Source organism: Eucyclogobius newberryi, unplaced genomic scaffold, assembly GCF_026437365.1.
Source record: "Eucyclogobius newberryi isolate DKJ021-1_F unplaced genomic scaffold, fEucNew1.0.hap1 SCAF_5, whole genome shotgun sequence".
NCBI lineage: Eukaryota > Metazoa > Chordata > Actinopteri > Gobiiformes > Gobiidae > Eucyclogobius > Eucyclogobius newberryi.
The window spans coordinates 35,251,994-35,315,725 of record NW_027316167.1 but is presented as its reverse complement, the minus strand read 5'-3'; the positions used below and the strand labels follow the sequence as shown (position 1 = coordinate 35,315,725).

The window sequence follows — 63,732 nt, the reverse complement described above, 5'->3', positions numbered from 1 at the left end:
AATAATCTATTAAATATCTATTGATTTTCATTGAATATTAGTCTTACAGGTTGAACTGGCAATAAAAGGGCTGTAACCAAGTCATTTTTAAAAACATTATCAACCAAATAAAGGTATAAATATGTGTCTGAAGGCTTTTAGATGGAGAATATTTATAAATGAAATGTATTAGTCATAAAAATCCAAAATAGTTTGCTGTTTTTTGACATTTTGATTTGATAATGCCACTGTCTTTGCAGTTAAAAGCCGTTTTCGTTTGTTTACTCCAGAGAACAGTAATGAATATCAAAATATGACAAAATATGATATTTTTCACAATTATTTTGAAGAATTGTTGCAGCCCTGACTAAAAAAAAATCTGTCTTATTTAATTTCAGGAAATGATACTGAAAGCCATTTTGTGTGTTTTTAATCATAATAATAATTGTAAAATTTTTTGTCATATTGTCCTGTGTTGTTCTTGTGTTATTCTTGTTATTAACTCCTTGTTAAAGTGCCTCTGACAGGTTTTGGAATAAACGCAGTTAAAACAAATGTATTTTAAATTGTGCTTAAAATTATACACTTACATTATATATATATATATATATATATATATATATATATATATATATATATATATATATATATATAGCTATTCTGGGATAAAAATAATGAATTATTTTTATCCCAGAATAGCTCATTTTTTAGGGTTTACAATTTCACTTCCTGTTGGTGATTGCTGGATAATTCCCTAGTGACGTCATCAAACACTGGGCCAAAACTCATCTAATGTCACTTTAATTTTTGACAAAAATAATATACAAGAGCACCTTTTAATTTGTTGACTTAATGTTTTGAGGGTCAAAACAGTAGTTTCTTTTGTGTAAATCCTGCATAAACTTTGACAACAGCGAGTGTCCCTGGTGTGATGTCACTTCCAGTCAGTTTCCATAGATTTTTCCATTTTTCTCCACAAATATCTGCTCGATTGATGTAAAACTATGATTTATATGTACAAACACACCAAACAAAGTCAAAATTAGACAATCTTAAAAACCTGTCAAGGGCACTTTAACCTTCTCATTGATAATCGAACTCTGAACAGCTCGAATCCAGATGAATATTCTGTCATCAGGTGCGTTTTTCCTGATGAAAACACTCACAGTGACGCCACAGTCCAGTGACGAGACAGTCCAGTGACGCCACAGTCCAGTGACGCCACAGTCCAGTGACGAGACAGTCCAGTGACGAGACAGTCCAGTGACGAGACAGTCCAGTGACGCCACAGTCCAGTGACGAGACAGTCCAGTGACGCCACAGTCCAGTGACGAGACAGTCCAGTGACGAGACAGTCCAGTGACGCCACAGTCCAGTGACGAGACAGTCCAGTGACGAGACAGTCCAGTGACGCCACAGTCCAGTGACGAGACAGTCCAGTGACGCCACAGTCCAGTGACGAGACAGTCCAGTGACGCCACAGTCCAGTGACGAGACAGTCCAGTGACGAGACAGTCCAGTGACGCCACAGTCCAGTGACGAGACAGTCCAGTGACGAGACAGTCCAGTGACGAGACAGTCCAGTGACGCCACAGTCCAGTGACGAGACAGTCCAGTGACGAGACAGTCCAGTGACGCCACAGTCCAGTGACGAGACAGTCCAGTGACGCCACAGTCCAGTGACGAGACAGTCCAGTGACGCGACAGTCCAGTGACGCCACAGTCCAGTGACGAGACAGTCCAGTGACGCGACAGTCCAGTGACGAGACAGTCCAGTGACGCCACAGTCCAGTGACGAGACAGTCCAGTGACGAGACAGTCCAGTGACGCCACAGTCCAGTGACGAGACAGTCCAGTGACGCCACAGTCCAGTGACGAGACAGTCCAGTGACGAGACAGTCCAGTGACGAGACAGTCCAGTGACGAGACAGTCCAGTGACGCCACAGTCCAGTGACGCGACAGTCCAGTGACGAGACAGTCCAGTGACGAGACAGTCCAGTGACGCCACAGTCCAGTGACGCCACAGTCCAGTGACGCCACAGTCCAGTGACGCCACAGTCCAGTGACGCGACAGAAAACAGAGATAAAACGCGTGTAAGTGAAGCGGCCCACAGAGAGTTTGGTCGAGCGGCCCGGTCCACACAAACGAGGAGGGGATTGATAAAGTGGTGCGGTCCAGTTTGGTTCAGCACGGTTTGACGTTTCACCATTATAATTCACACTAACAAACAAGAACAGCAGCTCACAGATTCTTAAATGAGAAAAAAAATATTACATTCAGAGATATGATTTCATGTACAAATTTGGCATTTTATGTGTCAAAATTGTACATTTTTGGAACGTAAATCTAAAATTTGTTGAACAGGAAACAAACAAAAGGAAAAAAGTGCAAAATAACAACCAGAAAATGCCATTTGTTTAAAAAGGAACAAACTGGAGTGTACTTTTAATCGGTCCAAATGTTTAAAACCTGTAATTATTTTTGTGCATTTTTCATAAAGACAGTGGCTAGACAGAAAATGACTGCTAACGATGTAAAGTCTGAAACACTGTGTCCACTTCGATCCACGCGGCGATTCTGCTCAAATTACAACCATTTTTGTCTAGTCTTTTCAGTCGGACCAATTATGTGTTCCATTTGCATCTGAATGTCTCAGGACAAAAACCTCACAGACCTGAGCACAGAGAGCGCCGTCATCAGGTAAAAGTAGTTTAAAAACTTAGATATTAAGCTTGATGGGATTCGATTTGACAGTAAAAGTACTCAAGTTTACTGCTCAAGTAAAAGTCACTTATAAATCAGTTAAATTATGGGCTTTCACAGGTATTTGAACATTTTAACCTCAATAGCACCCCCTGTAGTTTCAGTAGCTTCCAGGTTTTTCTCGTTCCTTTTATATCATTATTATTTCTAAATATTTCAGCGTTTTGGGGCATTTTCTTGAACTAAAAGACTTAAAAATGCTCTCTAAACACAAAACAAATGATTATCTCTGTGTGTTTTACAGAAGCAATGTCATTTAGCTCAAAGATTTCTCCAGACAAAACGAAACACGATAAAACACGTACATGTGCAGGAGCTTGTGCGACGCCGACTCTCAAAGATCCAAACCGTGCCGGACCGTGTTGGACCGGGCCGCGCCTCGTTGTCTCTGTAGTGCAAATGTAAACAGCAGGTGTATTTTAAGCGCATGTTCGAACACACTTTCACCAGCGCGACCCAAAAACCCCAAACATTTCACCCGACGACACAACCAAAAACAAAAAGAACAAAACGGTCCATTCTTCATTGGTTTTACATTGAAAAAGAAACGTGTTAAATATCGTCCCCGGGGATAAGGCTCGCATCCCTCTGTTGTGTCCAGGAGAGGCCGGGAAGCAGCCCTGATTGTCGAGAAAAACCCTCCATAAAGCTAGAGTCCCGCAGGTCAGCGCCCCCTGCAGGCCTGGAGTCTGCATGTGTCCCGCGCGCCACCGGGCTCATTCCGGTCCCAGGTCTTTACGCGGCTCGTTCACGGCAAAACCTTAACGTCCACATGAGCTAAAAAGACATTAACGGCTCAAAAGTAGGGAAAGACGAAGGCGACTGGAGGCAAAATGAAGTAGAACATAAAACATTTTCAGGAATAAACTGGTATCAGAGCTAAATGCTCATGATTTTTAGACTTAAGAAAGAGGTTCCAGGGTAAGGAATGTCAGTTATTTAGCTTTTCTAATATAAAGGATAGGAAAAAATACTATTATCTAGACTTAAATTTGTCGTCAAGCTTCAAAAAAAGAAAACAATTAAGGTGTGTAATATATATGTAATATATATTCGACCAGTTAAAGCTAAAACTCTGGAATTTACCTTCATTAAAAATTCAAAGAGTCTGTTATAATCTCCTTTTAAATGAGCAAATAATGTAAAACACAAAGTTAAATGTATTTAAAGCCGCTTGGACGTCACTCATTTGTCTGAGGCTTTTGTACTTTGTGAAATTCTGAGGTTAATTTCCAGTAAAATCACATCATGTTCCACTGAAACTTTTGCCTCTGTTCAGGAATTTAGTTTCACTATCTCCGAGTGTAACTTTGGTAAGTTTAGGGACGACATGTTACCGATAAACTACTGGTAAAAGGTTTTATTTGCTTAATTAAATCTCGGTCAGTATTTATAAAGCACTTTTAATGCTTTTTTGTCCAAGGCCATAAATGTTCAGCCATTAATTCACTATTATCCCCAGTGCTCATTAGCATTATTAGCTGCAGATGCTTTTTCACACACTAGAACTTTATTAATAAATAATGTGTTATAAACGGACGGAGTTTGTGGCTAAAATGTGGTCCCTAAACCAAAGTATAGCATTCTTTTTTTGTAATAACTTCACTTTGAATTAGCCTTAATAAAGCATCAACCAAGACTTAATTCATAACGAACAAATGGGTTCAAATGGGTTTTATTAAGTATTTACTAAACCTGAATCCTTCTTGATTTATTTATTATGAATTAAGTGTTTGGTGATGTTTTATTAAGTGTAGTCATTATAAAGTGTACAACGTTCTTTTGATTTAAAAAATAAACTAAAACAAATCTGAATAAAATGTGTTACTGAAACGGCAGCGTTTTTAAAAAGTCTTGACTTAAGTTCAGTTGTGATATCATTTTATGACAGAAGTTAAAACCTTGGGAAATGTCTTGACTTAAAGCGGCGCTATGTAACTTTTGGGCTCGTTCCCGTGGCAATGTTTTCTTCTTCTTCAGATTTGCCCGGAATGTTCCGCAGTGTCACATTAAACCTATCGAACTCCAAGGAGACGAGCAAGTATGTTTTAGTTTGTTTTTTTAGCAGTAAAACCACTCGTTTAAGAACAAAAGAAAACGCTAGATGGATCAGTCTATTGCCCGACTGCGGAACGTTACAGACAAAGCAATAACATCACAATTTAGACGAATAAAAAAGTTAAATTATGTACCTTTAACTTAGCTAAATATTAAAGGCTACATATAAAGAAAATGACTTCAAAACGGCAGATTCTGAAGTCGTTTTAGCTCATGTAGGACGTGTTTTTGTCGTGTTTTGGCCGCGTTTTGGCCGCGCTTGGCCCCGGCGTCCGCCCTAGATGCTCCGGTGAGCCGTCAGGTACTTGAGCGCCGCCGAGCCGTACTTCCGGGACAGGTCTTGGTGGAACTCGTCCTTCAGCGTGGAGAGACAGTGCCTGTACCCGGGGCTGGACCTGAACTTGGAGATGTCGAAGCTGGGTGCGTGGGGCATGTGGATCATGAAGGCGTTGGGCAAAACCATCAGCTCGAACTCCTGCGGAGACACGGAAAGCAACAAAAAACACGTGAAAGTCTGCCAAGCGCTGCCACAATTACACCTACTGGCCGTTCAAGGGGATTTTTAAAAACTTAAAAGTGTATTTAGTGGGATGATGTGGAGAGAATAACAGAACAGTTGCTACTTTTGTTGACATGACACAAACATTGCAGCGATGGGGACTCGAGTCACAGTCAAATCCAGGGGTGTGCAATTATTTTCCTCCGAGGGCCATATTCGAATCCAGGCAAGTAGCGGAGGGCCGGCCCGCGATCATTGGTGTGAAATCATTTCACGTCATATTTATTAAAGACACAAGTGCAGACAGATGCCTGTATAAAATATATATATATATTTTTAAATAAAATATATTATAAATAATTACCTGGACTCGTGCCCTTAAGACTTGACTCAGGAATGTGACGACTAAAGCTGAAAATGGCAGCGAGTCCTGAAAAAAAGTATTTTTTATTTCTGATTCGTCAGAACGCTATTTTCGGGGTTGTTTGGTTTTACCCGACGGGCTGAATAATTTATCAACTTAATTAAGACTAACATCTGGAATTGTGCTGTGGTCTTAGAGTAATAGAGCTAAGTGAAGCCTGAATCATTAATAGTGAACATATTATTTATTTTCATGTTTTACTAAGGAAGGAATAATATAATTATTATTAAGTGTTAACATATAATTGTATTACATTTCTTTGGTGAATAATTTTCATTTTTATAAAATATATAGACTTAGTTTGGTGGAACTCCCATTAAGTTGCAGTTTGTGAAAACATTTTGAATACTTAAAATGACAGGAAGTAGAGCTGAACCCTTCTGTGATGTCATCAGTGTGCGACGTGCCATTGAAAACACAGAGACAGTTTACACTTAACTGACACACTTTTCTGACTGTTTGAACCATCAATCGACAAAATAAAGGTCTAATATGGTATTATTGTGTTTAAAATCTTAACCGTTGGCTCTTTTTTACAGGTTACCAATTGGTTGGAATTACCTCTACCTATGTCATATTTGTGCTCACGTCCAACCAGGAAGTACAATAATAACGTACAGTACAATAGTTGTGTAATTGTGTTTTAGCGAAATGTGAAGTTTAACTTTTCATTTACTACACTACAAACAACAATAAATATACAGTAAATCAATACATTTTGACATATTCTGCTACATTTTTGGTGAATACATAGTTACGCACCTTCTCTGCACCTGAGAGATAATCAAATCATCTTTACCCCCAAAATAAATCTAATCTAGTCAAAACTACAGAGGAAAAGCCTTCCGCTCCTCTTCTCTTCTCTTCTCGTCTCTTCTGTCGACGCTCGCAGCTTCCCAGTGATAATCAGAGGTGATTGTTGGAGCTAAATTTAGTTGTATCGGCTGCGATTCCTCTCACAGATGTCACCAGTTTTCAACACGTTTCACTTTTTCGAGTCCCGACGACGCACACGCAGTCGATCGCGGAAACTTCACTGTCTCTGAACTGTCTCTGAAGGCCTTTTTCTGCACTGGATTTAACCCGCTTTAAAACATTAACATTAACACAATAATTAAAGTAGTTTTTGTGCAAATAAATCCATTTTCACCATTATCTTCACCGCCTACAAATGTATTTATCCGTTATTTTGCAGGGAAGGTCCCATTGAGACACGTGGAGCTCTGAAACCATTCATTTAAAACAATTTTCCTGCCATTTAAAATCCTCCACCGCAGCAGCAGAACCATCAGCCACCACCTGCTCAACTTTACACACTGTTCACTGAAGTACACCTTGCACCGCACTCATTTGGCAATAAAAGTATCTTAAAACAAATGGAAGAACTCTTTGTTTTCTGAAAGCGCCAGGTCCACTGGTGTCCACTGCGCAATTTAGCCCGAAAGATTAGTGAGTCCCAGCGCTCGCATGTGGAGGTCTCCTGAGGCGCTATGACACTCGAGACTCACCCTTTTCAACCACTGTCCTCCACACGTTCACCCGCAAGTCCAACCACAAGGACAAGCATACACGTTTAAATGCATGAAACAGGTTTAGAGTGAAAAGATTAGAGAAAAACGCTCTTGTAACGACATCAGCCTGTCATTACAACCACGGGAGTCAGAACTAGCACCGTTAACAACTTCTAGGGCCTGAAACGTCACATGTGGTGCTACTGAAAGCAATAAGAAATACGGAGCTCCAAAGTGCTGCAGTGCGGATCTACTTTCTTTGTCTATAATATTGAATTAAACATTAAAAAATGCTGAAATATTTAGGTCTTCACCTGAGAAGTCCCTGACGTTTCCCTTCTACTGTAACACACACCCAGTACGACGGGGACAATAAGAGACTTCAGGAAGACGAGATATTTTGGAGTGAGTCATCCCTCTCGCTGCGTCTACGATCAATCGCTGTCAAACATGTGACCAACAGTAAACACAAGCTCCTCAAAGCAACAGCAGAAGAGCTCAGCCGTGAACCGGGGAATGGAGTACATCTGCTCATTTCCCAAAACACCACTGTCATGTAGCGCTAGCCTCAGCTAACCGGAACCACCACAGTGACTGCACCACACGGAGCCACACGGAGCCGACAGCCGGAGAATGGCTCAGACTCATGTGTGCGGCGTCAAGGAAATACATGTTTAACCATCACAGGGACTCACAAAGAAAAAAACTTAATTGAAGTGCCTATGACAGGTTTTTACGATTTTAAGATTTTGTGGCCCGTAGGCTTTATTGACAGTAAAGTACAGAGTGAAATGAGGGATGAGAGAAGGGAGGACATGCAGTAAATTGCCTTGGAGCCACCGGGCAGCACACGATTTTCTAATTTTGACTTTATTTGCTGTATTTATAGCTGTTATACATAAAAAAATATACTTTTACACCAATCGAGTGGGTATTTGTGGAGAAAACCTTGAAAAATCTGTAGAAAATGAAAGGATGAAAGGAGGACATCACACCAGGGACACTCATTCCAGTCAAAGTTTATCCATAATTCACAAAAATAAACAGCTTTTTGACCCTCTGAAAATCAATTCAATAAAATAAAGTCGCTCTCATATATTTTAATTTGTGAAATAAAAAAAAAAAGATTTTTGCCCAGTGTTTGCTGGATAATTTCCTAGTGTGATTTAATCAATTGGTGATCTGTTCTTCTGTATCTACCTCTGTATCTACCTGCGTTGCACCAATGAAATTTCCCCATGTGGGACAATAAAGGAATATCTTATCTTATCTTACATACAGAATGTGAAACAATAAACCCCAAAAAATTGCTATTCTGTGATAAGATTTTTGTATTTTTTAGCAAAATTCAAAATATTAATCTTCACAGCGTTTTAGTTAAATGAGTCGTCCGACCTGTAGGGGGCAGTACGGTTCTCCTTTAGCCTGTTGTTTGCTGAATGTCTCTACTCTCTCAAAATGGGGAAACATTATTTGAGCAGGAACTTTAATTCAGACAGAACACATTTTTACACTGAAGAAATAAAGTGGGACTCTTCAGATTTCACTGAGGGAAAAAAAACCAAACACAATTGGGAATTTAACTTTTCTGCTGCAATTCTACTACAACTTTATGTAAATGTACAAGTCGTGGGTATCTGAGCGTGACCCCAAACCAGTAAAATAACAGGTCTGTGCGCTAACAGGTCACACATGGCCGACTTTGTCCACGTTTGAATGGAACATCTCAAACACAGACCAAACTACAACTCTTCAATTTAAAGCCAGAGAAAAAGACTCTACACCAAATACCACAAAATAATGTTGTTATTATTATACGGTCTTATAATTCCTCTAATGTAGATCAATGCAAATATGGCTGTCCAGAGGAGGTTCAAATATGTCCTGTTTTCAAATGAGTTTCTAGTTTCAATATTAATACTTTATCTGGTCCGGCTTTGGTCCGGCTTTAGTCCGGGTTAAGTCTGGGTTAAGTCCGGGTTGAGTCCGGGTTAAGTCCGGGTTCGGTCCAGGTTCGGTCCAGGTTCGGTCCAGGTTCAGTCCAGGTTCGGTCCAGGTTCGGTCCAGGTTCGGTCCAGGTTCGGTCCAGGTTCGGTCCAGGTTCGGTCTTGGTTTAGTCCAGGTTTAGTCCAGGTTCGGTCCAGGTTCGGTCTTGGTTAAGTCCAGGTTTAGTCCAGGTTTAGTCCAGGTTTAGTCCAGGTTCGGTCTTGGTTTAGTCCAGGTTCGGTCCAGGTTCGGTCTTGGTTAAGTCCAGGTTTAGTCCAGGTTTAGTCCAGGTTAAGTCCAGGTTCGGTCCAGGTTCGGTCCAGGTTCGGTCCAGGTTCAGTCCAGGTTCAGTCCAGGTTCAGTCCAGGTTCAGTCCAGGTTCGGTCTTGGTTTAGTCCAGGTTTAGTCCAGGTTCGGTCTTGGTTTAGTCCAGGTTCGGTCCAGGTTCGGTCTTGGTTAAGTCCAGGTTTAGTCCAGGTTTAGTCCAGGTTAAGTCCAGGTTAAGTCCAGGTTCGGTCCAGGTTCGGTCCAGGTTCGGTCCAGGTTCGGTCCAGGTTCGGTCCAGGTTCAGTCCAGGTTCAGTCTCAGTTCTGATGTAGTGTGATTCATTAGTCGTGTTCGTAGCAGTAAATTGCCACTTACTTCATGATTAACATTTCCTATTCAACACAGATTTGTTCCAAACACACAACAACTGTTGTGCAATCAACATTTGAAATTTAAATTTTGTACAGGTTAAGTCCAGGTTCAGTCCAGGTTCGGTCCAGGTTCGGTCCGGGTTCGGTCCTGATTTTGTCCAGGTTTAGTCCAGGTTCGGTCCAGGTTCGGTCTTGGTTTAGTCCAGGTTCGGTCCAGGTTCGGTCTTGGTTAAGTCCAGGTTCAGTCCAGGTTCGGTCCAGGTTCGGTCTTGGTTAAGTCCAGGTTTAGTCCAGGTTCGGTCCAGGTTCGGTCTTGGTTTAGTCCAGGTTCGGTCCAGGTTCGGTCTTGGTTAAGTCCAGGTTCAGTCCAGGTTCGGTCCAGGTTCGGTCTTGGTTAAGTCCAGGTTTAGTCCAGGTTCGGTCCAGGTTCGGTCCAGGTTCGGTCCAGGTTTAGTCCAGGTTCGGTCCAGGTTCGGTCCAGGTTCGGTCCTGGTTTAGTCCAGGTTTAGTCCAGGTTCGGTCCAGGTTCGGTTTTGGTTTAGTCCAGGTTCGGTCCAGGTTCGGTCTTGGTTAAGTCCAGGTTCAGTCCAGGTTCGGTCCAGGTTCGGTCTTGGTTAAGTCCAGGTTTAGTCCAGGTTCGGTCCAGGTTCGGTCCAGGTTCGATCTTGGTTTAGTCCAGGTTCGGTCCAGGTTCGGTCCAGGTTCGGTCCAGGTTCGGTTCAGGTTCGGTCCAGGTTAAATCTAGGTTAAGTCCAGGTTCAGTCCAGGTTCGGTCCAGGTTCGGTCCAGGTTCGGTCCTGATTTTGTCCAGGTTTAGTCCAGGTTCGGTCCAGGTTCGGTCTTGGTTTAGTCCAGGTTCGGTCCAGGTTCGGTCTTGGTTAAGTCCAGGTTCAGTCCAGGTTCGGTCCAGGTTCGGTCTTGGTTAAGTCCAGGTTTAGTCCAGGTTCGGTCCAGGTTCGGTCCAGGTTCGGTCCTGGTTTAGTCCAGGTTCGGTCCAGGTTCGGTCCAGGTTCGGTCCTGGTTTAGTCCAGGTTTAGTCCAGGTTCGGTCCAGGTTCGGTCTTGGTTTAGTCCAGGTTCGGTCCAGGTTCGGTCTTGGTTAAGTCCAGGTTCAGTCCAGGTTCGGTCCAGGTTCGGTCTTGGTTAAGTCCAGGTTTAGTCCAGGTTCGGTACAGGTTCGGTCCAGGTTCGATCTTGGTTTAGTCCAGGTTCGGTCCAGGTTCGGTCCAGGTTCGGTCCAGGTTCGGTCCAGGTTAAATCTAGGTTAAGTCCAGGTTCAGTCCAGGTTCGGTCCAGGTTCGGTCCAGGTTCGGTCCTGATTTTGTCCAGGTTTAGTCCAGGTTCGGTCCAGGTTCGGTCTTGGTTTAGTCCAGGTTCGGTCCAGGTTCGGTCTTGGTTAAGTCCAGGTTCAGTCCAGGTTCGGTCCAGGTTCGGTCCTGGTTTAGTCCAGGTTCGGTCCAGGTTCGGTCCAGGTTCGGTCCAGGTTCGGTCCTGGTTTAGTCCAGGTTCGGTCCAGGTTCGGTCTTGGTTTAGTCCAGGTTCGGTCCAGGTTCGGTCTTGGTTAAGTCCAGGTTCAGTCCAGGTTCGGTCCAGGTTCGGTCCTGGTTTAGTCCAGGTTCGGTCCAGGTTCGGTCCTGGTTTAGTCCAGGTTTAGTCCAGGTTCGGTCCAGGTTCGGTCTTGGTTTAGTCCAGGTTCGGTCCAGGTTCGGTCTTGGTTAAGTCCAGGTTCAGTCCAGGTTCGGTCCAGGTTCGGTCCAGGTTCGGTCCAGGTTCGGTCCTGGTTTAGTCCAGGTTCGGTCCAGGTTCGGTCCAGGTTCGGTCCTGGTTTAGTCCAGGTTTAGTCCAGGTTCGGTCCAGGTTCGGTCTTGGTTTAGTCCAGGTTCGGTCCAGGTTCGGTCTTGGTTAAGTCCAGGTTCAGTCCAGGTTCGGTCCAGGTTCGGTCTTGGTTAAGTCCAGGTTTAGTCCAGGTTCGGTCCAGGTTCGATCTTGGTTTAGTCCAGGTTCGGTCCAGGTTCGGTCCAGGTTCGGTCCAGGTTCGGTCCAGGTTCGGTCCAGGTTCGGTCCAGGTTCGGTCCAGGTTCAGTCCCAGTTCTGATGTAGTGTGATTCATTAGTCGTGTTCGTAGCAGTAAATTGCCACTTACTTCATGATTAACATTTCCTAATCAACACAGATTTGTTCCAAACACTTGAACTGTTGTGCAATTAACATTTAAAATGTAAATTACAGGGCAAGTGTTTTAATAACATCAAAAACATTCAAAACTTTAGGTAAGTTAAGCAGCAGGACTGATTTGTGAAGTCAATAGCAGCCGGTTATGGAACTCGTGTTGAGTTTAACTGATGTCGTCTTAATTTAATGTGCATTTAAAACGTTTATTTCGCACAAATAGTTTAAAAAGTTTACACGCTTGCTTCAGGTGGAGTTTGATTCATACACGTTTTACAACAGTTAAAGTGAATGGAATGAACTGCAAAAGCTCATGAAGCGAATACTAAAAGCAAAGTGACTGGGACTAAAGTCCTGCCCCGGAGTGGACACAAGTGATGAACACAGACAAAATAATCACATCTTCAGGTTGTTTAGGCCAGGAGCACATTGCACCACACAATACTAAAAGTTCAGGCAAAAACCAAACATGTGGGCTAATAAACACACACACACTTAAACATGACCCAAGCTCCAAACCCAATCTTAAAAACAAATTCAACATTGGTTCATTTTCCCTTTAGATAATTCTTTCCAAACTTGTAAACTGTCCATAAACTTTAGTCGAGAAGATAAACACAAGGCCATCTCAGGACTTAACCTGTCCTGCCAAATAACTAATATATGTATTCGACCTATATATTCAGATTAGGGCTGGGTAAGTTAACGCGTTATTATCGCGTTAACTCATCACTTATTTAACGCGATCAATTATTTTAACGCGCATTAACGCAGGTGGGATTCCCCTGGTCCGCACCAGTTCTAAAGCCTTGTACAAACCGCTGGGGACGAATCGCGCCCGACGCAGAATTTGAGCGCGTGTACATTAGAAAGACAAACGCACCGGACGCGCGTTCTCAACGCCCCGGACTCATGTCCGTAGAATACACTCAGCAGCAGACGTGCGTCCGAGTCGTCCTGCACATGCTCAGTGGAGTCGTCCTGCACATGCTCAGTGGAGTCGTCCTGCACATGCTCAGTGGAGTCGTCCTGCACATGCTCAGTGGAGTCGTCCTGCACATGCTCAGTGGAGTCGTCCTGCACATGCTCAGTGGAGTCGTCCTGCACATGCTCAGTGGAGTCGTCCTGCACATGCTCAGTGGAGTCGTCCTGCACATGCTCAGTGGAGTCGTCCTGCACATGCTCAGTGGAGTCGTCCTGCATATGCTCAGTGGAGTCGTCCTGCACATGCTCAGTGGAGTCGTCCTGCACATGCTCAGTGGAGTCGTCCTGCACATGCTCAGTGGAGTCGTCCTGCACATGCGCAGTGGAGGAGTTGTGCTGTGCTGGATTTTAATGTTGAACCATGGCTTTGGTTTATTAACTTTACAAAGTCAGCGGCTATAGGCGCCAGCTGAGGCAACCCGCCGGGGGCCCGCGTGAGCAGGTCCCGCCGGGGGCCCGCGTGAGCAGGTCCCGCCTGGGGCCGTAGCTGGGGAGATCCGCGAGAAGGGCCCGGCGCGCGTCTTGAAAACGTGAATAATCTGGTGCCTTAGCAACTGGCTTAGTGCAGAGGAGTAAAAAAACACCCAGTTTTAGAAATCTACAAACTTTTCTGGTTCTTTTCAACGCCCTGGCAGTGGCAACAAGCTTTAGTTTTGTGATAACATTGTTTAAGTTAAAATGTACACAATGTATTTATTTTTATTTAACTGGTCAAGTGTTTGTTTGCACAACTAATGTTATGGCGCTTTAGTGTCAGTTAAGTTCTAAGAATTTACAAACTGTACTGAAGTGTTTTCTGGTTTAGGGACATTTGGTACTAGACTGGTTATGCTGCTCCTAAAATGTGTTTTGAGTGTCTAATGTTTAATGAGATTACAATGTTTCTGACGTTACCTCTGAAGTGGCCTGTTGATGTTTAATGATTGTGGCTCAGGATTTTGTGGCAAGTGAATACTTAATATTTTATTTAACTGCTACTGAATAATAATGCTGATGTACTTTACACTTCTTTTGAATTCATTTTGAATGTTGCCCAGCCCTAATTCAGACATTTGCAGTGTACAGGTCGCTGTCACTGCAGACCACTTGAAAAGATAAATGTATGTGTTGATTTCAAATACATGTGTTGATTTAAACTAGTGCCATTTAACGTCCAAAAATGTGTCCAATTTCTCGTCTCTAAACCTCACATTTGACTGAAGATTGGCTGTTGACCTCTGCATTCAAATGACCCAAGATGATCATTCAGGATTAGAAATGACTGACCAGCCCAGCCCTAACTGCCCCAACTCCTCATTATCATGTATTATTATGTCAATCTATTAGTGTTTTCAACTAACAAATGGGATGCTTTCTTTATGCCATAGTATGTGTTAGACCCCTCTTTGCTTTCTAATTTTATTCTTTACTTATCCAGAGTTCACTATGGTCAAGCCAAGCTGTTTTAATTTTTCTATATATATTTTTTTGTTATCATTATTATTATTATTTTTAATATGATGATGATGATGATTATTTATTATTCATCAAATTAAAAAAATATATATGTATATAAATTTCCCCCCCTTCTTTCTCTTTGCATAAGTCAGTTTGTTCTATGCATGTTTTTGTTGTTTTATGCTTAGAAAATAAATTGTTAGTAAAAAAAAAAAAAAAAGAATAATGGAACCACTTTCTGAAAATACTGAGAACAAACAATTTCAGTAATTACAGAGACATGATCCAAAAACGTCCAGCAGACATCTGACCTCTGACCTCTGACAGTGAAAGAGTGAAAACCACCAGAGACATGTCCAGAGCGGTCAGACTGAGTGCAGTGTGTGCAGAGCAGTGGCTTTGGCACCTGTGCGTCGAGCTCCATGATGTGCGACACCTTGTTCCAGCCGAAGCCCACAAAGCGCTGGTCGTACTCGGGGCAGTCCCTCCTCACGACCACGTACGGCTCGAAGTCTGCCTCCCACTCCACCCGGTAAGGAGTGGTCGCCGTCCGCCACTTTGCGTAGTTCGTAGGAGCGTGACCCTTCGGCCACACGTGATACCTGCAAAGAAAAAGATCAGATCTGACTTTCAATTTACGACACCCACGGATCATTATGTCTCATTTTAGAGATTTTAAATCACAATATTGATCTAAAATGAGAGGAGTGGGCGTGACACGTGATCTGGACTGTTGGGGCAATGATGGGAGGAAAAAAAAACTTTGAGAGGTTAAATGAGAGAGGTAAAGTAGTATCTTTACTTTGGCATCTCATGTTTCAGAACTCCAACAGTATCCATGGAAAACCACACATTTCCTGATGAGGGAACACCTGACTGATAGCTACCACTCCATCTACTGGCAGCAGAGGGAAACTAGCTTGACTCGGTTTTAATGAACGTGATTTGATGCAGACATGGTCGATTTATGGACTTAAAAACAGCACAGGAGACCTCCAGATCTCTAGCGTTGACGTGACAATATCATAATTTTTTTAAATTTTGATATTTCATTCGTTTATATATTTTTTCTTTCCTTATTTTTTCCCTAAAAACAAGATACAGGACCAGAGAGCAGGACAAAAATAAATCATTAATATTTATAATAATAATAATAGAATTAATGAAAAATAATCATAATGGTACAATATGACAAACATAAATAAAATTAAAGCCGCGGCAGCGGCGATGATGGCTCTCGCCTCCCGCGCGACCGCCTTCCCGCGCGACCGCCTTCCCGCCTGTCCAGAGGCAGGCAAATAAAGAGGAGGAACTACAAAAATGGAGTGAGACTAGAAAATGACCCGGGCTACAGAGTGGAAACGCGTCAAAAATCCTACAAGCTCCCTCCCTCTCTCTCCCCCTCTCCCTCTCGAGTTGTGGCAGAAAGAATATAAAGTCAAAATAATTGAGTCTAAAGAATAAAGCCTAAAGAATAAAGTCTAAAGAATAATAATTCTAATGCGGCACGCATTAGAATTAGAGGAAATGTCCCATCAAAATAAAAGCAGAAGAGGAAGTGAAGGCATTCATTGCGCCTCTGCTGGCCAATTGTGAAAATACACAATATCTGCAATGCACTTTTTTCATGGCGTCTCGAGGAAAATATAAACCATGAGTTTCAAACAAATCAGACAATGTTGAGTTTTTCACACAATGGGTAGGGGGCGCTATAGAGTAAATTTGTTACATGGGTATTTATTTCCAATCAGTCCATAAAAACACATTAGTGAGTGAAATATGAGCTCCGCAGATCAATTCCAATAGGCGTGACTTGTCCTTGAAAAAACAGGAAATTAAGCCTTTTTTGAGGGCGTGTTACGCGGAGACCGTAAAGAATATCAACATTCTTTTGGATATTTATTACATTTCAATGTCTTTAGATGCAAAAGGTGTTGTTTTGAGCTCGATCGGACAAGAGGACCTAGTACGATTTTGAAAAAAAAAAGTCAAGCGTGGCGGTGCCACTTTGATTCGACATGGTTGACTTCCTGTTTATAATAGAGCGATGCTGCCAGGTGCGTTTTACTCCTCAAAGGTCAGAGGTCAAAGGTAGCTCTATCACTGTCCCAAGTCTCACATGCCTAGGCCAAAGATGAAGCGTTTCATGTTTTTTCTTTTTTGAACTAGTCGGCACTGTTGCGACGGGCGTTCTCACAACCTCCATTTTATTGGAGTTCGGGCCGAGCCGATCACGGCAAATGTATACAATCTTTACATGAGAAGAAAGGGCTCAAAGTGAAGAAGAGAAGAAGAGTCCTGATGGAGCTGTACCAGCGCTGCCATGGCAACACACGGCCCACATGGCAACACACGTTGTGTGACCTATGACCCCATGTGTGACATTCATCAATGTTAGAGGGTCAAAAATGCCTGAGTTGTACCATGAAAAACTATAATAAGAAACCATGGGGAGAACAATGTCTCGTCGCATTCCATGTTCCATGGAAGGCTCGAGCCAATAAAGGCATAGCAAGTCCAACCGTCTGTAGTAACGTGACAAATCTGGGAAACTTGAAACTGAGTGTTTTCTGAGGGAGAGGACCTTCTAAGCAGGATTAATGACAAGCGAGAACGAAGCGAGAAACAAGTCCAGGTATGTTTTTGGTGAGAGAACAATGTGACAACCCAAAAGAGAGTTCAGACACAAGTGATGTTCTTCTGCTTTTCTGTGATGTACAAAAGCAGAAGAGGACATGAAGTTTGCTGGCGTAAAAGCAGATGATTATACACTGAATCGCAGTAAACAACACGGCGTTTAGCTTCAAAGAGGCTCCTCTCTTTTGTAACGGTCTTTGCTGTGGTGTTTTCATAAAGGTAATGCGCTCATTTGTCCTCGTCTAGTCCAAGAACCTGAACCATTTTGGAAATTATTTGTGTGTTTTTTATGCCAAGTGAGCGGCTATTACTGGTAATGTTCCCGAGATGATGAAACGCCAACGCTGCTCTTACAAGTTTAATCTGAAAATGGAAAGAGAATGGCCATTTGAATTTTCGATGCAGAAATACAGTCAAACTTTCAGCACAGCACAGCCGCTATAAATTGCATACATTTTTGTGACGCTTTGGGGGTCGTTCGGATTCATTATTTATTGCGTTTTTTTGGGGAGCGGTTGTGGGTAATGTGAGTGGTTTAGCAGTGATTTATAGCGGGAGTATAATTGCAGAGAGAGGGCAAACTGCAGCGTTGACCCCGAGTCGAGGAGGCGGATTTACAGCACTCGTTATGAGGCCAGGTTCAGAGATCGGGTTAAAGGATCTCGGAAAGACTCGCACATTTTGTTTTATCTCCTCCAATTGGACAACTGCTGCAGGTGATCGTCTTTAAGTTTTTAAACCTGACTTATGGTTTCTGAAACAACCATGTAGAAAGACAAATCCCGTGGTCATGGAGATGGTGGTCAAATTGGCATTGAGTAGAGAAAACTAATCTACCAGATCTGAGAGAACGTTTCTTTTGGACAGGCAGTGTATCACAGTAACATCAATGTTCTTCATATGACAGAAGATCATGATTTACTTGATTTAGTATTCTTTTTTTCCGCTGTTGTTTTCATATTGACAGATTTGGACTAATAACAGATTTTTGACGTTTTAGTGTAACTGAAAGTATTGTGTCAAAAGCTCATTAAAATATTGCAATAATATCGATATTGCAGCATTTAGCAATCATTTCTGACATTGCGCAGCCCTTCTGTACATGTAAAATAAAGAAGTGTTTATTTATTTGTATCTATTTAATCTACCCTGGAGAGAGGCACAGGGGGAACATGCAAACACTGTATAGAAAATATGAATATCTTGTTTTTTTGTGGTCAATCCTTTGGAAATGTGCAAAAACATGTCGATAAATGCCATGGTTAATGTTCAACTGTCATTCAAAAAGTGTTCAATTAACCACAAAAGTGCCCATATTTGAATGCATTAATTTTTGCAGTCTTTTAAAATGTGTCTTATAATAGATAATACACTCAAACGTCTAAAGTCCAGATGTGTGTGCAGTGTTACCTGAAGGTGTAGAGCGTCCCCATGTCCAGCATCGAGAGCAGCTCCGCTTTGGATTTGGGGAAGGACAGTCTGTACCGCAGCGTCTCGAAGGCCGGGACGACCAGGGCCTTTTTAGTGTGGGACATGTCCAGCTGCACCACACTGCGCCTGCACAGAGAGGTCAGACTCATGAATACACTCTCTCCCCTCCACCCCCTGCCATGTCAGATAAAACGCTGCACCGCCCCATCTCCACCGCAGAGGAAGAACCTTCATCCTCCTCAGCCTCCTCATCTTCCTCGTCCTCCTCTTCCTCCTCCTCCTCCTAATCCTTCTCACCTTCCTCATCCACCTCATCTTCCTCCTATCCTCCTCCTCCTAATCCTTCTCACCCTCACCTTCCTCATCCTCCTCATCCACTTCATCTTCCTCCTCCTCCTAATCCTTCTCACCCTCACCTTCCTCATCCTCCTCATCCACTTCATCTTCCTCCTCTTCCTCCTCCTTCTAATCCTTCTCACCCTCACCTTCCTCATCCTCCTCATCCACTTCATCTTCCTCCTCCTCCTAATCCTTCTAATCCTCATCATCCTCCTCCTCATCTTCCTCATCCTCATCTTTTTCTTCATCATCCTGCTTCTCGTCCTCATCTTCATCCTCCTCATCTTCCTCAGCCTCCTCATCCTCATATTCCTCTTCATACTCCTGCTTCCCGTCCTCATCTTCCTCATCCCCCTCTTCATCCTCCAGCTTCCCGTCCTCATCATTCTCAGCCTCCTCCTCCTCATCCTCAGCCTTCTCATCTTCCTCTTCCTAATCATCTTCATCCTTCTCATCCTCATCTTCCTCCTCCTCCTCCTCATCCTTCTCAATATCAATAAATCCACAATTGAGTCACTTGTTGCTCTTGTAATTTATGTTAACTTCAACTCTATAACTGAAAATGACGGTTCAAGCTCACAGAGGCTTTTAGGGACAGAAGTTGATCCAATTGTCCTTGTCAGACGCAGGTTGCAAAATGGCAATTCATACAAATATGTGTCCCAAGTGTTTGTTTTAATCCAATTCCAAACACTTTTGCACTCACTGTGGACTGTGCTGTCAAAGAAGGTCGGCTCGAGGTCGGCCGCGCTCGCGCCACAATCTGCCCACGTCGCAGTGCAGGAGGAGCCCCTCTGAGACCACCTGCTTGAAACGCTCCTCCAGCGAAACAGCCTTAAACTTTTACCTCCTTTCTAATGTGTTAAACTACAACGTCCCACCATATTCACTTCAGAACACATTTTACGCAGCTGCTGTCGGACAGTTTTTCACAGCTGACCTGAACTTAAACTGGATGTATGAGCAGATGTGTTAAGACCAAATTCTGGCACTATATGCAGTCATTTATCTAGTCTGAATATGTTCTGAGGTCATATTGAATCTTTTTCTGCTCAAAGTTCAAACATGTCAAAGATGTTCGGGGCCAACATCAATCAGTAAAAGGTCTCATTACGTCCAATTAAATGCCACACTAGGATATCGACTGAATCTATATCATGGAACCAACACCCAATCCAGCAAGTGTTTCTGGATTGGCGTTTTCTGGACTGACATTTCCATCTTCAGAATTAACAGATCAATACGTATCAGTAGCTGGATTTAGTGCTTTTAAGAATTGGCTCTCATTCTCCAACCACCACCTATCACACTTTCAGGCAGAAAAAGTGGGAGACGAGTCATGCCCAAGGACAAAATAACAGCATAAAACGCTGGACACAGGAGCAAATTGCCAACATTTGAGCTGTGGACAAACTGAGCTACTGCCAGCGGTTTTTCAAATAATATACATTGTAAAAAGTTTATCTTCAACAACAACAAAAGCACTATCCGAGTTTTAGTATTTACTCTGTCAAGGGCAGCTATTCATCCCGTATACAGGCGCTGCCTTATACTGTGTTAAAGTCGAGTGTAGGAGCCTGTCCTTGGCTGATACGAGAACATGGAACTGTTGATGTGGGTGAGCAACGCTTCCACACAACTTTCCTCCGAACAGATTCAAGGCCACAGGCGTTATTCAACTTGTTTAATTTAGTTATTGAGCTGAGTAATAGCATACAGGTCCATATCTCACAAGCTCACCATGTTTTATATACATTATTTATCATACACGAGAAAGCTGGACGTGACCAGTGCACAGACTTTCAACAGCTGCAGCAAGGAAGGTGTTTCACACAAAGTTTACGCCTTTTCAGTTCCTCCACACTGCTGAAATCACAGCTGCTCAGGGTCAGACTGATAGAACCGCTTTTGCTCCATTATTAGGCCTTTTTAACACTCAAAGATTTCTTCTGTATTGCTAATTGTTATGGCAATGGTCCCAATTCTTCATTACTCTGAAAACCATGTTTACAAAGACGTGTCTGGCACTGGTTTTATCTCCTGGAGTTCAGATGGCATGACTGACAGGCGGATTAGCCAATCCGAGAGACACAAAAATAACAGTTTACAAGGACAGAAAGGAGCACAGGTGACTGAAAAAAAAAATTGCACATTTTCTGCTAAATCCATGAGAGAAGTACTAAACTCTGTTTATCTGAGGTGAGAGAAGGTCTGCGTCATCCCAACTGACCCTTTAGTAGGGATGAAACAGCTCCCAGCACGGTCATCCAGGAGTCATAGAACCGTAGTTACTTTTGTAACTTTCGTTGGGTTTTGTTCTAAATGATAAATGAGCTCCACTGTTTCCCATGTGTTATTGGAATAAACACATTTGATTGGCTTGAGATGAGGAGACGGTGACCAGACCAGACCAGACCAGACCAGACCAAGACAAACATGTGTAGTGTTTAAACATTTAACAAACACAAATAATACTCTATAGTGATTAAAACCAGCTTGTTTGTCCCTCTATTTGCCCAGTCGTACCTGAGGTAGTCGTAGAGGCCGTACATGGGCAGAAAGTCCACGTCAGTGAGGAACACGTAGGGAGTCGGGGCATTGCGCAGAGCCACGTTCCGCAGGAGGTTGACAGGGTAAAACTGACCCTCGCGGTACACAATGTGGTAGCCCACGTTCTTGCGGTTCTTGAGAACCTCAGAGGCCTGGGCATAGCGCAAGAACTGCTGGGCCTCAGCGTCCGACATGTACAGGGCCAGGCTGATGGGGCCCTCCCAGTGTTTACAGATGGCCTCCAGCATCTGCAGCCTGAAACACAAGGACCAGATCACACTTTCTCTGTAGTCCCGCCTCAGTCCCGCCTCAATCCCGCCTCAGTCCCGCCTCAGTCCCGCCTCAGTCCCGCCTCAGTCCCGCCTCAGTCCCGCCTCAGTCCCGCCTCAGTTCCGCCTCAGTTCCGCCTTAGTCACGCTTCACTCCTGCTTTAGTCACACTTTAATCCTGCTTCAGTCCGGCGTCAGTCCAGCGTCAGTCCAGCGTCAGTCCAGCGTCAGTCCAGCGTCAGTCCAGCGTCAGTCCAGCGTCAGTCCAGCGTCAGTCCAGCGTCAGTCCAGCGTCCCGGTCTGTACCTATCCATAGAGAGCTGTGCCACCAGAGTAATGTCGCTCCCGTTGTCTGATTTCGGGTACTCGTAGTGGAGGAAGTAGAGGTGTACTCTGTGGACCGTGAGGCGCTCTCGTCTGAAGTCGTAACACTGATCGTCCTCGTCCAGCTGCTCCAGGGCCGACTGCAACTGAAACACACAAACAAGAGAGCGCCCGGTGAAGTGTGACAGGATGCCAACAGTGTCAATGAGAACGTGTCCTTAAAGACCCACAGCTTTTAACAATATTATATTTATTTTCCCTTCTCATTAAACCACTCAAAGTTGCATTTAGAGTGTTTGAGTAATATTTTTAACACAATCAGCAGGTCTAAATCTCTAAAAAATATACTTTTACTTTCCAGTCCAGTTCAAACATGAAGTGCAGGAGAAAGTCTAGCTGTCTGAAGCAACATCAGGTCTGTGTTTCAGAGTTGTAAATCTCAGTAATACATACATACATAATAACATAAATATTTTGCAGCAATTAAAACATTCTTAGATAAATCATTCATTTATGTTCTCGAGTTGCTCATTAGCGCCCCTCTGCTCTCAAGCAGTCAGCAGCTTCATTAGCGTCATTGGCATTGGCGCTAAGTTTGTAAAGATGCTGTAATCCCCCTTCATCAGGAGCCATCGGGCACCTGCCGGGCCCCGTGCCAGCCTTGTTTCTAAAGTTTGAGCTAAAGTGCATTCACGGAAAGTAAATGAGTGCGGAGGCTTGGGCCGGAGTCAAAACCAACAGGGTTCTGTTCTTTTTGGGCCGGAGGTCGCGAGGTTGGCTCAGGAGCAGCATTTAATGGCACAAACCTGACTGCAGCCAAAAGTCTTAAAAGCAAATGCTAAAGTTTGGCTCCTAAAAGCAAATGCAAAAGTTTGGCCCATTATCATATGCTGGTGCTTAGCTGTAGTTGTGTTTTGGGGGTGGCTGTCAAAGCAAAGATGTCTAGTCTTCCCCCCTCCCCAGACACTTCCTCCTCAAAGGTATCGCTATGGAACATGAACCTCCCTCGACCTTTATATCGGGGACCATAGTTTCACCATGTATTTAGTCACAGAATACTGAACGCCTGCATTATAATGTACTTATCACGCATTCTGTTCCATGGGCCAATCAGAGAACTGCGACACAGGATTAAAACAGTTTTAGGTGAAAAATACTTGAGCAAGAGCTGTGTTTTCTCTTTTAGTGTGTTTTCACTAATTCTTCGCAGTTCGAAGCATAAACTGTGTGATCAAATGCCAAAATATATTCCTTTAATTTTAATAAAGTAACTGTATTCTGAAAACCACCACATTAAAGAGTAATTGTACCAGAGCACAATTACTCTACATACTGAGTATGTATTTTGTTACTTCCCAACACTGACCACCAAATCCACCCCTGACAATTGGATATTGTTGTTGTGGCCTTAGGTTTAGTTGTATCATCTGGACTCTGTTTTTAGAAAAATGAAACGTTTTGACTCTCATCCAAGAGTCATTCTCAATCTGCGAATTGAGTCCGGGAACTCAGGTTTTTATCCTACTCTGTGTAGGCTCTGCCCACCGGGCGGGACCTCCTGATAGAGGGAGTTTACGGTTTCACTTGAGACTACTCTTCCTTGTTTTCTAACAGCTCTATACTGGGCTCTCAACATCCTATTGTAACCTGATGTTCGCTCCCTCCTCACAGAGTACCTGATTAGCACCTGAATGCCCAGGGCGTCTCTCCCTTGGCATTCGGACCCTGACTACAACTGAATATTTTTCTACAAGGGGACACTCGTGGACAAATGAGGTATTACATCTTGTGGCCTCAGGCAAGATACCAAACTAATTTCCGGTCCGTTAGTCGGTGCCAGGAAAGTAGTAGTAACAAACTTACCACCACTAACACAACGTGAGGTTTATTTCAGCGTCCAAAAAGTACTAGAACAAATACATTGTTATTAATAAAAGTTTGTATCTGCTGTATCACGCTCTGGGGGCTGTTGGTTCTCACCCGCATGCTCTGGGGGCTGTTGGTTCTCACCCGCACGCTCTGGGGGCTGTTGGTTCTCACCTGCACGCTCTGGGGGCTGTTGGTTCTCACCCGCATGCTCTGGGGGCTGTTGGTTCTCACCTGCACGCTCTGGGGGCTGTTGGTTCTCACCCGCATGCTCTGGGGGCTGTTGGTTCTCACCTGCACGCTCTGGGGGCTGTTAGTTCTCACCTGCACGCTCTGGGGTCTGTTGGTTCCCACCTGCACGCTCTGGGGGCTGTTAGTTCTCACCTGCACGCTCTGGGGTCTGTTGGTTCCCACCTGCACTCTCTGGGGGCTGTTGGTTCTCACCTGCACGCTCTGGGGGCTGTTGGGGCTGGGACACCCGAACAGTTCCCGCCGCAGAAGGTTCCCATCGTACTCCAAGAATGTCAGGTACAGGTTTCTAAAGAACTCCACGTGCTTGTTCTTCACTCGCAGCTTCTTCGGGGAGTTCCAGTGGATCACCTGAAACAGCAAGAATTATATATTTATTATTCAATTCCAAAACAAAAGGATCCTCAACTTTTTGTCTTTTTGTCAAATGGATTTTCCATAAAAATAATTTAAACTCCTCATATTTTATCAGTCGCAGATGGCTTGTTTATCTTGATCCAATAAGTCCTAGGAGGCCATCTTAAGAACTAAAGCATTGTGGGAAACGTGTGGGAAAATGACACAGATTCTTCCAGAACCAATGTATTTTCAGTGGGAGAGTTGTAAAACATTACCACGTGTTAAGTTTATTGACAAAAGATTAACGCTGAAATTAGCATTGATGCTAACAACCACAAACATCTAACTTAAAGCTGGACAAAGAACTAAAACTAAACTCTTTAATTCAACGTAGACCAGACAATTTTGTGCAATTTTGTGCAGCCCAACTTTGAGTTTTGATCTTATTAAAGCTATATTTTTCTAAACTAACACTTTGACATGTTGGTCGAGGTCGAAACTACAGGGGTTGCATTGTTTATAAGACCTCATGGAGACACAGGAACATTTAGTTGTTTTTTATTTGACCTAATTGCGACCATTTACATTTCTTTTTGAGAGTTATTTCCCTTGCAACCCTGGAGGGAACCCTGCACCTTAAATTATACAGTGAGTCGGCAAACGAAAAGCCCAGCGGAAAGTTCCCCGTCTTCTGGCGACTCCTCGACCTCAGCAGATGTTCATTTTTCATCTGTCAAAACGTTTTCCTTCCTCTGCTCTGACCACATAATTCTACTGCGTTCTCCAGAGCCACGGGCCAAGGGAGGCAGCACGGGGGAAGAATCACTGGGGGAGGCAGCTGCAGTAAGGCACTGCAGTAAATCTGGAGTTGACACTTAGATTCAAAAACTCAAATCCAGTAGGTCGTCTCCTCCTACTGGACAAACTGCTGCCGGTGATGATCTTTCAGTATTTAAACCCGACTGATGCAGTGAGAGGCTTCTCATTTCTGAAACAATCATGTGAAAAGACGAATCCCGTGGTCATGGATGAGATATCAGTGTGTTTGAGAAGGGTCAAATCGTTGGCATCGAGCAGAGAAAACATCTAAGGAGAAGCAAAAACTAACTACAAATCTGAACCCCAGTGAGAGTGTTTGGGACGAGCTGGAGAAGACTTTGTGCAGCGGTCACTCTCTCCATCAACATAAAGGTCCTACAAAGACTTAAGTGTGAGACTCTTTTCTTTCGGACGGATAGTGTATACAGTAAAGCTATTATTTATGACATTAAGCATAGTAAAAAGTGTATTTTGTAAATGGGATGCCCCTGAAGCTTATAAATGGAGCCCACATCTTTATTATACAGATATGACATTGAAACAGTGACATGATGCATTACGGTCTAAACAAACATGGCGGCTTACGAGTAAAAAGGGGAGGAGGACAGAAGACTGAGAAACTACTCCAATTTCTGCCGAATCAACATGCGAAGCACTAAACTCTTGTGTGTCTGAGGTAAAGGAAGTGAGAGCGTTCTGAATGACAGGAGAATAATCAAGAGCAGATGTCTATTGCATTTGAGAGAAACGTGCCATTTTATTTAATTAGCGGCTGTGGTTGGACCATCCCAAGTTGAAACTGTTACTATTGAATCCCTTCATGATCCGTTTCTGTATTCAAAGACTGGCTGGTCAGGAAAGTACAAGACACTAGTGATGGACCAAACGATTCGACACATGTATCAAGCTCAGACAGTGACTGTGTCGAGCTGGGTCCATATTTAAGTCACTTTAAGGAGAAAACTATTGGCCAACTCGTACTCCCTGTGTTATTTATGTCGTTTGTGTCATTTGTGTCATTTGTATCACGTGTGTTCGGAGCTGGAGCTGGAGCTGCTTTTAGAGCGAGGCGTGTGAAACTCAAATCTGTCGCAGTCTCACACCCCCAAGCCTCATTTATCCATCACTACGAGACACTTCACTCGTCCAGAACGTGGTATTATACCTGGAGATGAACGGAAACCTCGGTGAAACAACACTCTGATGTGTCCCTCGCACAACAAAAGATCTTAAATAGAGCTCATCATAAAATCAGCCTGTTAAAATAGAGATTTCAACACTAATTCTTTCATCCATCCAGTCAAAAGTCAAGTTAATACAGTCTCTATATCAATGATTTATACATCTTTTTAAATTGGAAAATATTTTGACATCCTTTTAAATTCTTTTCCTGAGAGTTTCACAGTTTTACGCCTGTGACAGATGAACACATTTGCTTTAATGTAGTTTGTGCACACTGGTGTTTAAGTTTAAACATCTTTATAGATTTCATCAAACAAAACTGGCAAAGCTCTGTTTCTGGCCTAAAACATAAATAACAATGTTCCTAGTCAATCATATTTTAAAGTTTCAATAATCCTGACTAAATAAATGATTCACTTGTATGATCTCTAAATTTAGCTTTGCAAATAATTCTAAAAGCTCTTCACTATAATGATGTTGCTCAGATACATAATATTATGAGCCCACACTTTTATACAACACAGCATATACGGTAACAAGGTCAAATGTACTTGGATTTATTCAAAGATGATACGTACTAAGCTTAGCGTTCATTAAAACTCACCAGTGACCCAGTCGTTTGTCGCATTGTTCTTCGGCTCTTTAGTTTAGTTTTTATCATGTTTTGGTGGTGGTAGTAGCAGCGGTAGTAGTAGTAGTAGTAGTAGTAGTAGTAGTAGTAGTAGTAGTAGTAGTAGTAGTAGTAGTAGTAGTAGTAGTAGTAGTAGTAGTAGTAGTAGTAGTAGTAGTAGTAGTAGTAGTAGTAGTAGTAGTAGTAGTAGTAGTAGTAGTAGTAGTAGTAGTAGTAGTAGTAGTAGTAGTAGTAGTAGTAGTAGTAGTAGTAGTAGTAGTAGTAGTAGTAGTAGTAGTAGTAGTAGTAGTAGTAGTAGTAGTAGTAGTAGTAGTAGTAGTAGTAGTAGTAGTAGTAGTAGTAGTAGTAGTAGTAGTAGTAGTAGTAGTAGTAGTAGTAGTAGTAGTAGTAGTAGTAGTAGTAGTAGTAGTAGTAGTAGTAGTAGTAGTAGTAGTAGTAGTAGTAGTAGTAGTAGTAGTAGTAGTAGTAGTAGTAGTAGTAGTAGTAGTAGTAGTAGTAGTAGTAGTAGTAGTAGTAGTAGTAGTAGTAGTAGTAGTAGTAGTAGTAGTAGTAGTAGTAGTAGTAGTAGTAGTAGTAGTAGTAGTAGTAGTAGTAGTAGTAGTAGTAGTAGTAGTAGTAGTAGTAGTAGTAGTAGTAGTAGTAGTAGTAGTAGTAGTAGTAGTAGTAGTAGTAGTAGTAGTAGTAGTAGTAGTAGTAGTAGTAGTAGTAGTAGTAGTAGTAGTAGTAGTAGTAGTAGTAGTAGTAGTAGTAGTAGTAGTAGTAGTAGTAGTAGTAGTAGTAGTAGTAGTAGTAGTAGTAGTAGTAGTAGTAGTAGTAGTAGTAGTAGTAGTAGTAGTAGTAGTAGTAGTAGTAGTAGTAGTAGTAGTAGTAGTAGTAGTAGTAGTAGTAGTAGTAGTAGTAGTAGTAGCAGTAGCAGCAGCAGCAGCAGCAGCAGCAGCAGCAGCAGCAGCAGCAGCAGCAGCAGCAGCAGCAGCAGCAGCAGCAGCAGCAGCAGCAGCAGCAGCAGCAGCAGCAGCAGCAGCAGCAGCAGCAGCAGCAGCAGCAGCAGCAGCAGCAGCAGCAGCAGCAGCAGCAGCAGCAGCAGCAGCAGCAGCAGCAGCAGCAGCAGCAGCAGCAGCAGCAGCAGCAGCAGCAGCAGCAGCAGCAGCAGCAGCAGCAGCAGCAGCAGCAGCAGCAGCAGCAGCAGCAGCAGCAGCAGCAGCAGCAGCAGCAGCAGCAGCAGCAGCAGCAGCAGCAGCAGCAGCAGCAGCAGCAGCAGCAGCAGCAGCAGCAGCAGCAGCAGCAGCAGCAGCAGCAGCAGCAGCAGCAGCAGCAGCAGCAGCAGCAGCAGCAGCAGCAGCAGCAGCAGCAGCAGCAGCAGCAGCAGCAGCAGCAGCAGCAGCAGCAGCAGCAGCAGCAGCAGCAGCAGCAGCAGCAGCAGCAGCAGCAGCAGCAGCAGCAGCAGCAGCAGCAGCAGCAGCAGCAGCAGCAGCAGCAGCAGCAGCAGCAGCAGCAGCAGCAGCAGCAGCAGCAGCAGCAGCAGCAGCAGCAGCAGCAGCAGCAGCAGCAGCAGCAGCAGCAGCAGCAGCAGCAGCAGCAGCAGCAGCAGCAGCAGCAGCAGCAGCAGCAGCAGCAGCAGCAGCAGCAGCAGCAGCAGCAGCAGCAGCAGCAGCAGCAGCAGCAGCAGCAGCAGCAGCAGCAGCAGCAGCAGCAGCAGCAGCAGCAGCAGCAGCAGCAGCAGCAGCAGCAGCAGCAGCAGCAGCAGCAGCAGCAGCAGCAGCAGCAGCAGCAGCAGCAGCAGCAGCAGCAGCAGCAGCAGCAGCAGCAGCAGCAGCAGCAGCAGCAGCAGCAGCAGCAGCAGCAGCAGCAGCAGCAGCAGCAGCAGCAGCAGCAGCAGCAGCAGCAGCAGCAGCAGCAGCAGCAGCAGCAGCAGCAGCAGCAGCAGCAGCAGCAGCAGCAGCAGCAGCAGCAGCAGCAGCAGCAGCAGCAGCAGCAGCAGCAGCAGCAGCAGCAGCAGCAGTAGCAGTAGCAGTAGCAGTAGCAGTAGCAGTAGTAGTAGTAGTAGTAGTAGTAGTAGTAGTAGTAGTAGTAGTAGTAGTAGTGGTGGTGGTGGTGGTGGCGGCAGCGGCAGCAGCATCAGCAGCAGCAGCAGCAGCAGCGGTAGCAGCAGTAGTAGTAGTAGTTGTACCTTGAGATCTGAGACTTCGGTGTAGCACTGCTCTGATCGCGTGTGGTCCGACAGTTGGACGTTCCAGAAACAGGGAAGCTGATGCACCAACACAGGGTTCTGTTTGATGAAGGCGTTAAAGATGTCCTGCACACAACAACACCACATTACACAACATTACACCACATTACACAACATTACACACATCACAGAAGGGCCTTTAGGACAAGTGAAGGTAGTTTCTTTTATGTAAATTAGTTTCTTTGGAGGGATTTTCAACTTAACGACCGATTGATATTGTTGCGTTCCATTTGAAATATGTACGATGACACTTTTCTGACGGTCCGGAGCCTTTTTGGTTATTGCGATGCCTGGAATGCTCCACAGTACACCACGGCACCGGAGACAAGAGGTCATTTAAGAGACAATCGTTCATTTAAGAGACAATCGTTCATTTAAGAGACAATCGTTCATTTAAGAGACAATCGTTCATTCGAGAGACAAGAGTTCTTTTAAGAAACAAGAGTTCTTTTAAGAGACAAGAGTTCATTTAAGAGACAAGAGTTCTTTTAAGAGACAAGGGTTCTTTTAAGAGACAAGAGTTAATTTAAGAGACAAGAGTTCTTTTAAGAGACAAGAGTTTATTTAAGAGACAAAAGTTCATTTAAGAGACAAGAGTTCATTTAAGAGACAAGAGTTCATTTAAGAGACAAGAGTTCATTTAAGAGACAAGCGTTCATTTAAAAGATAAAAGTTAATTTAAAAGACAAGCGTTCATTTAAGAGACAATCGTTCATTTAAGAGACAAGCGTTCATTTAAGAGACAATCGTTCATTTAAGAGACAAGCGTTCATTTAAGAGACAAGAGTTCATTTAACTTCTTGTTTTTGCTTTCTTCTTCTTCTTACAAAAGCTGCCAGCAGCATGTAAGCGTGTCTGCAGGGGGCGACATAGAGTGACCCGACGCACAACCAGGAGAGACAAACAAAACGATCACAATAAAAAGAGCCGGGGGCCAAAACTATGTGAAATACAAAGCTAAACGAAGTGCACGAACTGAACGCATTACGTTTATCTATCTCCATGGCGACAGGTTACAGGTCAGATCTGTTGCCCTGGGGCATTTTTGAGCAAGAAAAACATCTGTAGTTGATTCGAAACAAGATAGAAGTTTAGACTTTTACTGTAAAATGTTACCAAGCAATAACATCTCCATGGAGACAAGCCGGCGAAAGACTTCCAACCAGAAAAGTCTAGCTATTAATATACTCAACATTCTAATTGTGTCAAGTGTTTTAATATGTTCTCGTAGACGATGAATAACCCACTTCTATTTCTGAGCGTTAACATTTCAAAAAGGCCCGAACGTCATTTTTCAGTTGGAGGTCACTTTTGTGTTTGCAGTGACCTCAGAATGAAGAGAAGGCCAGAGTTAATCAAGTCCGCCATTGTGAGAGAAAATGGGACAGAACAAGAAGAGAAGTCCAATGAATATAAAAATACAAGTCTGGTGTGGAGGGTTTGCAGAGTTACACGTGTTAGAGCAAAGAAGCTAATTAAGACTAATGAAGCTAATCCTCGACCCTGCCACACGATGTAAGCCAAATGAGACAAAACGCTTGGATTGTGCTTTCCGGAAACGAGACGCGCGGGAAAACACGGCAGTATTTGTGTTTTTTTGGTGCTTTTGTGCGGCTGCAGTCGGTAAAATTTGAGCTTGCCACGCAGACTGACCGCGGAGTTACTCAACTTTCTCAGTTAAAAATATTAGAAAACTATTAAAAACATTAACAAATATAGATCTTGTTGCCGTGGTGATGTATAAGAGACCCTGGCCCTGTCCAGGGAGCACCCGCCTAAGGCCCAAAGTCACAGGGAGAGGCTCCAGTCACCCACGACCCCAAACCAGAACAAGCCATAGAAGATAAATGTTTTTACAGAATACTGAATATCTGCATTCACATGTGTTGTATTTGGTAATGTATTGAAAAACACGACTTAACATACGATTAATACAGCTTTTTGTTTCACTGTTTGTTAAGCATTAATCATCAGTAATTATAGCAGGTGTTAACTGCACATACTCTCACTATAAGAGCTGAGTTTTCCATTTTTCTCACTGATTTAGTGCAGTTTGGAGCAAACATTTCATGATCAAATATGACAATGTTTTCCTCTGTGTAAGTGTAATTGTACTCTAAAACCTGCAAAAGAAAGAGAGACTGTACAAGAAAACAGCAGTTCTGTATAGAGTATTTAAATATTCTGAATATGCAATATGTATTCAGTTCCGAACCCTATGTACAGTAAATCTGTAGTTAAGCACTGACCTGGTCAGCCAGAGAGGTACTGAGCATGCTCATGAGCTCCCTCTCGGCTGTGAGCCTCCACATCTGCTCCCAACGCATCCTCCGCAGACGCTCCACGTACAGCAGGATCACACCTGTCGCAGACGTGAAGGTTTACTCTTTTACTCTATCTGACAGACCTCAGCAGTTTGTGAACAGGAGCAGAGTCTGAGGCTTTACCTGTGTTGAACCCTCGTCCCAGAGCAGGCCACGGTTTGTGATTCTTCCACAAATTTCCCAAATACCAGTCACTTTGATTCTCCACCAGACCAATCACCTGCTTATCTGAACACAGAGGGGGAGGGGTTAACCACATTAAAATGATAGATATTTTAATATTTGCATTAATAATATGCTATCACATTTGTCCTATGGGGTTCTGCAAGGGTCTGTTCTGGGGCCACTTTTTATTCAGATGAACATATTTCGTTGAGTTGTTATATGTTTTAAGTGTATATCGTACCATCTGTATGCTGATAACAGAGTAACATTTAAAATCCTTCTGCAAGGCCTTGTATCTTGTATTAAAAAACTGGCTTGCTGAAAACTTTCTACAACATAACTGCCACGAAATGAGAAATGCATTTTATCAAGGACCACCTAAACTCTGTCCAGTCGAGCATCAGAAATCTGTGAGACTTTTAGGGCAAATCTATGTCTCTGGAGGTTTTTATCAGCTTCGGAATATTTCTGAGGTTAATTATATCAAATGCTGTTGTCTAGTATTATTGCCCTCAGTAAAACACTTTTTATCTGTGAAAGAATGATCCTTTTCAGAGAGATAAGGAGTCCATCCCACGTCCTCCTTCTAAAAGACGCAGGAGACAGAAGGAGCATTTTACCTGTGAACTTCCTGAAGATGCCCCAGAGCTCGGCGATGTCGGTGGCGAAGGTGATGTCCGTGTCCAGTACGATGACCTGACTCAGCTCCGGGGGCAGGGCCTTGGTGAGGGTCAGCTTCATCAGGCCGTAAATTCCAGAATAGTGTTTGTTTGGGATCCAGGACACTTCCGACTGGAACGCACAACATCAAGAGTCTATGGTCAACAACATGTACTCTAAACAAGAATGACCAGGTTCCATTCAGTTCAGTTTAGTTTCCTTACAACCAAATCATCACACAAACTTCAGAAGACAAAATTATCAAATTATTACACTCAAATCACAGCCGACGGTGTGTCAAGGAATTCTGAACCAAACCCGGAAACGTCTCCATAGATCGTAAACTGGGACAAGGGGGACCTTTTTTACTCTCACACACCTGGAATACCGTGCTAAACAAGTCGGACTGCAGGTGGCGCTGTTGTCCTGCCTCTACGGTAGAAAACCTGTGTAAATCAGTTGACACGACATCACTCGATCACTCTGAAGAAGACGATAATCATGATGATCAATAACTTCTGACAGTTTAAACCATCGTTCGACAAAATAAAGGTGTTATATGGTATTATTGTGAGTCAAATCATAACGGTTGTATCATTTAAAAGGATTTTGAATCTTGTTTACAGTCTGGTTGCTAGGTAACAGCAGTTGAATGACCTCCACCTATGTTATATTTGTGCTCACTTTCAACCAGGAAGTACAATTATAAACTTGGGGGCAAACGGACAAAATGTTAAGTCAAATCTATAATTGTGTTCACTACATTTTAGTGAAATGTGTAGTTTAAACTGTTATTTGAACTTTAATCCTAAAATGAAATTAGAGGCCTTGTATTTGAAAAACAAGTCCCGGCCGCTTTTCTCTTTCTATGTGAACTACGACTAAAATAATGTAGTACAACCGTCTCGGTCGCACGAAACACTTGAGGAACAGCTTTGAAGCTCTAATTCGATGCTTTGAAAAGGTTCCATGAGCGTTTGTTTTGATTCTGGAGCCGTGTCATTATCTTTAAGCACAATTTCCACCGCTGCCTGATGGAGACAAAGCCTGGTTCCTGTGTGCATCTTTGATCATGGAGACGCCCAGTTACCGGGTCGTCCTCCCATGCGCTTTGAAGCCATGTGCAGAGTGCAAAACCTGCTCTGGGGGCTTTGTGCGGCGTGCAAAGCTGCTCCTAAAGGGTTGTGCCCGCACAGACCTCTCCTTTAAGGGCCGGCACGCGCTTAAGTCGCATTGATGCACAAACGGGACGGAGATGATTCGGTTGTGGGGCTTTCGCCTTTGAAGTGAGACAAGAAAGAGAGAGAACATATGATGGAAGCGAGAGGGGAGGGAGAAGGAGAGAGCGAGGAGGGGGAAGGGGGGAGAGAGGGAGGAAAAAGGAGAAAAGGAGAGAGAGGGAGAAAGAGGAGGTAAAATGAGAGAGACACAGAGGGAGAAGGGGAGAAAGAGGACTTTGACTTGACTTTACACTCACATTATTTTATTGACAGCTCATTTTTTAAAAGCACACACAAAAACAGTCAAAGATCATCAGTCCTGTTTTCACATCAAAAATAGCTGAAAGCAACTGCCCCTCCCTCACTGCACACAGTGCCCTCCTCACTGTCCACACACTCTCAAACCCCTCTAGCGCCCCCACCAGTGTGCTGTACACATGTTCAAGTCTGAATCGTGCTGGGATCAGGGTCCGAGCATCCCGACCCAGCTGCCTGGTTCCTCTGAGTGAGCCAGATGCTCATTGGCCCTCTGCACCACCCTCCACTGGAGCGTATGGGGGGGCGGTACAGGGATCTCCAGCTGCCCCGGGGAGAGGAGCCTGGGGCCAACACCCTCGGCCACCTGGACTCAGGTAAACTGGCCAGGGTGAAGGACTTTGGTGGAGTTGCATTACAGCTCCTTCTGTTCTACTGAGGACATTCCTGGGAGGACAGGGGTGCCAAACGATAGAAGGCGTCCGTTGTTGTCTTGCGCCCCTCCAGCAGCCCTCACAGACAGAGAGGGGAAAGACGCCAGCCTGTTTGGTGGGAGGAGTCCATAAAGACCGAGATCATCTCTGTAACACACTGCACCTCCAGAATGAGGAGGTAAAATGAGAGAGAGACAGAGGGAGAAGTGGAGAAAGAGGGGGGTGAGAGGAGATTGTGTCGGAGAAAGAGTAAGGGGGGAGTGGGAGAGAGAAAGAAAGATAAAGGGTGAGGGATAAAAAAGGGAGGAGGAGAGATGGAGCAGCAGTAGAGGAAAGGGAAAGACAGAGAGAGGGGATTAAGGGGGAAAGGTATCACAGTCCATCATGACTGACATATGGACAATAAAGTTTGATTTGGGCAGTAGCAGGGAAGTGTCTTGCCCCAGGACACAACAAAATGACTTCAAGGTTCAAGGTAACAAAGGGATGAGTTTGTAGTAAATTCAAATGATACAAATTGGGGAAAACAAGTCTACAATTTGAGTTTGAGTAGTTTTTACAGTTTTAATTTCCTATATTTCTATATTATCTATATCCATTTATGTTTTATTGGCCCAGGCAGCACAGTGTTTACAGTTTCAGATTCATTTACTTTGTCAAATACCTACTTTACTTTACTTCACTTAGACTCTACAAACGTGTTCTGAAATGCAGGTTATTCTCGGATTAGTTTCTCTGTTCAGATTTCTTCTCTCAGATGTTAATCCTCCAGGACGTGTTTGAAATGTGCGCCATGACGTGACCTGAAACTTCATCTGAAGATATTTTCGCACGCGGAGGCAGAAGATGTGACGAAAAATGCATAAAGTTGCTGTTGTTGTTTAGGAGACGAGCAAAATTAGAATATAGAGCGTCTCGTCTGTAATTAAAACTGTTGAAAACGAGCTGAAAAAGAAACGTCAAGTGTAATCTCTTAAACAAGGTGATATTTCTGCACTTTTGTGGGTAATCTTTACATTTGTCTGACAATTAAACCTCAACTAACATGTTTAAATACTTTAAAGTGCAGTGGCTCTCAAAATGTTTTCGAATTGATAAATACATTGGTAAAATTAGCCTGACGCCGAACTGAATTTAGACGTGTTAAGAAGCAATGACAATTCTGAATTTACGCATGCCAAATTTGACTCTGTAGACGTAGCTATGGTAATTATTTTATTATGCATTGTTTTATGTTGCACCTTAACGCAATTAGTATTAGCATTAAATGTATTATTATTAGGCCCGAGCGCCACAAGCTGGCGAGAAGCCTATTAATCTCGTAAGGCCGTGCGAAGCACGGCTGTGAAAGTGCGCACGTAGTGCGCACGAAATTCGCCCACTTCCAAACACTCACTAACGCACTCCTCCACTCATGCACGCCCCGTGCATACTAATTAGTAGTAGGAAAATGGAACATTACCGTTGTAAACGGGCGAAGCCCGTGCAAAAGTGCGCACTAAACGAGCACTTTACATTGGGATGACATAAAGCACTCATTTGCGCAAAGTAGCTCACGAATACGTTCCCCATCTCTTGCATGTTCCGTGCATATAAGCATGTAATGCAAAAATGTAACATTATTACTGTATAGAGGGCCAAAAACACAAAGTGGGCGCAGCCCACTCAAAATTAACGAAAGTACCCGTCAGTGACCAGGGACCCACACCATGAGGTAGCTTTCCGAAAATGTATAGTTTATGATAGTTGAAAAATGGGAAACATTGTTTTCGCATCGGAATATTATTCTTTCTTCTTTCTTTCTTTCTTTCTTCTTCTCGGGACCAACCCCCCTATTTTTCACCCAGTGAACATTGACAAAAAGTCACAAAAATTTGCACACCTCTAAAAATCGTGCCTCTCTACAGTCTGGCTATTTCCCTTTTCTAAAATAAAAAAAATTGGCGCGTCAGCGCCCCCAAATGTACCAAAAATGCATTGAGATAGGAAATGACCAGAAAGAAATCGGGTCGTAGAATCATGAAATTTGGCGCAGAGGTAGATGGTGACAAGAGAAGTAAAAAATAGTATTACGGCAACGCCGTCCACCCAACCAAATGTCAGCCATATTGGTTCAAAAATGGCTAAGCATGACTCGGGAGTTTTTCCAAACGTCGTACTTTTACAAACTCCTCCCAGGGCGTTGGCCCTAAAAAGCTGAAATTTGGTTAAAATGCTACTGAGGAGTGGGACATCAAAAGTTATTCAAATTACATTGATACCTGTCACGGTCTCTGTGCGGCGAAGCCGCAAACTTTAGCTAGAATTTCAGAAATCTCCCAAATTTAACATTTCTGCCGTTTGCGCGGATAAAGTCCGAATTGCGTCAAATTACAATCAGTTGTTAAAATCTTTGCCCTAAACCTACTTGAAGTGAAATTAATTAATTTTGCGCCACAGCGCCCCCTACAGATTTTATATGGAGGTTAAATGTTTAGTTTTGCGAAATTATCTGAAATTTGACACAAAACTCTATTTTGGCATCCCCATCAAAAAAGTCAATGAGACCCATGTCATAATTGTTACGGTTTTGCTGTAACGATGACCGAAACCTCCCATGTTATTCCAATGGGGAAATCACCAGAACATGTTTACACTTTAGACTTTCACAAACTCCTCCCAGGGCGTAAGCCCTATCAACGTGAAATTTGGTGGGACTCATCTTCAAGTGTGGACCATCAAAAGTTATCCACATTTTTATTCAAAGAGTCACGGTGTGCGCACATTTTGCCAAGAATTCAAAATAAAATTGCTTTTTGATGGTAAAACAAAGGGGAGAAGATGTGACAGCGTCACAGATTCAGCAGTAGGCGTAATAAAAGGAAAATTGGGGCGCGATAGCGCCCCCTCCTCTTGCGGCAGTGTGGCGGAGGCGTGGCGAGGGCCGATCATTGCCGCTTGCGGCTATATTTTTATTTATTATCGCCCAACCCGGAGCTAAGCCATCATTATTATCCTCCTTTTACAAATGTCAAGATGGATGAACCCAAATAATTTTAAACCACAGACAGTCTTTTCTGTATTGTTGACCTGACGGTTTCAGCCTCAGAAAATGGAGGTGTCCAGACTAATACATCCTCTATCTTAAATGCATAACCTTGGTTTATTTGGCGCCGGTGCACAGTGTTCCAGCGAACGAGGACAGGGAGCTGTTTGTGAAAAGAGACATGAAAACAAGGCAGATTGTTGAGATTTCTAAAGTAATGACACAACTATAAAGACTGGAATACTGTATACTCTACGGCGACAAAGGTTTGAACAATTCAGAGAAAACAAAGAGACAAAGAAATCCAATTAAAATATGAACAAATATAAGTAAATAATCCATCAATCTACAAATCAAATACGTAAAGATAGTTTGGCCTGTTCCGCAGACGGAGTGTACAACTTCAACGTGGCCTTTAAATTAGAAGCATAAAACTATCTAAAGCTATAAGGATCTATCAAAATCTATTAAAAATACTATCGAAATCCCTCAAAATCTATTCAAATCTATTTAAGTCCATCCAAATATTTATGTCAAAACACTATCAAAATCTATCAAAACACTATCAAAATATATCAAAATCTGTCAAAACACTATTGAATCACTCTAACTGGGACTGGCCTGATGAGGGTTTTTGTCATCCACAAACTGCCTGAACTGCAGCAGTTTGTGTACAGGGAGAAGAGAAGAGGAGAGAGTACACAGCCCTGTGGAGCTCCTGTGCTGATAGTGTCTGAGACGGTCTTCCCCAGCCGCACACACTGCCTCTGATCCGTCAGGAAGTCAGTGATCCACCCCCTCATCCCCAAGGTTGGTCTAGTATTTTTAGTTCTAGTATTTAATGATGTTCTAGTTTCAGATGAAGGACAAGGGTCTATGTAACACTTTACTTGCAACAAACTTATAACTTGAAGTTGGGATTGTCTCCATAAACTTGTCATATTAATCTTTCAGCTGACAACATTTTTTGGAGTTGAATAATGGCACCACTTTCTGAGGCCCTATGAACAACTAATTTCACTTTGGCTTGTTTGCGCCGACAGAAAATAGTTTGAACTTTGAGCCAGTTATTTCCCCATGTGGATATGCCCAGTAATTACAGAGATATGAACCATAAACCAGGTCAACAAATGTGCAGTTAAACAGTTACACCGTGAATTCTACCCTAGAAAGTGACCTGCTCCAGCTCGATTTTAAACGCACACTGCCCCTGTGTTTGAACGCACCGCTTCTGCACAGCTCCAGAAGAAATGAGCCAACTTAATGATGTCAACGCTCCATTAAATGCGTTTGGTCTCAACAACAAACACCGTTCAGCCATTACACTGAGTAATGTCTGGCAGCACAGGGCTACATTTGAACAAGCCTCGGATGCAGTACATACACATGGGAAGGTTTACTTGTATATTAGTTTTATTTCTGCGACAGTTACATTTCTAAAGCTAGAACTCGCTCAACCCCTGTGGCCGTTCCAGCAGGACATTTCACTGAGGACAACGGAATCAATGGATTGGAAATAAAACATTTACCACCAACTGTTTTCATGAGCTTTCAGTAAAAATAAATGAATAAAATGAATAAAATGAATGAAATGAATGAAATGAATGAAATGAATGAAATGAATGAAATGAATAAAATGAAATAAATAAAATAAAATAAATAAAATAAATAAAGTATGCAATTTTACATGAGTTTTAGTACTTGGAGGCAAGGATTGAATGCGTTTGGAAGTGTTGATGTTAGAAAAAAAGACTAACATTGGAACTGATGAACTAATACAAGAATGCTTATGTTAGCAGCTTTTAGATAGAATACGACAGGATATATTATTGTTAAAAGAGGAAATAGTGGCAAACTTTGGCAGTTCCTAATTAGACGCTTTAAGACCTAAGAGTAGCATCACTTTTCAACAATTACACTATCATTGTTTTGTTCTGTTCACACATGTAAACTAATAACACGAGCTGTAATCCACCGTAGAAACCCCGAGCACTGACGAGTCAAATGAACGAGGGGCAACGCGGTTCTGGTAAAGCTCTGCAAAGGTTTAGGATTGTGCACGAAATCATCTGCTGCCGTACCGCAGTGAGAATGCCAGATTTTGTGACTGCCTCCAGGGATGAAGTTCACTGATGTGTGAGTGAGAGTTCGAGTTTGTGAGAGTCAGACTTCTAAAACATGTGCAACTGCAGAACTTCAGGTCATGATTCGAATGAACGCCATACAGCCAAATCGCACAGACACAGGGAGAACGTGCAAAGTCCTCCACACAGTCTTGAACCCTGTTGGTCGGGCGGTTGTTCTCACCTTGAGCGTCTCTGCGTCATAGAAGCTGACCTGCACCGACGGCACCATCCAGGACTGGAACAGAGCGCTGAGGATCTGACGAGCCACCGAGTCTGTGATGAAGTGGAAGTGAAGAGGGTTCCTCCTGCACACGGAGACAACATGCGTGTGAGCTTCAAAGAGTGCAATGGCCCGGCCATCCAGAGGAGTTCTGTAGTACATTTGAAAAAGATGGTTTTCCAAAAGCTTCTCTCTCACTGAAGCGACAAAAATGCATTTCAAGATCTTTCTACAACAGCAGGCAGCGCTAGTGGATAAACTAGTCGTACATTAACTAGTCAAAAAGCATCGGTTTGACCCACATAATAAGTAGTCCTGAACACAACATGAGCTCATCATATTAATGGAAAAAAAATAACTGGATTATTACAGTTTTTGGCTAAGAAAGAAGCAATATTGTTTGGATTTACACAAGGCTAAAATAAAGCTAAGCTAACTGTAGCGCATTATCGTCACAGATCCAAGATGCGCACTGAGAATTGTTTGATTTAAATGTGAGTGTATCAGAATCAGAGCAAGTAAGTAAAGTAAAGTAAGTAAAGTAAGTTCGTAAAGTAAGGAAAGAAGTAAAATGAAGTAAGCAAAGTAAAGTAAGTCAAGTAAGTAAAGTAAGTAAGTAAGAAAATAAAGTAAGTAAGTAAGTAATTAAAGCAAGTTAAGTTAAGGTAGGTAAAAGTAAGGTATGTTAAAGGCGTAATGGATTTTTTGGGCCAAATCTGAGTCTTATTTCCTCGTGGCGTGGACTGCCGATTAGTCCTGCCACGTATCAATCATAAAACACACCTACCGCTCACCTGCAGCCTCGTGTGGCTCGTCCCCATGAGAGCAGCACGTTTCCCTGTGCCTAAGCGCATTGATCTATCATAATATAGTTCCCTCAGTGTACGGGACAAAATTAGGACGGAGAAAGACAGTTCGAGCTGACTCAGAAGAGACGGAAATCTACGGGAGACGAGAGATGCGATGCGATCCGTCGCGCTAATAAACAAAGGCACGTGTGTGTTGAATCAGTCCACACGGGGGAGTGCGCATGCGCACTTCCACCTGCGTTCTCAAATCGCCGAAAAATTGTCCATAACGCCTTTAAAGCCAATAGGTAAGTAAGTAATTCCTTTAAGTACGTTAAAGTAGTTAGGTAACTTAAGTTAAGAAGTAAATAAGTTAAGGATGGTAAGCTAAGTAAATTAAGTAGGTAACGTCAGTAAACTAAGAAAGTTTTATTTATACAGCGCCTTTCACAGAGATCAACTCACAAGGTTTTTCACGGTTTAAAATAAAAGAAACATGTAAAACCTTTGAAAATACAATTACATGAAATCAGAAAATCAACATTTACAAACACGAATGCGATTAGAGCAGGTGAGCAAAAGCCAGTCTGAACAGGTGAATCGGTAAAACTTTCTTTAAGCTTGTTTTGAAAGACAAAAGAGGAAGTGCGTCCCGTACTTAAGGGGCGACAGATCCAAATGCTCGGTCACCCCTAATTTCGTATATTGTCAGTGGAATAGTTAACAGCCGCTGGCTCGGGACTGTGGCCTGGGACGTGTCCGCGGAGAAGGTCAGACATGTAACTTGGAGCGAGGCCATGGGGGGCGCTATAGACTCTCCCATTCCAGAGACTTTGTCCTTTGTGAAGTAACAGTGGTCAGGGAGCTGATTATTTACTGACCAGGGTGCAGATTAACAAGCACATTACCAGTCCTCATTCCAATAAAACACCAGCGATATGTCAGTGTAATCCCTCAGTCGTCCAGCAGGGTCCGGGGCAAAAGAAGGTTGAATTGTGACAGAATTCAAACTTGTTTTGCTACTGCAGGAATATATTATGTCAAAGTGTCAACAGAAGTTTTCTGAGTCTAACCGCAGCGTTGCATGAGTGGGCCAGACCAGAACGCAATCATAGTATTATTTATCTTTAAAATTAATAATATTAGCGTGATTTCTTCCACTCTAATAGTACATTGTATTTACGACTGTGCTCTCCAAACTGCATTCATGTTATCTTGAAAAACGGTGTTATTTTGAGTGCACAGTGGAGTGTTGTCGCTGCGGTGACATATGGGTATTATTCATGCAGAAGAGCGAGAAGCGTCGTGAATCTGTGCTCCAACAATGAGGCGAACAGGAGGGCTTTGACACAGAAGGAGCTTTTATACAGAACAATAGGAGCTTGAACTGACGCTGCAACATTTGGCTCGCTTTACTTCAGGTGGTAACGCACAAACTCACGGTGGTTTCAGAACGTGATGAGGTTCTTTTCTCAGATAAAGGAAGGAGCAAGGAGCGAGTCATTCTCTAAGGATTTAATTTGAAATACGCAAAAAGAAAATACATAAATGTTAAACCTGAACAAGTGACGAGGTCTCTTTAATTACGCAAATGATATTTTCATTGAATTTGAACACATTTTCAGGAGCCTGTGATCAATACAGGCGTTTAACTAAAAAGGTGAGAAAATGAAAAATAAGTATTTAGTGACTTTAAAGTGGGCATATTCTGTGAGTTAAAATAGTCTTAAATGTAACACAATGTGCAACTAGAGCAAACATTTAGAATAAAATAAAACTCTAATTAAGTTGGTTGTGTAACAGTGCAGCTCATGGACAGAATAAATATCCTAAAAATGCAGTTACAGTTATTATAGTTATATATCTAAAAGGGAGCCGGAGATCACTCTGTGTGATGTCTGTACCATTTATAAACTTCTCATCGCACTGAAAATCCACCTGAGCCGGAGTGAGCACTGACCTGTGAAAGAGCACGGACTTGACCAGAGTGACCACGTCTCTGCTGGCGTTGTGACCGGCGCACACACAGGCCACGTGGATCAGCTGCACACACACACACACACACACACACACACATGTACTGAGAATAAAACACTGTCACATGACATCATCAGCAGATATATTGATATTTGTCCAATGTTTAGCACCAGGATAGTTTCTAAGCTCCACTTGCATTTTGAGTTTCTTGCTCTGCTTTTTGTGTCTTTCCTTTGAAAATACCCGGTTTTGTGCGTTTTTCAGTGCTCTGTCATTTAAATTGTTACGAAATTATTAATTAGACATAAACTCATACTCTTATGTTTACTCTTACTTTGTAATGGAAAGATAACTGAAAATGTGTACTACAGTAAATACAGTTACATGACTAGAAATGTCTTTTCTTTTCTATATATGTAAAGTTGATTAATTAAAGGTGCCATAACATGCTTTTTTTTCACGTTTCATAGTCTATCTTAAGTGTATAATTGATAATAATAAGTGTTGTGCAACACCCTTAACATAATAGTTAAGAAATATCACACAGACCTTGGACCCCCTCACCAACCCGGAAATGCAAACGGCTTGGTTTGATATTCGCCCCCACCCTTGCGAAGAGCGATCTGGCTCCCCCGTCCAACCTGTGACGTAGTCTCAGAGCGCGTGTGTGCCCCGCCCACCCGTGACGTAGTTGTTGCCCCACAGCTGTCTTCTCCGCAGTGCGCCGCTCCTGCCGCGCGACTGAGTGAGAAACGATGGAACTTCAGATCAACACTACTTTGAGCCGAAATAAATCTGGTGTTTATTCTACAGCGTGCGCAGAACAGATATATATATATATATATATATATATATATAAAATAAAAGTCTTATGTCCATCGCGCTCTTATTTCCTGGTTTTTCGGTATCGGATAGAACTTCTCTCCGTTTATTTTCCCGGTTGCTGCATCAAGTGCCACATAAACCTTCACCATTGTGATAATAGTAAAGAGTGTGATATCATTAATGAAGTTTTGGGCCTCTTTGAACCGTGTTTTGACGTAAATCGAAGCAGAAAAACTCCGGAATGGGCTTGTGGGGAGACACGGGAGCCTGGAGCAGCGCGGAGCTGGGGGGAAGAGGGCGGGAGGCGGCAGGCGGGAGGCAGGAGGGGAGGGGGGGAGGGGGGTGGAGAGGGGGGATGGTGACGCGTGCTTGCCCTTATGACGCGGTCTTGCACCCACCGCCCGTCAGTTTGGAGATTGGAGGAAAGGAGATAGTCTGTAATATAGCTAAAAACTGCGGGAATCAATCCAAAAAACACTCTGGATGTGTGGATGTGAAGCACAAATAGCAATGTAAGAAGGTTTAAAAGCTCTGAAAAGTCGATTTTGCATGTTATGGGACCTTTAAACAGTTTAAAGCCAAATTAAGTCAATGTGAGCGGGCGATTGCATTTGCATCTAGAATTGGAATGAATTAAAGTACAGGCTTAAAATTCCACTCACAAAAGTATTTAGTACGTATTATTGTAGAAAGAGATTCAGATTTAGTCTGAGTATTACTTTCCATCCCTGAACGGGTGTTTCCAAAATGTATTTTCACTCTTATTCGATTAAATTCTTGGAGCACTACTTTGTACTTCCACTTGAAAGCGATTATCTTGAAGTAACAGTACTCTTGAAGTTTTTTAGCTACTCTACAAGGGCAGGCAGCTATTTTATCAGTCGATAAGTTCAAAATAAAATTGATCGAACAATTATTTCAATATGCACTATCAGCCAAATAAAAGTTGAAATGAGGAGACAGAAGGTTTTTATACAGAGAATATTTAGGAATAAATATTGTGTTCTTTTTTCACATTTAGATTTTGTAATTCTCCTGTTTTTGTTATAAAAGAAAAGCTCTTTTCTTTTGTGTTTTAGAGTCCAAAGAACGGGGATAATCAGAATACAGTTCTGTTTTAAAGTCGGCCCGTCGTGATTGGCCCTTTACCCAAGATGCACTTCTCACCTCGCACTTGCTGACAGGGGACGCTCTGGCGCAGTCCGTGTTGTTGCCCCTGTCCTCTGCCGTGTTGTCCCCGTCCTCCGGCCCCGTATCGGCCGACGCTCCCCACTGCTGCGTCCCGTCCTGGGGCAACTGAGCCGAGGCCTGCGATTGGCCGAGCTGGAGGCGGATCTGACGGTTCTCCTCCTCCACCTCTCGGACCCGGGACTCCAGCGCGGCGCGGTCCAGGAGCTGAGGGGCCGGACAGAGGCTGAGGCAGGGCGGGAGGAGCAGGGTGCGACCGCCTGCGGGGAAACCACACACACATTTGATTTCTCACGATGGCTGACTTTCCAACCTTTAGAGCACAAACAAACAAACAAACAAACAAACAAACAAACGCCTGGACTCTTTGTGACGCTGAGACTCTGATTTATTCTAATTAGAAGCACAAACAAGCTCTGCAGAGGAAAATCAGAGTTCAGATCCTTCCTAGATTTTCTGTGGTGACTATGAGGAGGATAAAGCTGCTGCTGCAGGTTTGGACAGGCTGCGACCGAGTGTCCACCCTCGTCCCCTGACCCCTCCTTCACTCCACAGCCCCGCACTATTCAGTAGACTTTGTATTGCACCCAATCACAGAGCAATTCGGACACTCAGGTCACGACTTTCTCCTCACCGCGGGTCACGTGACTCTGGCGTCCGAGTGAAAAAAAAGTCAGCATCTCACATAAAAATAGATTTATGTAAAAAGTCGTAGTAAAAATTTTTTTGGGGGGGTTGGACAACAAACTGACTCTGATTCTTCCCAGAACGAGTTTCAGAAACATTGAGCGATCTCAATTTGACTAAACTGTAAAACCGCACAGCCCTGAACATGAGCAGAAACATGACTTCTTTCAGTCTTTTAGTTTGTAGCAAAGAAAATGCTCCATGAGATCGATGTGAGAGTTTCCACTTCATTCACACACGAGCGACGCTGAAATGAACTCATCACGACAAAGTGCAAAGCTCCCACAATGCATTCGGCCCGCCGCTATTATAAGAACGGGGAGAATGGGGCGAAAAACAGGAATCGGAGCAGAATCGCACTTCGGTGTCGAGTTCAGAGGCTGTGTCCAAAAAGAACGACATGACACAAGACAAAAGGAGAGAAGAGCATGTTCTTAATTCAATTCATACTTTTCTGGCATTGTAATGTTATGAAAGTCAAAAGATTTTTTCTTCTTTTTTCATGAGAAGTTTTGAAATTTTTTCTTAAAGGGTCTGTCCGGGTTTTGTAATGAAATAAAGTAATTTCAGTTTTACCCCAGCAAAGATAGATTGTAAAATAATCTATTCCAGAGAAAAACAAATATCTGTGCGCCTTTTATCCCCATGAACCAGGAAGTGTGCTGTTAGCATGCTAGTTGTTGTTAGCATTAGAGTGAAGGCTTAGTTGTTGAAAAAACACCTTTAAACTCACTGCAGTGAAGAATACATTTGGACCACTGAAAAGTATTTAAAACTGGTTTGGTTTTTCAAGTTTTTGAGTCAGTAAAAATCAGGTTTGATTGACTTTAATAATTTAAAACTCACTTCATACAGCAGTGACAGTGTCTCAGGAGAGTATGTACGATAGGCCCGTCTCACAATGGGTCCTCTTCACAATAGGCTCTTTTCACAATAGAACTCATTCACCGACGTCACAAAACCAGGTCATCGCATACGTTGCCGTCCCCTTGTCATACGTTGCCGTCCCCTTGTCATACGTTGCCGTCCCCTTGTCATACGTTGCCGTCCCCTTGTCATACGTTGCCGTCCCCTTGTCATACGTTGCCGTCCCCTTGTCATACGTTGCCGTCCCCTTGTCATACGTTGCCGTCCCCTTGTCATACGTTGCCGTCCCCTTGTCATACGTTGCCGTCCCCTTGTCATACGTTGCCGTCCCCTTGTCATACGTTGCCGTCCCCTTGTCATACGTTGCCGCCCCCTTGTCCTTCCCTTGTTGCGTTCCTTTGCACTGATAGAGCGTGGAAAGTGATCTCAAACGTAAATTATGGAGGCTCCAGAGCTTTCAGATTCCACAAACTCCTTCGATGAGCTACACAGAGGTCAATATTTAGAAAAGCTGTGATCAATCAACTCAGATCCATATTTGATGCATAAATCAGATATCTCGTACCCGGCTCCCTCCGCCGTGCGAGTGAGTGACAGTTTCAATTCAACTACAAATAGTTAACAGATATAAAATGACGTCTACATAGTCTGATCGTTTGGTTCCCAATTAAAACGTTTTATGGCAGCTGTCCATAGAGCTCTTCTGGGTTTCTCAGTATCCGATAGAACTTCAGATCTCTCTGTTTATCTTCCTGGTTGCTGCACCAACTGCCACATAATACTTCACCATCTTGATTATAGTAAAGTGTCCAATATCATTAATGAGGTTTTGGGCCTCTTCGAACCGTGTTTTGTTGTAAATGGAAGCAGACAAACACGATCAGCAGACGATGGGGGCGCTCGTGTGACATCACGTGAATCAGCTCTATAGGCCCGATTACTTCCAGTTGCAGTAAAAGTGCAGATCTTCACTTCCGTTCATTCTGTGAATTAGCCGAGTCTTGCTCAAACAAAGTAAAATTAAAAGCAGTGACAGCAGAGAGCAAGTTCCAGATGGAGAATCACTGCAGCAGGTTAAGACTTCCACGTACCATGTAAATGTCACCAGAGAAAGCCTCTGTGTTTATAAAAGTGTTTTCCCTCAAAGCTAAAGGCTAACATAGATAAGTTCAGTGTGTGCTGTTTTTTGAACATTATTGATTGCATTTTTTGTATGTTAAATGCAAAAACACTTACTTTTATAAACATATAGACGTCTCCAGGTGAAGTATTTACATGCTACGTAAAGGTCTGAACATGCCATGCTGCTGTGACTATCATTCTGGAACTCACTTCACATCTTCATTCATTATTCATTTATTTTAGAGAAAATCGGCTAATTCCCCATAAGAAATGAATGGAACAGGAAGTGGAGCTCCGCATTTTAATGTCACAATAATGAGAACCATAATAACAACAGTAGTAACAATAAAAAATATAATAATCATCTGATTTATAACAATAATCCTGACAGTTTTAGAATAAACAAATAAAAATGCTTTCCAAATGTTAATGAAAGGAATTAAATATTTCACTGTTTGGTCAAAGTGATAATAATTGTAACACAAACATCTGATGGTGCCATGTCTTACTCTGGAGGTAAAGCAGCTCAATCATCAGAGGGAGGCTATAAAATGACACTTTCCTGTACATATTTGAGTTTCTTGTATCCGACACCCACAGCAGCAGAGAAAAACACAGATCACACTGCGCTACGACATCAAACAGACATCATCAGGTTTATTTTTGATAAAGCTCAATATCGATTCAGACCCAGTATTCTATTTGGAAAAAAACACAATTATTTCTGGCACAAAATGACATCAGTGTGACGCCTCCAGACACCGAGCTTCTCCTGCTGTCCACATGAGACAGAAATCAATATCTGTAAATGACATGCGGACTGAGCTGTGAAGTCATTGGTGCGACTAAAGCCCATTTCGGACGGGGTTCGTTCTCGTCCCGTGCGAATCGTCCGTGTCTGTGAAAATGTCTGTGAAAATGTCCCCATATTTGACCTCCTGATCGACTCATTTCACTAAAATTTAAGAGAATTACATTTGAAGCTTCACTAAAAACAACCAAACCAAAAAATCCTCTACTCTCTTTTTCTTTCCCTTTTGCCCTCCCTTTTTTTCTTCTTTTTACGGTATAGCGTAAAACACATACTTCGAAGACGTACAACTACAGTAGGTGGCGGTAAATGCACCTTTTCAGCCTGCCGACCGCCATTAAAAGTAACACATGAACGACAATAAAAGTCCTCTACTGTTACGGAAAAACTTTATTTTGTTGAGTAAATGTTTGAATGGTCAGATTAAGTATTTATTTGTGCAAACTACGCAAAAAACAACAACACGTTTGTTTGCAGTTCTTCAACACATTTAACTCTGCTCCACTTCATTCGTCATTTTCTACAGATTTTTCCACCATTTCTCCACAAACCGCCGCCAACACAGAAATTCTAAACTAGAAAATCATAAAAAGCTGTCAGACAAACTTTAAACCCTCGTGTAAAGTTGTAATCCGGAGTATATTGTGTCTTCTTTAACGTTTGTGTGGATCCGCTATGGGTCGGGCTGCAGAAGATCTGAGGTGTTTGTGTGTTTCAGACTCTGGGCTCGGCGTCTGTATCACACCGCCCACAGCTGCAGTGAGGCATGCTGGGAACGCCTCCTCCGTCTGAGCCCAGAGCAGAACACAAACACGACCAGGATCGCGCTGCAAAAGCATCTTTTACAATCGCAACATTGAATCATTTAATGGATTGACTCATTTAAAGCCCGATGCTCCACCCCCGCGAGTTCAGGAGGCGTGGCTTGATTGGCGATTCTCGTAAGCGATTGTTTATGGGGTCTGCGTGCGGATCAATACGATTCCGCTACCGCAGTTTGTCGGGTCGCGGCTCGCAAAAAATGTACAGCTAATTCACATTTTGCGCAAAATTTGAACCTAAACCGAGCCACATTTCTGATGGTCTGTCAGAATATTATCGTCCCTGTGTTGCCAGGACGTTTTATTCTGTGTAAAAGCTGCTAAAGCCGTAGTTCAAAGAGCTCGACAAACACGTTCTGATTCATGGGATTCTTAGATTAGTTGAGCAGCTCAGTTTTCTCCCAAATGTGACGAGTCTGACGCCAAATCTTCACAAAGCCGCCGTACATTCAGGTCGAGCGGTGCCGCGGGTTCGATTCTTGTTGTTGAGATTCTGAAAGGACAAACCTGACTGAATGAGGGAAAAGTCTGAACCAGGCGGGAGTCCAGCCGCGCAGCTTCTAATCTTTAATGCATTCTAACTTTGTCCGGAAGATTTACGAGGTGTTTTACAGTCAGTGGTAAAAGCTAAAGAAGTGCGCGGAAACGGGAAAGATTGTACCGATAAAAACTTAGAAAAGAAATTAGAACAAAATGTCTTGCCGTTCACGATCGCCTCTTACAAACTCACACTTTCCCTTCTGTCATCCTGCCTGTTCAGCCACAACGCTCCTCTGCCTCCTCTTCTGCCTCCTCTTCTGCCTCCTCTTCTGCCTCCTCTTCTGCCTCCTCTTCTGCCTCCTCTTCTGCCTCCTCTTCTGCCTCCTCCTCTGCCTCCTCCTCTGCCTCCTCCTCTGCCTCCTCCTCTGCCTCCTCCTCTGCCTCCTCCTCCTCTGCCTCCTCCTCCTCTGCCTCCTCCTCCTCTGCCTCCTCCTCCTCTGCCTCCTCCTCCTCTGCCTCCTCCTCCTCTGCCTCCTCCTCTGCCTCCTCCTCTGCCTCCTCCTCTGCCTCCTCCTCTGCCTCCTCTTCTGCCTCCTCTTCTGCCTCCTCTTCTGCCTCCTCTTCTGCCTCCTCCTCTGCCTCCTCCTCTGCCTCCTCCTCTGCCTCCTCCTCTGCCTCCTCCTCTGCCTCCTCCTCTGCCTCCTCCTCTGCCTCCTCTTCTGCCTCCTCTTCTGCCTCCTCTTCTGCCTCCTCTTCTGCCTCCTCCTCTGCCTCCTCCTCTGCCTCCTCCTCTGCCTCCTCCTCTGCCTCCTCTTCTGCCTCCTCTTCTGCCTCCTCTTCTGCCTCCTCTTCTGCCTCCTCTTCTGCCTCCTCTTCTGCCTCCTCCTCTGCCTCCTCCTCTGCCTCCTCCTCTGCCTCCTCCTCTGCCTCCTCCTCTGCCTCCTCCTCTGCCTCCTCTTCTGCCTCCTCCTCTGCCTCCTCCTCTGCCTCCTCCTCTGCCTCCTCCTCCTCTGCCTCCTCTGCCTCACACTAAGCCGTCAAACTTCTCCTTCTGCAAATGGATGTGAACGATGTAGAATTGAGTGTAGTTGTTGTAGAAGCAGTAGTCTGTATGTTGTGGTAATCAGCAACAGTAATAGTACAGTATAGTAATAGTAACAGTAGTAGTAGTATTAGTCGTAGTAGTAGTAGGAATACAAGTAACCCTTATAGTAGCAACAGTAACAGTAGTAATAGTAACAGTAGTAGTAATAGTAACACTATTACATGTGCCTCCCATTTTGAAAATCAGTGAAATCACACACACACTTTTCACAGCAGCTTCTGGAAATCTGACCATCATTCTGCTGTTTCTCAGTCTGTGCAAAGTGACATGAATCTGAGCTCCTGCTCCCCGAGTCTGTCCGTCCTCTGCGCTCCCTGTGCAGGAGGAACAGAGCTGCTGCGCTTTCTGTCAGCGAGCAGGGCAGAGGAGGAAGAGGAGGAAGTAGACCTCTGCAAATCAGAGATTTTTATCTCTACACTATACACTGCACTACATTTAAACTTCCTTTTATCTATTTATTTATACCGGGGAAACCCAATGAGAAAAGTTCTCTGTTTTCATGCGTCCCTGTTAAATGTTGACAGGGAAATGTTAAATACAGCAGATTCATTCACCACCAGTCTAATTGGTGATCGATAACGGCACGTGGCCTTTTCATATTGTTTCATTGACATTTTACTGTCTGTAATATGACTCAGAGCTACATTCACTTGTTCTAATAACAAAGTAATCCAATAATAAAGATCTGACGAGAAGTTAAAAGAGGACAGAACAATAGCAGAAGAAGGCGAAGACAATTATGAGCAATCCGCAGTTATGAAATGGATGACATTTTAATATTCAGCTGTAACTGAAGCATCAGCAGGTTTATGTTCTATCATGGAAGGTTCAGATTTTAAACTATGTCACTTTTCAGATGGAGGTGCTTGTCTCAATAGAGCTGATCCCTTGCCTAGAATGTTCTGTGGCATTTGATATCTCTGTAAAGATGAGCAGCGGCCCAGTTACAGGCCAGATCTGTGGAGAGGCGACCCTGCTTACAGTAAAAATGCAGGTTTTTCAGGGTAACTCTAACCCTGTAATCAAGTAAATGCAAGATAGATACTGTAATGCCGTAGCGGAAAATTCCAGGCAAAGCAATTAAATCTCCATAGAGAAAAGCAGGTAGTGGACCCCCACCAGAAAGGTTGCATAGTGGAGCTTTAAAATGAAAACAGGATTTGTCTTTTCCTTTTCTGCTCAAAAGGCTCTGTGTGAAATTTTAACTGAAATAGTAGTAACATCGTTCTAGTAACAGTAGTAACAGTATTAGTAATAGTAACAGTAGTAACAGTAGCAGTAATACTAACAGTAGTAACAGTAATAGTAAAAGTGTTAACAGTAGTATTAGTGGTAACGGTAGTATTAGCAACAGTAGCATTAATAGTAACAGTAGCAATAGCAGTAACAGTAGTAGTAATAGTAACTGTAGTAATAGTAATAACAGTAGTATTGGTAACCGTAGTAGTAATAGTAACTGTAGCAATAGTAATAACAGTAGTATTAGTAACAGTAGTTGTAATAGTAACTGTAGTAATAGTAATAACAGTAGTATTGGTAACAGTAGTAGTAATAGTAACTGTAGCAATAGTAAAAACAGTAGTATTAATAACAGTAGTTGTAATAGTAACTGTAGTAATAGTAGTAACATTAGTATTGGTAACAGTAGTAGTAATAGTAACTGTAGTAATAGTAATGACAGTAGTATTGGTAAGAGTAGTAGTAATAGTAACTGTAGTAATAGTAATAACAATAGTATTGGTAAGAGTAGTAGTAATAGTAACTGTAGTAATAGTAATAACAGTAGTATTGGTAACAGTAGTAGTAATAGTAACAGTAGTAATAGTAATAACAGTAGTATTAGTAACAGTAGTAGTAATAATAACAGTACTGATAGTGATAGTAACAGTAGTATCAGTTGTAGTAGTAGTAGTAACAGTACTAATTGTACTGTCACCACTGTTACTATCACTAACAGTAGTAGTACTAGTGATAGTCGTAACAGCAGTAGTAATAGTAACAGTAGTAATAGTAATAACAGTAGTATTAGTAACAGTAGTAGTAATAATAACAGTACTGATAGTGATAGTAACAGTAGTATCAGTTGTAGTAGTAGTAGTAACAGTACTAATTGTACTGTCACCACTGTTACTATCACTAACAGTAGTAGTACTAGTGATAGTCGTAACAGCAGTAGTAATAGTAACAGTAGTAATGTGATAGTAGTGGTCTATTCCGTACCGTCCAGGTTCCCGGCGAGCAGGTAGAGCCAGGTGAGCAGGCCTAGGGCGGTGACTGAGGCCAGCAGCAGTTTGAGGCGGCCGCGGCACCACACCAGGTGCATCATGGGAAGTCTTTGTGGACAGAGGCTCAGGTCGGGCTCAGAGCCTCGGCGGTACTCTGCAGCATCCTCTCATCTGTGAACACACACAAATGCACTTTTACTTACAGGAGTGTTTTATGATGTGGAAGCCAGGAAGAACAGCAAGGGTTCATGAGGATCCAAAGCAAACAAACAAACAAACAAACTTCCATAGTAAACTTGTTTTTCATTTCAATATAAAAACAAAACTCCAGATTTGGGGCGTAACAATTTTGGAACAACTGCCTTGCAATTGCACATATTTTGCAATTTGCCTTTTGGAAAAACAAGATCAAAGTTCACATTTCAAACACATCCAGGAGCATTCTGAGTGAAGACTGAACATGACCTGCTAAAATAAGATTCATTTTAGAGTTTGTGGAGGTCCAAACTACAGCGTTAGCAGCTTTTAGACAGCCTCACGCCTGGTGTATTTGGACAGGTCACTTGCAGATTGTGTTTTACATCGACTCAGAGGAAACGCACCAGAACACTGGTCTAATGACCTGAAAACATCTCCAGAACGCTGCCGTGTCCAGGTTGAATAGACCTCTCACAGATCCTTTCCCACAGCCACTCTGCAGAGCTCCGAGGTCAGTGCAACAGGGGGGAACGGCATCACGTTTTTCATTTTTATTCATCTCTTTTTGCAGCAATTTTCACTATAAATTATATGCTTTCAATCCCTTTCTAAGTCTTGCAGGACCTGAACACTTCAGCACTACACTGACAGTTGGACAGCTCCAGTGTATGGTGAACTGCAGTCCTAGATGTACAAGTAGTAAAAAAAACATTTTGTATATGCGTGTATGTGTGTACTATATTATGTATATGTGAATTTAAGTGGACCCAAGGAAGAATAGCAACTGGTATGGCAGGAGCTAAAGGGGATCTTAATAAACTAAACTAAACTGAACGACACCCGCCTCGCCGTCAGTCACAAACGTGTGCTCTGTGTGGCCACGCTGACAGTTCAATATTGTGCTTGCACTTTTCACTTCATTATGATTAGTCTTGCAGCAATTTTAAAGAGAAGTTGGGGAGCATTTTGTGGATGTTCTAGTGTATTAAAAGTGAGGCGGTCTTTGGAGATGAGGGATGAATTCTTCCATTTCAATTAGAAGTTAATGGTGGGCTAAGGGGGAGAAATGTGCAGACCAAGGACTCTAAAAAGTCTTTACTGAAACATGGCTTATTATATTAAAACGCGCACCGACGTGTTGAGGATCAGAAGAGCACTAATACTCATTATACTAATATATATATCATATCATTATCAAAACTGCATGACTTTAGATGTGTGTAAAAAAGACCGAACAACTCTAGAAAATATCAGATTGTGATTTAACAGTGCCGCCACACACGCTTCTGTTAGTCAGCCCCAGGGCAGCTGTGACTAAGATAAGATATTCCTTTATTGTCCCACATGGGGAAATTTCATTGGTGCAACGCAGGTAGATACAGAGGTAGATACAGAAGAACAGATCACTTATAGGAAGTCTGAAAAACACTTTCAGTAGAAGATCTCCTATAAATAAATAAAAACTCCCATAGACAAATAAATAAATAAATACCATTGCATGTGATCCCGACAGTAATTGCACATGAATATGTGTCACGACAGCACATAGATTGCACATGAATTTCACAGTAATTGCACATGAATTGCACATGAATTTCACAGTAATTGCACATGAATTGCACATGAATTTCACAGTAATTGCACATACGACAGAATTGCACATCAGTATTAGGTTAGGTCAGTATTGCGACGGGATAACGTGACGATCTCCGGTAAGACGACTGTTCTCCGCAGTTTCATGAGTTCCTCCTTTGTGGAAACGCGGTACGGCGCCGGAGCCGGGGGGCGGGGCCGGAGCCGGGGGGCGGGGCCGGGGGACTCAGAGCCAAGACACATCGCAACGACACGACGAAAACACTCAATCCAGCCGAATAAAGTCAAAACAAGTTAATTTAAAGCGATTCCAGTGCGTGTCCCGATCGTTCGTGAAGTTCCTCTTTCATATAAACGTGTATATAAACGTGTACCGACGACACGCCGTACTTTAGCGCGGCCGGAGGGCGCGGGGGGGGGCTCGCTCGGAGCTAGCTCACGTCACAACAACACAACGAACGCAACGAAAAACGCTCAAATCCAGCCGAAAAAAGTCAAAAACAGTTGAATTAAAAAACTATTCCAGCGCGTGTCCCCTATCGTACAGTAAAATAGAAAAAATATCCTAACTATATTTACAAAATATAGGAGATAAAGCACAATAAGTGTGAGAGAGAAGAGAGAGCGTTTACACCGGGCTGCCAGCTGTACCAGCGCCTTATGACTACAGGAGTAACTAAACACCACCGAGTGCACCGCCGCTGCCGTGCACTCAGAAATTCGAAAGTAAAATCGTTATAAATCAGGCCGCTGGAGAAGTTTTAACGTGATATTTTCAGCCCAATCGCCGACCTTTGTGACAAACGATCCTCAAACTTCCATTAGCCTGAAAGTAAACCCTGAAGGAGCCGCTCTATCTTCAGGTGATTGCTCAAGTCTGACGCTCGGTTAATACAGGAAGTGGAAATTAATGTCTTTTTAAATTGAGTTAACGCCGTGTCGAAACCTCTGCAGCTCGTCTGAACCAGTTTAACGGAGGAAAGGCTCTTTGTCTTCTGTTGTGTGAAAGAACGGCTGGATGTGACACCGAGAGCTACGCCACACACAGATCAGCAAAATACACTTTTCTCTTATTATTGATCATCTCCAGTTCCAATTTCTTTCTTATTCAAGAGAAATAAACAAATAAACGTGGCGCGTGGTGGGCGATGTATTCAGATCAAGTCAATACAACATTACGTTTGAAATATTGGGCAGCAACTATGGTTATTTTAGTGGTTGGTTATTAGTTTTATTAGTCAAATAGATAAACAATACATTCTATTATATAAATACATTTTTAAAACTATGACGAGTCTAATATATCTAGAGACATTTGAAATACAATATCAACCAAATAAAGGTTAGATTATGGAGATACTGTTTAGAAATGCAGTGTTTTATTGAAGATAGAGACACCACGATATTAAATGTTACGACTATTGTGAGAAAAAACATCATGATTTAACAGTGACATATGTAGTTTTCTTTCATTCTCGTGGTCTGACATGTCACTGTTTCTCAAGTTCCTGACTGGTTTTACCAAACCGAATTTTCTGAAAGATGAAATAAAGTTAAATGTGACAAAAGCAGCCAGATAAATAAAGTTATTTACATACATTTAGGTAAATTTTTTGGACGATAAATTGAACTAAAAAGACTTTGTGTTCTGCCAAGCTTGAGTTTCTGCCAACTCCCGGCCAAGGTTGATTTATTTGGTATTATTTGCATTTATTTGGATTTATTGGGGATTTTTATTTATTTATTTGGGTGGAATCTTTAGTTGTAAATGTCCAGATGACCTAAATAAAGAAATGAATGAAAAAAAGTAGTTTTAGAGGAGTAAAAACTAAGACGATCAAGCTATTGTCTGTAATCTTATTGTTGTTGCTTCATTCGTTTTTGTGCATTTTTTTTACCTTGAGAGAGAAAAATAAACGTATATAGCCGTTGAGTGACGGAGTCAGACCGAAGTGTGGCGGCTGTAAACAGGAGCAATGTCCAAGTTTGATTTATGAGTTAATTAAAGCCCAGATCGAGAGGGAGAAGGAGAGTCTGGGGACAACACAGAGTCTGAAGATAAAGGGAGGAACTTCAGTTTAAAGAAGGATGAAGAGTGTGGGGGAAAACAGCACATTTGTACACACATCATCACTGGCTAACACAACCGCGGCCGCTACCAGCCATTTGAGTGACCCAAGCAGAGATACTCAGTGGGGCCCCCAACCCCCTCAAATATGTAAAAAATATGTATTTAAATTGACTTTTGTAAATATTGCATAAATCACAATTCGAACAACCAAGACGTTTTCTACAAAAACAATTAAAATGACTGGTGTATTCTGGTGCATTTTAGATGAAATATTATGAGCAATAAGCTGTTTATTATGAGCGAGAGAGTGAGAGTGAGAGAGAGAGGACACTTCCTGGTTTGAATTGGTAAAGAGCTAAAGACCGAGTAGGCCTACTGCAGACTCACTGTTTAATGGCCAAAGGAACAGTGCAGCTGCTGCACAAATAGCCTATTAAGTCATTCAATCCAAAGTGCCTGATCAGGCTGGTGCCCCTTGAGCACTTGATGCTCTGCACTGAGTGTTTTGTGCGTTATGGGAGCGGCGACATCGCTGCACATGAGCATCTTTCACTGTGATCTAACACAGATCAAAAAGTCACCATTTGAAGGACTTCTGGTGGTCCCAAGAGTCTCTAAAAGCACAGTATTAGGTAGAGCGTTTAGCTACCAAGCTCCTGTATTATGGAATCAGCTCCTGTCCATGTTAAAGAGGCCAGCACAGTCTCTTCATTTAAGACCAGGCTGAAAATGTTGCTCTTTGAAATCGCTTTAAGCCAGTTAGGAACAGAAATATAAACCTACAGTTTCCTTGTTACGCTGCCCAAGGAGACACCATGGGTGAAGTATGGCAGCTTGAGCACTATCCTCTGCTAAATACTACTTTTACTACCAACAATATTTATTTTTAAAAATGTTTTTTTTATGTTTAACATATTCAAAACATAAAAAGGCAACAATGAAAGTTCTCCTGTTTCTGTCCGTTGCTGTTCGCATGTTCCTCTCCTCCTTCCACTTAGTTCTGTTTCAGACACTGCTGATGCAGATGCTCCTCATCTGGAAGAACTCTCTCTACTCTAGATGAAAGGCTCTTCATCTGCCTGGATGAACTGTCTCTAGATGAACCTCCCTCTCTCCTCCTGATGGTTCTGGCCCCACAGTCTATCTGCAAATTAATTTGCTAATTTCCTCATTGACGCTCTTTGAGACAACTGCTGTTAGGATGGCCATACCAGGCTCCATGTGCAGGGCCGAACCAGGACATGGGCTCTGCAGTGACACTTGGCCCCTGCACCTCTGTGTCTGTCACAGTCACAAAATATTGCGCTTAATGCCAGTATTCAACTCTTGCGCCTCCTTCTGCGGCGGCCTGGCTCTGCTGGGCCGGTTTGTGGCTGTGAATCTAAGGTGCTCTCGCTCTCGCTCTCACTCTCGCTCTCGCTCTCTCTCCTCCCCACACCCACACATATATATATATATAATTTGTAGGCCTATATAGTATGCACACTCAACATTACGAGATGCACCGTTATCTAAAGATTGTGCAGTAAAGAGTTAGCTTGTTTGCTAACAGCTGAAGGAGATACAGGACACTTCAACTCACCCACAACAATCAATTGCCTCAACGGAAATACTCACTCACAGCTTATTTAAGGACAGAAACGTTTTTTAGATGTCAGGTACGGAACAAAATATTTAGCAGAGTCGTAGACCTCTGTATTTGTTATTAGACTGCAGTGTTTTGAGCTCTTAAAGGAGGAAATGTCACACTCACAATTTTGCAACAGCCAAAATTCTAAATCAGTCATCTGCAAATGTCTGCTGCTCATTCAAACGCAGAGGAGAACAATCACAGCCTCAGAGTTCGAAGCGTCACCTGATCCTCCTCACACTCACTCAGACCTGTTCTTCCTCCACACGAGCGGCTAACGTTTCAGCCTCACAACAAAGACACGCACCAAGGTGAAATATACTGTGGAATTTGGTCTTTCTGTGTTTTCTCATCAAAAACCTCAATGAAGTTGTGTTTTGTTTGTTTTTTAATTAAAATTTAAGTTGTGATCATACATTTTCCATTTGTTTTTGTCTTTTTAATGAGCACAAGACTTAGGATTTGTATTTTAAATCTTTTTTTTTAAAACATTATAAACCGCCAGGTTGTTCAAGCTATTAATCATGTGCCTTTGAACTCTTAATATGAGATTTTTTCCAAAGGGATTGACGTGTAACAGATGAGCTCCAGGTGTGATGAATAAAAAGTGTGTTTAAGCACCGTTTTTTCAGCTTTCTTTCCAAAATATCCAACACGTAGTCAAAGACAAAGAGTTTTTCCGGTCTCATAGATATTTGAGCCCAGTTTGTGATGTACACATTCTTTGTATTGTGTCTGTTGTGGGTCTGTAAAGTGAATCCTCTGTGTTTAGTGCCAGTAAAAGACTCTAGAGAGACAAAGACAGAGACAGACTGCAGACATCAGCAGCAACTTAGGCAAACTCAAACTACAGCAGCGGTTGACAGGATATCAGTCTGAAATGTGGCCAAAAATTGCCTATAAAGTCTCAGTTGCAGTTCATAAATTATCACACAACACAATCAAAATTATAACACAGAGGACAGAGAAGCAGCGTGGATATCTGCAGAATCAACGAGCGAAGCAGCTAAATATCGAAGGTAAAAGAAGTTCTAGATTTTGACATTTGGCCAAGTAGATTTATGTTCTTTGTATAATAGTTTCATTAAAGACTATATATTATTAAACTGAGCAGCAAGTGTCGCCTACTTTCTGTTCAAATGGAGACGATATCTCCTCTTGATTATTCTCAGAACAAACTAACTTCTCTTCCCTCAGACACATAAGAGTTTAGTGCTTTGCTCGTTGACTGCAGAAATCCGCTCTGTTTCTTCGTCCTAGAGCTGCAACAAACAGAGATTTCGGTTAGTCAGTGAATTGAGTAGTTGTTTATGTAAATCTAAGATATGAACTGAACTGAACCTAGAGGAAGCTAATGCGACGCTGCTTTAGGACATCCTGATGGAATGTGTTTACAGAAAAACACTGTTTCCCCGAGTCTTTCCGAAGTAATTCCGGCTCTGTCTGAATCCTAATTCCATCTCTCGGCACATGTTTTGAAGTTAGTGTAGAGTCCAGATAACGATTGTCCGATTACTAAATTCGGGGGATCGGGAGGCAGAACGTCTTTGTAAAGTATTGTCAAAGCTGTTGTCTTGGCTGGTCAGGTAAATACGTTTGTGCCATGACCGAGGACACGGATGGCCAGCTCAGTGTTTGTTATCTTGACCGTCGTCGTCATTAGAGGTAAAACACTCCCTCCAACAGAAGCAAAGCCAAACTGGACTCAAACAAACAAAACTATCACCAAGTCTTGAAGGGTCATGTCTCCTCTGAGTCCAGTGGTCCAGAGAGAGTGGTGGACGATTTTGTCGATCAAACATATGCGTCCAAGTAAAAATATCACATTCAAAAATCAACTTAAGTAAAGGTTTTGAAGTACTTCACACTGATTTTGAGAAATGCTTAACGGGAATTGTGCTGATCTTTGGTCAATTTGAATCAATTTCATATTTTTTCTAGTGAATTTTATTCATTTAACACTATATAGGCTGTTTAAAGTTGACCTAAAGCTGTTTAATGTTGACCTAAAGCGGTTTAATGTTGACTTAATGCAGTTTAATGTTGACCTAAAGCTATTTACTGTTGACTAAAAGCTATTTACTGTTGACTAAAAGCTATTTACTGTTGACTTAAAGCTGTTTAATGTTGACCTGAAGCTGTTTAATGTTGATTTAAAGCTGATTAATGTTGACCTAAAGCTGTTTAATGTTGACCTGAAGCTGTTTAATGTTGATATAAAGCTGATTAATGTTAACCTAAAGCAGCTTAATGTCGACCTAAATCAATTTAATGTCAACCTCAAACTGTTTAAAGTTGACCTAAAGCTGTTTGATGTTAACTTAAAGCTGTTTAATGTTGACATAAAGCTGTTTAATGTTGACCAAAAGCTATTTACTGTTGACTTAAAGGTTGAATGGACAATTTTTTTGACCCAAATCTGAGTCTTATTTCCTTGTGGCGTGGACTGCCGATTAGTCCTGCCACGTATCAATCATAAAACACACCTACCGCTCACCTGCAGCCGCGTGCGGTTCGTTCCCCGAGAGCAGCACGTTTCCCCGTGTCTAAGCGCATTCATCTATCATAATATAGTTCCCTCAGTGTACGGGACAAAATGAAGACGGAGAAAGACTGTTCGAGTTGACTCATAAGAAGACGGAAATCTACGGGAGAAGAGAGATGCGATCCGTCTCGCTAATATAAACAAACGCACGTGTGTGTTGCATCAGTCCGCACGGGGGAGTGGCATGCGCACTTCCGCCTGAGTTCTCAAATCGCCGAAGCTGTTTAATGATGGCCTAAAGCTGTTTAATGTTGACCTAAAGCTGTTTAATGTTGATTTAAAGCTAATTAATGTTGATCTAAAGTTGATTAATGTTGACCTAAAGCGGTTTAATGTTGACTTAAAGCTGTTTAATGATGGCCTAAAGCTGTTTAACATTGACCTAAAGCTGTTTAATGTTGACCTAAAGCTGTGTGTTTCATAGTGGAACAGTGATACAGACGAGGATTCAGTTTCACATTCTCAAAACATCTCGTCTGTTAATGATTGAGTTCAACTGGAATCAGAACGAAGCCCGCTTCTGTTTACGAGGCCATAAACCATACCATTTATTTTCAAACTGAGGTCAAACTGAGAGCAGGCACTTGACACAGTTGGCCAAAATCCAGACTCAGCAATAAAAGTCTGCAAATGCTTATGTCATTATTGTTTGAGTCAAATCTGAAGTACGCCTGCACGATATTGGATACTGAAAGATCAATTTTACTTACTTTTTTCACACAATAATTTCAGGTTTTTGCCTCAATGTGTCAAAAATAAAAACGCATCAAAGCCAAAACATGGATATATTTTCATTCTGTTGTGATTGCCAATGTTGTGATATCGAGACTTTTGAGATATAATGTGCAGCAAAAGCACAAAAAAGGTCAAAAGGCAGGTAAATATGACTAGAGAAGTTCCATTTGTGAACCTAAACACAGTCTTATAAAACTAGATATATCCTTTAAATATAAAAACTGATCAATTCCCATCCCTAAATTACAAGTTACTTACATGTTGCCTTCCTTCAAAAGTGAACTTCTGAAAGCCCTGGAAGGTAAACATTGCCAGAGCACATGGGAAACTTCTCAGCATGTACGAGATACACCAGACCAGCAGCAAAGCCTTCTCCCATTTCACACAGAAATCCTAACCACGGGCTCTTACCTGGAGTTTCCCTGCAGAGTAACGTGGTCCAAGCAAGTGTGGGCAAGTCCAAGTTCAGACCTGGTTCAGTCCAAAGTCCAGACCACTCCTCTTTCTCTCCCTGTCGCGCTTCTCTTCTCGCTTCCTCGCTCCTGCCTCCTGTTCCGTCTGTATTGTGTTGTGGGCTGCGCAGGAACAATAAAAGCTCCTTCTTTCTTTTCGACAGACTTATGTCCCAGATTCCTGCCCCCGCCCCTGGCCCTGGCTCAGGCTCCTCCCCCGGCTCTGGCTTAAACACAAACTGCACACTTTTATTTGACTGGGCAGAAAGAAACCATGTGTAACAAGATCGAAGCTGGTTTGGACATGGTTTAGGCCAGTTGTTTTAGACCTGGTTAAGTCCCATTTTAAAGCTGGCTTAGTCCAGTTTTAGACCTAGTTAAGTTTTGTTTAGTCCAGTTTTAGGCCTGGTTTAGTCCAGTTTTAGAACTGGTTTAGTCCAGTCTTAAACCTGGTTAAATCTTGTTTTAGAGCTAGTTTAGTCCAGTTTTAGAGCTGGTTTAATCCAGTTTTAGAGCTGGTTAAATCTGGTTTTATACCTGGTTTAGTCCAGTTTTAGAGCTGGTTTAGTCCAGTAATAGAGCTGTTTGAATCTTGTTTAAGAACTGGTTTAGTCCAGTTTTAGACCTGGTTTAGTCCAGTTTTAGACCTTGTTAAGTCATGTTTTAGACCTGGTTAGGGTTGTCAAAGGTATCAAAAATCTGTTACTAATGAATCTAAAAACTAGTATCAAAACTAGATACTCTTTTGAAGTATTGATACTAATCTTGAACTATATCAGAACTGTTATAAGAGAAAGTCACAAAGAAGAATGAAAAGGTGAGGTGGTTACAACATTTTACAGAGGTAGAATTCTGTCAGACACAGTTAACTTTATGTAACTCTGGTTCTATGAGTGCGTGGGCCGGGTTGTGCTGGATGTCGATCATATAACCAAATAACCTTGACGTACAAGTTTATTCAAGCCTGTGACGGAGCCAGAAGGAACTGCGCCATTAGAACACAGGATAAAATGGTGGACCTGGGCGATAATTCAGTTTTCCAGTGGCTGCACAAACTGAATAATAATGTGACTTTAAATGGCCTCATGTCGCACACACACAGCTCACCCCGGGGCCTTTATTTACATACAGAGCAGTGGGTGGCTCCGCGCGACGTGTTTTCATCTGGTTTTGGAGACGACGGAACGGTTTCATTACGGCGCTGACTACAGTCGATGTGTTTATGTGGATAATCCTGCTCCGCAAGAGGGCTCAGACTTGACATGGAAATTATATTTTCTGCCGTCTACTGAATGTGATGCAGATCTGGTCAAATCGATCGGGCCCCAGTCAGAGCGAGGCGGCGAGGGGCGGGGCAATGCGACCACTCACAACTCACGGCAAGAAGGTGCTGGGTTCAACACTTCAGCAACTTTGTCTAGAGTTTCAATGTTCTCAGGGTGTCAGGGCTGGGGGTGTATGTGTTCACGTTCTATGTCACTCAATGGGAGATTTACAGTTTTTGAAAGAAATATTCAAAAGAGAAATCCACAAACTTGTCATATTGATCTCAAGTCCTTTAACTGACAACTATCACGTCTTTGGATTTAAATAATGGCACCACTTTCTAAAGCTGTTGTGAACTTTGTGTCAGTTTTTGTTTCATGTGGATCGGCCCAGTAATTACAGAGGCATGAACCATGAACCAGGTCAATACATCGGACCTAAATTTGAGTATTCTATTACATTTTAAACTATTGGAATTTAAGAATGTTCTGATATCAAACGCTACATATAAATAAACACAGAATAAATATCTCATAGATTTCTTTTGCATGATCACCGATGTGCAGAACTATTGAGATGTCTCTCTTCAGTTAATTTTTGATCGT

At 42.7% G+C, this 63,732-nt stretch overlaps 1 protein-coding gene across 1 annotated transcript; it reads right to left on the bottom strand.

The window, feature by feature from the left end:
• Positions 1–5,036: 5,036 nt before the first annotated feature.
• large2 (LARGE xylosyl- and glucuronyltransferase 2) lies at positions 5,037–61,945 on the bottom strand. The gene is made up of 15 exons (XM_072465506.1): positions 61,821–61,945; positions 52,633–52,808; positions 44,499–44,779; positions 42,490–42,572; positions 39,703–39,826; positions 32,422–32,593; positions 31,760–31,864; positions 31,562–31,674; positions 29,253–29,378; positions 24,310–24,465; positions 21,982–22,145; positions 21,383–21,661; positions 18,497–18,643; positions 14,856–15,051; positions 5,037–5,277 (listed from the first exon to the last, which is right to left on the bottom strand). Exons 2-15 carry the CDS (start codon positions 52,736–52,738, stop codon positions 5,080–5,082), a joined length of 2,250 nt encoding a protein of 749 aa, XP_072321607.1. The 5' UTR covers positions 52,739–52,808; positions 61,821–61,945; the 3' UTR covers positions 5,037–5,079.
• Positions 61,946–63,732: the final 1,787 nt, after the last annotated feature.

Bases quoted from the DNA above. Each gene is read 5' to 3' on its own strand.
- large2 (XM_072465506.1), bottom strand. From the start codon at position 52,738: ATGATGCACCTGGTGTGGTGCCGCGGCCGCCTCAAACTGCTGCTGGCC. The intron at 32,594-39,702 runs GTGAGAACAACC...TGTGCGTTCCAG, and splicing joins ATGACGCAGAGACGCTCAAG to TCGGAAGTGTCCTGGATCCC. The intron at 22,146-24,309 runs GTGAGAACCAAC...TGTGTGTTTCAG, and splicing joins ACAGCCCCCAGAGCGTGCAG to TTGCAGTCGGCCCTGGAGCA.